A 71805-nucleotide genomic window follows, 5' to 3' on the forward strand; every position below is an offset into this window, starting at 1 on the left:
TATCTCTTGCCAAGGATTGTGTCAAGTCCCGTTTTCTTCCATATCACTGATACGTCTCCAACGTATCTATAATTTTTTATTGCTTCATGCTATATTATATTCTGTTTTGGATGATTAATGGGCTTTGTTATACACTTTTATATTATTTTTTGGGACTAACCTATTAACCGGAGGCCCAGCCCAAATTGCTGTTTTTGCCTGTTCCAGAGTTTCGCAGAAAAAGAATATCAAACGGAGTCCAAACGGAATGAAACCTTCGGGAACGTAATTTTCGGAACAAACATGATCCAGAGGACTTGGACCCTACGTCAAGAAAGCAACCAGGAGAGCACGAGGCAGGGGGCGCGCCTACCCCCTGGGCGCGCCCTCCACCCTCGTGGGGCCCATGTTGCTCCACCGACGTACTTCTTCCTCCTATATATACCTACGTACCCCCAAACAAACAGAAGCATCCACGAAAACCTAATTCCACCGCCGCAACCTTCTGTACCCGTGAGATTCCATCTTGGGGCCTTTTCCGGCGTCCTGCCGGAGGGGGCGTTGATCACGGAGGGCTTCTACATCAACACCATAGCCTCTCTGATGATGTGTGAGTAGTTTACCTCAGACCTTTGGGTCCATAGTTATTAGCTAGATGGCTTCTTCTCTCTTTTGGATCTCAATACAAAGTTCTCCACGATTCTCGTGGAGATCTATTCGATGTAATCTTCTTTTGCGGTGTGTTTCTTGAGACCGATGAATTGTGGGTTTATGATCAAGTTTATCTATGAACAATATTTGAATCTCCTCAGAATTCTTTTATGTATGATTGGTTATCTTTGCAAGTCTCTTCGAATTATCAGTTTGGTTTGGCCTACTAGATTGATCTTTCTTGCAATGGGAGAAGTGCTTAGCTTTGGGTTCAATCTTGCGGTGTCCTTTCCCAGTGACAGCAGGGGCAGCAAGGCACGTATTGTATTGTTGCCATCGAGGATAAAAAGATGGGGTTTATATCATATTGCATGAGTTTATCCCTCTACATCATGTCATCTTACTTAAAGCATTACTCTGTTCTTATGAACTTAATACTCTAGATGCATGCTGGATAGCGGTCGATGTGTGGAGTAATAGTAGTAGATGCAGGCAGGAGTTCGGTCTACTTGTCACGGACGTGATGCCTATATACATGATCATACCTAGATATTCTCATAACTATGCTCAATTCTATCAATTGCTCAACAGTAATTTGTTCACCCACCGTAATACTTATGCTCTTGAGAGAAGCCACTAGTGAAACCTATGGCCCCCGGGTCTATTTTCCATCATATTAATCTTCCAACACTTAGCTATTTTTATTGCCTTTTATTTTACTTTGCATCTTTATTATAAAAATACCAAAAATATTATCTTATCATATCTATCAGATCTCACTTTCGTAAGTGACCGTGAAGGGATTGACAACCCCTTTATTGCGTTGGTTGCGAGGTTTTTATTTGTTTGTGTAGGTGCGAGGGACTTGAGCGTGGCCTCCTACTGGATTGATACCTTGGTTCTCAAAAACTGAGGGAAATACTTACGCTACTTTACTGCATCACCCTTTCCTCTTCAAGGGAAAACCAACGCAGTGCTCAAGAGGTAGCAAGAAGGATTTCTGGCGCCGTTGCCGGGGAGTCTACGCAAAAGTCAACATACCAAGTACCCATCACAAACTCTTATCTCCCGCATTACATTATTTGCCATTTGCCTCTCGTTTTCCTCTCCCCCACTTCACCCTTGCCGTTTTATTCGCCCTCTCTCCGTTCGCCTCTTTTTCGCTCGCTTCTTGTTTGCTCGTGTGTTGGATTGCTTGCTTGTCACGATGGCTCAAGATAATACTAAATTGTGTGACTTTACCAATACCAACAACAATGATTTTCTTAGCACTCCGATTGCTCCTCTTACCGATACTGAATCTTGTGAAATTAATGCTGCTTTGTTGAATCTTGTCATGAAAGATCAATTCGCCGGCCTTCCTAGTGAAGATGCCGCTACCCATCTAAATAGCTTCGTTGATTTGTGTGATATGCAAAAGAAGAAAGATGTGGACAATGATATTGTTAAATTGAAGCTATTTCCTTTTTCGCTTAGAGATCGTGCTAAAGCTTGGTTTTCGTCTTTGCCTAAAAATAGTATTGATTCTTGGAATAAGTGCAAAGATGCTTTTATCTCTAAGTATTTTCCTCCCGCTAAGATCATCTCTCTTAGAAACGATATTATGAATTTTAAGCAACTTGATCATGAACATGTTGCACAAGCTTGGGAGAGGATGAAATTAATGATACGTAATTGCCCTACACATGGTTTGAATCTTTGGATGATTATACAAAAATTTATGCCGGATTGAATTTTGCTTCTAGAAATCTTTTAGATTCGGCCGCGGGAGGCACTTTTATGGAAATCACTTTAGGAGAAGCTACTAAACTCCTAGATAATATTATGGTTAATTATTCTCAATGGCACACTGAAAGATCTACTAGTAAAAAGGTGCATGCGATAGAAGAAATTAATGTTTTGAGTGGAAAGATGGATGAACTTATGAAATTATTTGCTAATAAAAGTGTTTCTTCTGATCCTAATGATATGCCTTTGTCTACTTTGATTGAAAATAATAATGAATCTATGGATGTGAATTTTGTTGGTAGGAATAATTTTGGTAACAACGCGTATAGAGGAAACTTTAATCGTAGGCCGTATCCTAGTAATTCCTCTAATAATTATGGTAATTCCTACAACAACTCTTATGGAAATTTTAATAAGATGCCCTCTGAATTTGAGACTAGTGTTAAGGAGTTTATGAATTCACAAAAGAATTTCAATGCTTTGCTTGAAGAAAAATTGCTTAAGTTGATGAATTGGCTAGGAACGTTGATAGAATTTCTCTTGATGTTGATTCTTTGAAACTTAGATCTATTCCACCTAAGCATGATATCAATGAGTCTCAAAGCCATGAGAATTTCCATTGATGAGTGCAAAGAAAGAACCGCTAGGATACGTGCTAAGAAAGATTGCTTTGTAAAAGCGTGTTCTTCTAGTTTCTATGAAAATAAAGATGAAGATCTAAAAGTTATTGATGTGTCCCCTATTAAATCTTTGTTTTCCAATATGAATCTTAATAATGATGGGACTGAATATGAGCCACCTTTACCTAGAAGGCGTTCCAAAAATTTGGAGTTTTTAGATCTTCATGAAAAAATTGGTAAAAGTGGGATTGAAGAGATCAAAACTCTAGATATTAATAAACCCACTATTTTGGATTTCAAGGAATTTAATTATGATAATTGCTCTTTGATAGATTTTATTTCCTTGTTGCAATCCGTGCTAAATTCTCTGCATGCTTATAGCCAACATAAAGCTTTTACCAAACATATCGTTGATGCTTTGATGCAATCTTATGAAGAAAAACTTGAGTTGGAAGTTTATATCCCTAGAAAACTTTATGATGAGTGGGAACCTACTATTAAAATTAAAATTAAATATCATGAATGCTATGCTTTGTGTGATTTGCGTGCTAGTGTTTCCACGATTCCAAAAACTTTGTGTGATTTGCTAGGTTTCCGTGAATTTGATGATTGCTCTTTAAACTTGCACCTTGCGGATTCCACTATTAAGAAACCTATGGGAAGAATTAATGATGTTCTTATTGTTGCAAATAGGAACTATGTGCCCGTAGATTTTATTGTTCTTGACATAGATTGCAATCCTTCATGTCCTATTATTCTTGGTAGAGCTTTCCTTAGAACGATTGGTGCAATTATTGATATGAAGGAAGGGAATATTAGATTCCAATTTCCATTAAGGAAAGGCATGGAACACTTCCCTAGAAATAAAATTAAACTACCATATGAATCTATTATGAGAGCCACTTATGGATTGCCTACCAAAGATGGCAATACCTAGATCTATCCTCGCTTTTATGCCTAGCTAGGGGTGTTAAACGATAGCGCTTGTTGGGAGGCAACCCAATTTTATTCTAGTTTTTTTTTGTTGCCTTTTGCTTCTGTTTAGGAATAAATCTTTGATCTAGCCTCTGGTTAGATTTGTTTTTATGTTTTAATTAGTGTTTGTGCCAAGTTAAACCTATAGGATCTTCTTGGATGATAGTTATTTGATCTTGCTGAAAATTCCAGAAACTTTCTGTTCACGAAAAAATTTGTTAAAAATCACCAGAACGTGATAAAATATTAATTCCAATTTCTTCTGATCAATAAACAAATTTTATAGGTCTTCCTATTTTGGCTGAATTTTTTGAGGTCCAGAAGTTTGCGTTAGTTACAGATTACTACAGACTGTTCTGTTTTTGACAGATTCTGTTTTTCGTGTGTTGTTTGCTTATTTTAATGAATCTATGGCTAATAAATAGTTTATAAACCATAGAGAAGTTGTAATAAAGTAGGTTTAACACCAATATAAATAAATAATGAGTTCATTACAGTACCTTGAAGTGGTGTTTTCTTTTCTTTCGCTAACGGAGCTCACGGGATTTTCTGTTAAGTTTTGTGTTGTGAAGTTTTCAAGTTTTGGGTAAAAGATTTGATGGATTATGGAACAAGGAGTGGCAAGAGCCTAAGCTTGGGGATGCCCATGGCACCCCAAGATAATCTAAGGACACCAAAAAGCCAAAGCTTGGGGATGCCCCGGAAGGCATCCCCTCTTTCGTCTACTTTCATCGGGAACTTTACTTGGAGCTATATTTTTATTCACCACATGATATGTGTTTTGCTTGGAGCGTCTTGTATGATTTGAGTCTTTGCTTTTTAGTTTACCACAATCATCCTTGCTGTACACACCCTTTGAGAGAGACACACATGATTCGGAATTTATTAGAATACTCTATGCGCTTTGCTTATATCTTTTGAGCTATATAGTTTTTTGCTCTCGTGCTTCACTTATATCTTTTAGAGCACGGTGGTGGTTTTGTTTTATAGAAACTATTATTCTCTCATGCTTCACTTATATTATTTTGAGAGTCTTAAACAGCATGGTAATTTGCTTAAATAGGAAAATTAATCCTAATATGCTAAGTATTCAAGACTAGTAAAAACGTTCTTATGAGTGTGCTGAATACTAAGAGAAGTTTGATGCTTGATGATTGTTTTGAGATATGGAGGTAGTGATATTAAAGTTGTGCTAGTTGAGTAGTTGTGAAATTGAGAAATACTTGTGTTGAAGTTTGCAAGTCCCGTAGCATGCACGTATGGTAAACGTTATGTAACAAATTTGAAACATGAGGTGTTCTTTGATTGTCTTCCTTATGAGTGGCGGTCGGGGACGAGGGATGGTATTTCCCTACCAATCTATCCCCTAGGAGCATGCGCGTAGTGCTTGGTTTTTGATGACTTGTAGATTTTTGCAATAAGTATGTGAGTTCTTTATGACTAATGTTGAGTCCATGGATTATACGCACTCTTACCCTTCCATCATTGCTAGCCTCTTCGGTACCGTGCATTGCCCTTTCTCACATTGAGGGTTGGTGCAAACTTCGCTGGTGCATCCAAACCCCGTGATATGATGCGCTCTGTCACACATAAATCTCCTTATATCTTCTTCAAAACAACCACCATACCTACCTATTATGGCATTTCCATAGCCATTCCGAGATATATTGCCATGCAACTTTCCACCGTTCCGTTTATCATGACACGTTCATCATTGTCATATTGCCTTGCATGATCATGTAGTTGACATCGTATTTGTGGCAAAGCCACCGTTCATAATTTTTCATACATGTCACTCTTGATTCATTGCCTATCCCGGTATACCGCCGGAGGCATTCATATAGAGTCATACCTTGTTCTAGTATCGAGTTGTAATCATTGAGTTGTAAATAAATAGAAGTGTGATGATCATCATTCATAGAGCATTGTCCCAAAAAACAGAAAGGCCAAAAAAAGGAGGCCCCCCAAAAAAGGGACAATGCAACTACCCTTTTTTCCACACTTGTGCTTCAAAGTAGCACCATGATTTTCATGATAGAGAGTCTCTTGTTTTGTCACTTTCATATACTAGTGGGAATTTTTCATTATAGAACTTGGCTTGTATATTCCAACAATGGGCTTCCTCAAATGCCCTAGGTCTTCGTGAGCAAGCAAGTTGGATGCACACCCACTTAGTTTCTTTTGTTGAGCTTTTATGCATTTATAGCTCTAGTGCATCCGTTGCATGGCAATCCCTAATCCTTGCATTAACATCAATCGATGGACTTTCTCCTTTTTTGTGTTCTCCACATAACCCCCATCATTATATTCTATTCCACCCATAGTGCTATATCCATGGCTCACGCTCATGTATTGCGTGAACGTTGAAAAAGTTTGAGATTACTAAAGTATGAAACAGTTGCTTGGCTTGTCATCGGGGTTGTGCATGATGAGAGCATTCTTGTGTGACAAAAATGGAGCATGACTAAACTATATGATTTTGTAGGGATGAACTTTCTTTGGCCATGTTATTCTGAGAAGACATAATTGCTTAGTTAGTATGCTTGAAGTATTATTGCTTTTATGTCAACATTAAACTTTTATCTTGAATCTTTCGGATCTGAATATTCATACCACAATTAAGAGCGTTACATTAAAAAATTATGCCAAGTAGCATTCCGCATCAAAAATTCTGTTTTTATCATTTGCCTACTCGAGGACGAGCAGGAATTAAGCTTGGGGATGCTTGATACGTCTCCAACGTATCTATAATTTTTGATTGCTTCATGCTATATTATATTTTGTTTTGGATGATTAATGGGCTTTGTTATACACTTTTATATTATTTTTGGGACTAACCGATTAACCGGAGGCCCAGCCCAAATTGCTGTTTTTTTGCCTATTTCAGAGTTTCGCAGAAAAAGAATATCAAACGGAGTCCAAACGGAATGAAACCTTTGGGAACGTGGTTTTCAGAACAAATGTGATCCAGAGGACTTGGACCCTACGTCAAGAAAGCAACCAGGAGAGCACGAGGCAGGGGGCGCGCCTACCCCCTGGGCGCGCCCTTCACCCTCGTGGGGCCCATGTTGCTCCACCGACGTACTTCTTCCTCCTATATATACCTACGTACCCCCAAACCAACAGAAGCATCCACGAAAACCTAATTCCACCGCCGCAACCTTCTGTACCCGTGAGATCCCATCTTGGGGCCTTTTCCGGCGTCCTGCGGAGGGGGCGTTGATCACGGAGGGCTTCTACATCAACACCATAGCCTCTCTGATGATGTGTGAGTAGTTTACCTCAGACCTTCGGGTCCATAGTTATTAGCTAGATGGCTTATTCTCTCTTTTTGGATCTCAATACAAAGTTCTCCACGACTCTCGTGGAGATCTATTCGATGTAATCTTCTTTTGCGGTGTGTTTGTTGAGACCGATGAATTGTGGGTTTATGATCAAGTTTATCTATGAACAATATTTGAATCTCCTCTGAATTTTTTTATGTATGATTGGTTATCTTTGCAAGTCTCTTCGAATTATCAGTTTGTTTTGGCCTACTACATTGATCTTTCTTGCAATGGGAGAAGTGCTTAGCTTTGGGTTCAATCTTGCGGTGTCCTTTCCTCGTGACAGCAGGGGCAGCAAGGCACGTATTGTATTGTTGCCATCGAGGATAACAAGATGGGGTTTATATCATATTGCATGAGTTTATCCCTCTACATCATGTGATCTTACTTAAAGCATTACTCTGTTCTTATGAACTTAATACTCTAGATGCATGCTGGATAGCGGTCGATGTGTGGAGTAATAGTAGTAGATGCAGGCAGACGTTCGGTCTACTTGTCACGGACGTGATGCCTATATACATGATCATACCTAGATATTCTCATAATTATGCTCAATTCTATCAATTTCTCAACAGTAATTTGTTCACCCACCGTAATACTTATGCTCTTGAGAGAAGCCACTAGTGAAACCTATGGCCCCCGGGTCTATTTTCCATCATATTAATCTTCCAACACTTAGCTATTTTTATTGCCTTTTATTTTACTTTGCATCTTTATTATAAAAATACCGAAAATATTATCTTATCATATCTATCAGATCTCACTTTCGTAAGTGACCGTGAAGGGATTGGCAACCCCTTTATTGCGTTGGTTGCGAGGTTTTTATTTGTTTGTGTAGGTGCGAGGGACTTGAGCGTGGCCTCCTACTGGATTGATACCTTGGTTCTCAAAAGCTGAGGGAAATACTTACGCTACTTTACTGCATCACCCTTTCCTCTTCAAGGGAAAACCAACGCAGTGCTCAAGAGGTAGCAATCACTTGTGGATCTTGTTAATTTCTTGGTCTTGCCTAGTGTTTTCTAGAGATAGTGAAAGTGGTGATCCCACCTTGTGCATTTTGTATTCAAATGCAAATTCTCTATAATGCACTACTCATGGGGGAGCTATGGTATTTTCTCTAGAACACTCATCTTGTGATCCTTATCAAGTGTGTTGGTGGAAGGCAAGCCGTTTCCTTTTGGTACTTTGTGCCATCATGAAACTTTGTAGAGAGCTTGGTTTGTTTGGAACCAACCTCTCTTTTGGGGGTTTGACATCTCTTTTTTTGCGTGTTTAATGGATATCTCATTCCTTAATGTATCTTTTAATGATATCTTCCAAGTGATGATTTATCCATTTGGTATTCTATTTTCACTTGGTATTTCTTTTTATTTGGTTTCGGTCCTTGAAAGTCTTGAGCATGCATATATCCTTCATGTATTTTCTTTGGCATGCTTTCTTTCTTTGACCCATTATATAGGGGAAACTCCACCAAGTCTCAAATTGGATGAGATGTGCATGAATTTCTATTTCCTATCTATGTGCACATATTTATGTGGAGTTTGTCCTATGTATTGGTGTTTCTAACTCTTTGGTCCCAATGAGCATTTTGTTTGTATTGTTGTTCTAGGAACAATTGGAGATGCATTGGATGCTCGGCTCACTCACAAGGAAGGTGGTGTCACCATGTGCTTATTGGAGTCAAGCTAGGATGATCAATGAACTACTATCTACCTTTGATTGGTATCTACTACATCCTTCCATTGATTTCCCGGTAACAAGTATCATCATCTTCTTCATGCACACATTTCTTGCATCAACCTTGTGTAGGTTGCATCATGGCATGTAATACATTCTTTCTTGTGATACATGTTTCCTTTCTCAAAGCATCCCAACAACGATCTTTTGTTGCTAGTTGTGATGTCTTTGATGTTCGTGTGTGGAATTCTTTGAATACAATAAGACAATATTTAGCCTTGTGCTATGCTTTTCAAGCAAAGATCTTATCAGTATATTTTATGACTTTCGTTTGGTTATCCTATTATCCCTTGAGTAACCATTTCTTGTGTGCATCCTTCTTTGTGGATTGATATCATTTCATCTACCTAGAATCTTATACACTTGAGAGAAGTTACATCTTTAGTGGATAGCCTTATTCTTTCACGTCCACCTTTCTTTCCTTTGTATTTCCTAGGTGGCTCCATGAAAGGATTTGTCTTGAGTGCGGATCTTATATATTTGCATCTTGTTGCACTCTTGTGTGGTGAATATTATTTTCCTCATGCTTGTCTTTACGAGGCTTTTGCCATCTTAATTGGTATCCCTCGTCTTGATGAGGCTTTCATCTTCTATCTTCACCATGGGTTGTCGCAAGCCTTGTTGTTAATTCTCATTTTAGTGAGCTTGTGAATCCATTTGCTTGTTGGGTGTGTGTGGGGAGGACATGGCATGCACCATGTATCTCATTTATCCAAGACTATGTTGATGCTTTATGCTCATCCTTATATTAGTCTTCTCAAGTGCTTTGTCATGACTCACACACATCATTTTGGTTGAGCCTATTCTTAAGTTGCCTCTTTTACATGTTGCTCAACCACTTGTTTGTTGCAAGTGCTAGGCTTTGTTTCCTATATGCTCACTTGCACTTGTTGTGAGTTTCTATTGATTTTGGGGGAGCTATGATCCTATTTTGTGTACTGTGTATCCAAATACAAAAATTCTTATGTGTGCACAAATCATGGGGAACTTCTCTAGTTTCTTTAGAACACTCCTTTGCTCATATCATAATATCCTTTATTCTTGTGGCTCATAGGATCTTTGGTCTAGTTGGTTCAATTGATACCCTTTGATTGCTTGCTTCAATTGGTATATTTTGATTGCATGATTGCTTGTTTCTCTCTTTGCATATCATTATTTTGCAATCTTTGGGCCTCAATATAGTCTGTCTTCCTCCAAGTATTTACCGTTGGATATGTGTATTGCATTCCACTCTCTTGTTGAGAAATACACAATTTATGGAGGAACACTTTTTATATTGGCCTTCTAATATTTTCGCCCATTTTGGCAATCGATGCCAATGGGGGAGAAGTTTCAGAAAGTTTTGTGGATAAGTTTAGAGAGTTATTTCTTCTTGCTTTGGTTTTGTTCCTAAGCATTTGCATCTGATATTCACATGCATTATTGGTTGTTGCATTGCATGGTGATGCATAATTCCATATATAAACTCTCTTGAAAGTGATTGTCATCAATTACCAAAATGGGGGAGATTGAAAGGACATGCGGTGCCCCCATGTGTGGTTTTGGTAATTGATGACAATCTCTATGGACTAACGGTTGCCTTGAGTTATATTTGAAGGATTTGTCCATAGGATTGACTTGAAGTCCATGTGTTGGTTTCAAGGAGTTTATGAGATGGCCAAAGTGCTTTTCAAGGAATTATCCAAAGATTGGTCATGTGAGAGTTGAGCTTATTGCAAGCATGTCTTGAAGAGGAAGATTGTGTGAACATTCAAGTTTACCTTCAAGACATCATCCTAATGAAGAGAGTTGGAAAGATTCAAGGTTGATCAAGACTAAGTACAGAGAGTGATTCAAGTTGATCAACACACAAAGCGCACAAGTTGTACTGAGAGGGACCAAGTGATCCCATGGTATGGTAAGCATTGTCCATTACGCTTTGTGTACTAACCCATAGTCTACATGAGAGTTCTTTGTGGGGTTAGGTATGTTTCCATGGTCTTGCGTCAAGAGGAAGATCTCATACAACCCATGGAGGATGACATTAAGTGGTGATCGTCATCAAGTTTGCAGTGTGCAAGTTCAAGTGGAGCAACACGAAGAGTGGCTCACCCATAATGGAGTATGGGGGAGCAATCAAGCTTGAAGCTTGCCGTCCATTGTGGTGTCAATGGAATTGTGAAGATGTGCCGAAGAGTGGCTCACCATAGTGGAGTAAGGGGGAGCAATTAACTAGTCTTCATCGAGCCAACACAATCAAGAAAGGTGGTCCAACTTGAGGAAGTCAAAAACGTCATCATCTAGCTCAAGTGGACTATGTGCAAGGCAAAGGTTTGCCCTTGATAGGTTTTCTATTTTACCGGTCTCATAGTGGTAGTTGGGAGACTGGGTTGTAGGATCGATTGTCGTACTATCAAGGGGGGCTCTTTAGTGAGTAGCTTGATCGTATCGTTCGTCGAGAGCTCAAACCATTGCATCCTTGCATCATCTCTCTTGGTTCTTGTTTGGTTCTTCTCCTTGTGAGATTTGGATCTCATGGTCATCTTCTTGACAAGCTCGAGTTCATCGAAAACTGATTTCATATGCATCTTCTTTTGTGTTTTCGGTGTTGGAGGTTTTACTGGTCTTAATTGAGAAAGGGTTCTCACCATTTTATTTTGGGTATTTTCTAAATTGCTATTTCTTGATATTTCTATCACGATTGTGTTTGCTCTTGTCCTTAGCTTTCCAACAAACTTGATTTTGTCGAATTCGGAGCTCGTATGCGAAAGTTGTGGCTGTTTTGATATTGCCTATTTTACATACAGAGGTTGTACCGCCCCATAGAGAGGTTGTACCGGTTGACCGGTACAACCGGTGTTTGGAGCGGTTGTACCGCTCCAGAATTGGTCCGGAGGTGGTACCGGCCATGTACCGCTCTACCACTGGACTAGTTTCTGCTGTGGTGCGGTTGTTGGGCGGTTGTGGGCCGGTTGTACCGCTTATTGCCTGTTACCGGTTGTACCGGTGCTCATAGCAGTTGTACCGCTCCTATGTTGCTCTGCACATAACGGGCATATTCGTGGGGACCTATTTAAGGGGGTCTTTTTCCCCAATGGTTCCCTATCTCTTGAGCTCGTTTTTGCCCCCATTGTTGACCTTCTTTGAGCTTGCTAACTCTCAATCCCTCCATGGATTCTTGCTAGTTTTTGAGGGAAAAGAGAGAGGAGATCTAGATCCACACTTCCACCAATCACTTTCTCCTCTATGTGAGGGGAACCCCTTGGATCTAGATCTTGGAGTTCTTGGTGTTCTCCTTGTTGTTCTTCCTCTCACTTTCCTCCCTAGCATTAGTTGCTTTGGTGGGATTTGAGAGAGAAGGACTTGGGCACTCCGTGTGCCCTTGCCATTGCATTTGTGCATCGGTTTGAGTTCTCCACGGTGATACGTGGAAGTTACAAGTTGAGAAGCTTATTACTCTTGGGGTGCTTGGTACCCTTGAGCTTGTTCCTCTTGGGTGCTTGGGCGCCCTAGACGGTTCGTGGTGTTCGGAGCTCAATCATTGTGGTGTAAAGCTCCGGGCAAGCGTCGGGGTCTCCAATTAGGTTGTGGAGATCGCCCCAAGCAATTTGACGGGTACCGGTGACCGCCCCCAAGGGTTGCCAAAGTGTACGGGTTCGGTGACCGCCCCCAAGGGTTGCCATTTGTACTGGTTCGGTGACCGCCCTCAAGGGTCCCTTAGTGGAATCACGACATCTTGCATTGTGCGAGGGCGTGAGGAGATTACGGTGGCCCTAGTGGCTTCTTGGGGAGCATTGTGTCTCCACACCGCTCCAAACGGAGATTAGCATCCGCAAGGGTGTGAACTTCGGGATACATCGTCGTCTCCGCGTGCCTCGGTTATCTCTTTCCCGAGCCCTTTACTTATGCACTTTACTTTGTGATAGCCATATTGTTTCTAGTCATAGATCTTGCTATCACCTAGTAGTTTATCTTGGTTAGAATTAGTTGTTGGTGCACATAGGTGAGCCTAGTTGTTGTAGGTTTTGTGCTTGACAAATTAACCGCTAGGTTTATTCCGCATTTGTTCAAGCCTAAACCGTAATTATTTTAAAGCGCCTATTCACCCCCCTCTAGGCGACATCCACGATCTTTCAGCCTTGCAAGCAATGTGACTAATGAGTTAGTTGCAGGATGATGCATTACGGAACGAGTAAAGAGACTTGCCGGTAACGAGATTGAACTAGGTATGATGATACAGACGACCGAATCTCGGGCAAGTAACATACCGATGACAAAGAGAACAACGTATGTTGTTATGCGGTTTGACCGGTAAAGATCTTCGTAGAATATGTAGGAACGAATATGAGCATCCAGGTTCCGCTATTGGTTATTGACCGGAGATGTGTCTCGGTCATGTCTACATAGTTCTCGAACCCGTAGGATCCGCACGCTTAACGTTCGATGACGATTCGTATTATGAGTTTATGTGTTTTTGATGTACCGAAGGTTGTTCGGAGTCCCAGATGAGATCACGGACATGACGAGGAGTCTCGAAATGGTTGAGACATAAAGATTGATATATTGGAGCATGTTATTCGGACACCGGAAGTGTTCCGGGTAGTTTCGGATAAAACCGGAGTACCGGAGGGGTTACCGGAACCCCCCGGGGAAGTAATGGGCCTTAGGGGAAAGAGAGGGCAGCAGCCAGGAGGGGGCGCCCCCCCAAGGCGGAGTCCGAATAGGACTAGGGGAGGGGGCGCGGCCGCTCTTTCCCTTTCCCTCTGCCTCTCCTTCCTTCTTCTCCTACTTGGACTAGGAAAGGGGGAAACCTACTCCTACCAGGAGTAGGAATCCCCCCTTGGGCGCGCCCCTTGTGGCCGGCCCTCCTCCTCCTCCCCTCATTTATATACGCGGGGGGGGGGGGGGGGGGCACCCCATAGACACACAATTTGATCTTTAGCCGTGTGCGGTGCCCCCCTCCACAGTTTTCCACCTCGGTCATATTGTCATAGTGCTTAGGCGAAGCCCTGCGTCGGTAACTTCATCATCACCATCACCATGCCATCATGCTGACGAAACTCTCCCTCGGCCTCAACTGGATCAAGAAGTTCGAGGGACGTCACCGAGCTGAACGTGTGCAGATCGCGGAGGTGCCGTGTGTTCGGTACTTGATCGGTTGGATCGCGAAGACGTTCGACTACATCAACCGCGTTACTAAACGCTTCCGCTTTTGATCTACGAGGGTACGTGGACACACTCTCCCCGCTCGTTGCTATGCTTCTCCTAGATAGATCTTGCGTGATCGTAGGAAAATTTTGAAATACTACATTCCCCAACACTCTTATACCCCAAAAACATCCAGGGGAGCCACGAAACCACTTTTCCACCGCCACAACCTTCTGTACCCGTGAGATCCCATCTTGGGGCCTTTTCCGGCATCTTGCCGGGGGGGATTCGATCACGGAGGGCTTCTACATCAACACCATTGCCTCTCCAATGAAGCATGAGTAGTTTACCACAGATCTACGGGTCCATAGCTAGTAGGTAGATGACTTCTTCTCTCTCTTTGATTCTCAATACAAAGTTTTCCTCGATGTTCTTGGAGATCTATTCGATGTAATACTCGTTTGCGGTGTGTTTGCCGAGATCCGGTGAATTGTGGATTTATGATCAGGTTATCTATGAATATTATTTCAATCTCCTCTGAATTCTTTTATGCATGATTTGATATCTTTGCAAGTCTCTTCGAACTATCGATTTGGTTTGGCCAACTAGATTGGTTTTTCTTGCAATGGGAGAAGTGCTTAGCTTTGGGTTCAATCTTGCGGTGCTCGATCATAGTGTCAGAAGGGGAACCGACACGTATTGTGTTGTTGCCATCGAGGATAAAAAGATGGGGTTTTCATCATATTGCTTGAGTTAATTCCTCTACATCATGTCATCTTGCTTAAGGCGTTACTCTGTTCTTATGAACTTAATACTCTAGATGCATGCTGGATCGCAGTCGATGTGTGGAGTAATAGTAGTAGATGCAAAATCGTTTCGGTCTACTTGACACAGACGTGCCTATATTCATGATCATTGCCTTAGATATCGTCATAACTTTGCGCTTTTCTACCAATTGCTCGGCAGTAATTTGTTCACCCACCGTAATAATTTCTATCTCGAGAGAAGCCTCTAGTGAAACCTATGGCCCCGGGTCTATTTTCCATCATATAAGTTTCCGATCTACAATTCTAGTTTCCTATTTACTTTCTTTTGCAATCTTTTACTTTCTGTTCCATAAACCAAAAATAACAAAAATATTACTTTACCGTTTATCCATCTTCATCAGATCTCACTTTGTGAATAACCGTGAAGGGATTGACAATCCCTTCGTCGCGTTGGTTGCAAGTTGGTGTTTGTTTGTGCAGGTATTTGGTGGCTTATTGCGTTGTCTCCTACTGGATTGATACATTGGTTCTCAAAACCGAGGGAAATACTTACGCTACTTTGCTGCATCACCCTTTCCTCTTCAATGGAAAAACCAACGCAAGCTCAAGAGGTAGCAGAGCTCCTCGCCTTCCTCCGAACCAACTAGAACATATCCGTATGGAAGCCCGCCGACATGCCAGGAGTGCCAGCAGAGAACGCCGAACACTGCCTAAACATCCGCAAGGACATGAGGCTGGTAAAGCAGGCTGTGCGGCGCTTCGCTACAGAGAAATGAATGACGTAGGAGAAGAAATAGCACACCTACTCACGACCAAGTTCATAAGGGAGGTCGCACACCTGAGTAGCTGGCAAACCCCGTGATGGTGCTGAAGAAGAACAACACATGGCCCAAGTGTGTGGACTACACCGAACTCAACAAGGCGTGCCCGAAGGACCCATTCCCGCTACCAAGGATCGATCAGATAATCGACTCCACGGCAGTGTGCGAGCGCCTATGCTTCCTGGACCCATATTCAGGATACCACCAGATTCGGATGAAAGAATCCGACCAGGAAACAACCTCTTTCTGCAAGTAGGCAAGCGAAACGGCAGCGCCGTGGTATTGTGCACAAGAACAATGACATGAATCTCGTCCTTTAACACATCATTAAGAAGGGAAAAAGGCATCCCCGATTGTTGCTAGGAGCCAATAGTGAGTGCATAGTTTCATTGAACCCAACTGTGTATTCAGAAACTGACTCTGTTTGCTGCAAATGAAACAATTCATGCAACAACACTTAGAATTCGTTACGGCCAAATTGTTCATCTACCAAAGCATAGAATAATTCAAAATTCATTTCCTCCCAATCTCACCCAACATTTTCTAACCACAACATAGCGAGAAATGCAAATGCATTGATGTTGTATCTAACCAGAGTGCGGGATTTGTATGGAACACCCTAAAATACGACTCATAATTTCTTCTCCAACTTCGTGGTATCTCCCCCTAGGGATGCAAATTTGGAACCTTTATGGTACCCTCCGACCCTATTTAGATCAATCAAATGAACTTAAGTTTCAAAAATGAAGTGAATTTTGGAGATTTAGTTCATTTAGTTGAACTAATGAGGGTTGGAGGGTACCTACTCTGGCGGAGGAGGACGAGGGAGGGGTTCAGGAAAGGCGTGCATGCCCACAACACGAACATGGTAGCCACACCAATGACGGACCCCCGTGGTGTTATCTCGACGTGGTGGCCACCTGGCCCGTGATCGAGGTCACTGATGTTGCTCGGCTAGACATCGGGAAGGCATGGGATGAGCGACTATAGATCAAAGGGTTTGAGGATCAATATCGAATTTTGTGCCACCAAATTCAGTTCCTTGCGCATCCCGCCCATCCCAGTCCCCGGACTTGCTACTGATGCCTCCATAGTCGGCTTCCATGGGTCAACTCCTCCATGGGCAGCTTAAGCGCCTCGAACACGTTGTTAGACACCGTCACCACCTTCTAGATGACCGCGTTCTGCTCCTGGATGGCCTTGAGAACCACGGTGATGTCGTCGATCCGTTGCTTCATATGATGGTTTGACGTTGTTGGTGAGTGGAGAAGGTGAGGTTCTTGAGGTAGCGCGGGGCTTCACCAAACATCATGGCCATACAAAGAACAATAGAAGTACCAAAAATTACTCCCATATCCATAGAGCACCTAGTAGTGACGACTACAAGCACTGGAGCGAGCTGAAGGCACACCGTCGTCATCGTCCCTCCCTCAGCGGAGACAGGTAAACCTTGTTCTAGTAGACAGTCGAGACATTGTCGTGCTAAGCCCGAAAGGATCAGCACACCAGAACAACAACTGTCGTCAATGATGAGAAGCGTCGATAAGAAGGATCAAACTTGTAAACACATGAACACAGAGGAACGAATACTATCCACCGAAGACAAAGACCGACCGAATCCCCTGAGATCCGTTGGAGTTGTATATAGGAGGGAAGTAAAATGATTTTTATGAAAGAAAATAGTACATATAATTTTGTAGACGTATTGGTCTATGGAAGAGAACAATATATTGTGGAGGTGTTGAACGCCTATCTTTATTGAACGCAATGAACATTTTTAATTCAAAAAAAAATAGTCTTGATCATGTCGTTCGTCGCTTATATTAGCGCAGCACACACTTTTGCGAAAAGACTGAATTGTCATGGCCTCTTAATTTCAAAGATTTACTCGATTGACTGTTATTTTTTGATTAGCGTGAGATTTTACCTATTTCTTTTCCTTTGCACCTTATGAACCCTGAAAAAATTACACTTCATAAAAAATGAATGGAGGGAGTAATACGTAGGAATTTTGTTCGAAACAAATAAAATGAGAGTTCAGACCAAACATGTGGCACAAGCTTGGCCTCGTTGCAAAGGCTTGCCGCCACCCGGCGACTTCCTTTGGCACGATCACGATCACGTCACATGGACGAAATCACGAGCGACAAATTACAACGTGACGATCAGGAAAGAAAGACCAGAACACTGCCGTGACAGATTGAAGTTTCGAGCACCATTATCATCGAGCCAATCGGACAACACAGCCTCCAGTGTAGTGAGGACTGAGGAACTGAGGATGTGTCCGTACTTCGTGCTGGTCGCCGGCGTCGCAGCGCTCCTCGCCTTCAGCTGCGTCGTCATCAGGAAGGCTCGTGGCAGCAGCAGCAGCAAGCTCCCGCCCTCGCCGCCGTCGCGTCCGCTGGTCGGCCACCTGCACCTGATGGGCAGCCTCCCGCACCGCTCCTTGCGCGAGCTGCACGCTCGGTACGGCACCGACGGTGGGCTCCTGTTCCTGCGGCTCGGGCGCAGGCCGACGCTGGTGGTGTCCACGGCGGCGGCGGCGGCGGACCTCTACAAGAACCACGACCTCGCCTTCGCCTCCCGCGTGCCCAGCGTGCCGGTGGACAAGCTGACGTACGGCTGCATGAACGTATCGTTCGCGCCCTACGGCGACGCCTGGCGCCGCAGCAAGAAGATGGCCGTCATCCACCTCCTCTCCCCGCGCCGCGCCGACTCGTTTGCCCCTGTGCGCGCCGCCGAGGCGGCCGCCCTCGTCGCGGGAGCCCGCCGCGCCGCGGAGGCCGGTGAGGCCGTGGAGCTGAGGGAGCTCCTGTACGCCTATAGCAACTCGGTGGTGACCCGCGCGGCCGCCGGCGCCGCGGGGGCCACGGCGGAGAAGATGAAAGAGCTTATGGGGAACTCTGCGGCGTTCATGTCGGGGCTCCAGGCGGAGGACGTGCTTCCTGGCGCGGCGGCTAAGATGGTTAGGTGGGCGACGGGGCTGGAGAAGAGGATCGACGTCCAGGTCGAAGCGTGGGACAAGTTCCTATCCGAGATAATGGCCGAGCACGTTGAGAAGAAGCGTGACGACGGCGCAGAGGAAGACTTCTTGGACGTCTTGCTCCGGCTGAGGAAAGAAGGCACCGCCGGGCTCGAGCTCACCGACAATCGCATCAAAAGCATCATCAAGGTGATCGCCGAAGAATTCGCTTTAAATTTCTCAGCAAATTTTAACTTAAATCGTTTCCCTTTATCCTCTGCTCCATGTCCGTTTCTTGATATGCAGGACATGATCTTCGCCGGAACTGAGACGTCATCTATCACGCTGGAATGGGTCATGGCGGAGCTCATCGGAAACCCGCGGGTAATGGCCAAGCTGCAGGACGAGGTAACACGGATCGCCAACGGCAAGCCGGCCATCGAGGAAGACGATTTGAGGAGGATGGAGTACCTTAAGGCGGTGCTGAAGGAGGTCCTCCGGCTCCACCCGCCGGCGCCGCTCCTCGTCCCGCACGAGTCGACGGCGGCGGCGGTCGTCCAGGGCTACGAGATCCCCGCCAAGACGGCGCTCTTCATCAACGATTGGGCAATCGCGAGGGATCCCGCGGCGTGGGGCGACGCGGCGGAGGAGTTCCGGCCAGAGCGATTCTTGGACGGCGCCAGCGCGACGGACGTGGACGTGCGGGGGAATGACTACCAGCTCCTCCCGTTCGGCGCCGGCCGGCGAATCTGCCCCGCCATAAACTTCGCACTGCCGGTGCTGGAGATCGCGGTCGCCAGCCTTGTGCGCCACTTCGACTGGGAGCTCCCGGCCGGGACACGTCTGGACATGGCCGAGACGCCGGGTCTGGTCACGCCGCCGCTGGTTCCGCTGCGCCTCGTCCCCAAGTGCAGGACGCCTGCTTAATTAGCCGCCATTTAGCGGTGCCACGGAATCCGTAGGGGATTTCCTAAGAATTCAGTAGGATGCTAAATTTCTAAAGAATGTAATGCAAAAAGTGTCCTTAGAAATGATTTTATAGAATTCAATTATACGAATTAAACAACCAATATAAAAATAATAAGGATTTCAATCCTCGAAATTCCTTGACAAGAACTTCTCAAAATTTTGAGAAGAATTGCCCCTTCCTCCTAATTTGAGTAGCCAAAGCTCATTCTCATTACAAGATTCCCTCCTCGAGAAACGCCCGCGCCTCATGTTGGTTCCGTTCACGGCACTGCGCGCCGCTACGGCCGAGTGCCCCGACCGTTGACGCAAAACCCCATCGCCACGCGATCATCACGGTTCCACCCCACTAATATCTGACGAAATTTTTCTCCAATTTCTCGTTGTCCGGTCATTGTTGCGCTCCTTCCCGTCGTTCCCGGTCACAGCCACGCTCCTCCCCTCCATCCCCGACCATGGGCGGAGAAGAAAAAGACCCACAACAACACGTACACAACAACCTACACAAAGCGACCTAGAGAAAAGCATCTACAAAGGAGCACTTACATGACAACTAGCATCGTCGCCGATTTCAACGAATCGTGTGTTCCGGACCACGCCATCGAGTCAAATGAGAACGAAAAGGGGAAGAACACATTCGAACAAAGAATTACCCAAAACGTCGCCCGTGGATGGCGAATTTCGCCAAATTTCTGAACTCCATCACGCTTACAGAGCGTCTATCAAATTACTTTTGCAGGTCATCCATCCTAGGCCCTAGCTAGCACCTGGACATCATCTACGCCTAGAAGTCGTTGTTCGCCATGTGGTAATAAGAAGAACGAAGAAGGAATAAGAGGGGGAGAGACTTCATGTGGGGTCTAGTTTCTCTAAGGAGTCAAGTTTGAGGGTTTGGTTCCACCTGAAGCGTGGTTTAGGGACACCCGGGCCGAACGAATCGTTCGGTACTGGGGGGGCGATCCATCGAATGATTCCGTTCGCCACTGTCACCAGAACGCAGCAGCCCACGTATCCCAACCCCACGTCAATCCCCACGACCAGGACCAGCTCTGGTAATGGGCCTCCCCATCAGCCCACGTCAGTTCAAGTCACAAAGAAAAACAGAAAAAGTTCATTAAAAAAGCCCAATTTCGTGATGACTACTATCAAGTCTTCAAGCTGGGGACTTTTCCCTCTAGTTAGGGTTTATCTTCCTCTCGTCGCCGCCGGCGATGTTGAGATCGGACTGCCCTTCCTGCCATTAAACTTGGGTCTTGGACTCAGGCAGAAGCAAGAGGGAGAGATCTGTTTTCCTGGCCCCTCCGTTGGTTTTACCTCGCGGGACTAGGGTTTTCTTTGATACACCGCAATATCGCAAGAGTTGCCCTTGCTCCGCGATGGCGAACAAGGGTGATCCGTCGGGCTCAGGATCCAAGGGCAAGGGCAAGTTGGAGGATTTGATGCAGGAGCTGGCGCTGAAAGAGGATGATCTGGATGACGTGATCTTTGAGGATGATGATGAGCCGGCAGAGGAAGAACTCCGGTGGATGATTCTGGCTCGGGTTCACATGGATAAGGGCTATAGCTCGTACTGGTTCTTCCGAAACATGAGGACGGCTTGGGATCTTGCCAGGCCGGTTAAGATCAAAACCCTAGAGGAGAACCTGTTTCAAATGCAGTTCGACTGCCTAGGGGATTGGGAGCGGGTCACGCTAGGGGGGCCGTGGCACTTCAGAGGAAACCCTGTGATCATTGCTCCGTATGATGGCTACTCAAAACCCTCTGAGATCGAACTTTTCAAGTTTGAGATCTGGGCAAGAATTATTGATCTCCCGATCGCTTTCCATGGCAAAGTCAAGGCACTAGCCTCCAAGTTCGGCGAGTTTGTCGAGTCAGAACCATCATCTTTTGATTTCGAGGGGAATTTCTACAGAGTTAGGGTCAGGCTTGATGTGTGCAACCCCTTGAAGAAAGCAACCTCGCTGATCCGAGGGGGTGAGAGACAGATTTTTGCTGTCAAGTACGAACACCTGCCAGACTGGTGTCAAGTTTGCGGCATGATGGGTCACGAGTACAAGGAGCATGGCAGTAGGGTTCACCCGCCCTCGGCCCTAATCTTCAAAAATCTTTGAGCTCTGGCCACAACAACATGGGGTACCAGGCGCCGTAACAGAAACCAGAGGAACAGGACAGCTGACCAACAAGGGTCGGGCCAGCAAGCTTCGGAAGATGATGATGATCTTGAGCGAGAAAAGATGGAGACGGAGGAGTCTGATGCCAATCGCAAACGTCCTTCTGATGAAGTGCAGGGATTGCAAAACCAAAAAGGTAATACGGGGCTGGAAGTGGTGATCTCCGGCAAGAACGGAACCGCTACCCCAATCAGCCCTCCTCCAAAACAAGACCCGAAGAGGCCGAAAACTTTGCAGATAGAGAAACCAAGCTGTGGAGTGGTGAAGAAGATCCCTTCTATGGGAAAGAGCTCGGACGCGAGAACGGCGGCCTCCCCGGCAGAGGACCGCCAGACGCAATGAATCTTCTAAGCTGGAACTGCGGGGGGATTGGCAACGCCCCGACAGTTCAAGAGCTTCGCGAACTCGCGACTAAGTTTGCCCCTAAAGTTCTTTGTATTATGGAAACCCAGATAAGTGGGGTTAGAGCTGAAAATCTTAAGAGTACTTTAGGATATGATAATTCTTTTGCTGTTGATTCCTCCGGACGGAGTGGAGGCTTAGCAATTTTTTGGAATGATGAAATAAAGATCGAGATTTTGGGTTACTCTAAGTACCATATTGATGGGAAAATCTCTGGTCTCGGTGATAACACATGGAGGCTTTCTTGCTTTTATGGAGAGGCCCAGACTCATCTCCGGCATCATACCTGGGATACAATGAAGAACCTCTCATCTCTCCAAGACCTGCCATGGGTGTGTGTGGGAGACTTTAACGAAGTTTTGAAACATGATGAGCATGAAGGCATCGGTTCCAGAAGCCAGTCCCAAATTCAGGGTTTTAGGGACGCAGTAGATGTGTGCGGTCTAGTTGACCTTGGTTTCAAGGGAACTAAATGGACCTTTGAAAAAAGAGTTGCGGGTGGTTCCTACACTCGAGTACGGCTGGACAAGGCGCTGGGCTCAGTTGATTGGTGCGGTATCTTTCCAGCGGCGTCGGTTGAGCACCTGACGGCAGCGACTTCGGATCACTCGCCGATATTGGTCCAGCTCTCACATCCACTGAGAAGCAGGAAAAGGAGGAACCAATTTCGATATGAAGTCATGTGGGACAGGCACCCAGAGCTTAAGGCGACCATCAAAACTGCTTGGGAGCCCAACGGTCACAACTTGCATGTGCATGAGGTGCGGGCTAAACTCGAGGCCCTTGCAAACAATTTGGGGGATTGGTCCCGCACCACTTTTGGGAGTGTAAGAGGTGAGATAAGAAGTTTAAAGAAAGAGTTGGAACGAATGCGTAGTGATGTAATGCGTGTCGGGCCATCGCATGCGGAGATTAAGATCAATGATCATTTGATCGAACTATACTTACGGGAGGAACTTATGTGGAGACAAAGATCCCGTGTTCAGTGGCTCTCAGAAGGGGACCGAAACTCTCACTTTTTCCATATGAGAGCCTCAATGCGCCGGAGGAAGAATCTTATAAAGACGTTGCAACGGCCGGATGGGCAAATGACGGACGACTTAACAGAGATGCAACAGATGGCCCTCGATTTTTACAAAACCCTATATGCCTCGGAGGGGGTTCAGGGGGTGGACGATGTGCTTGATCACGTACCGGTGAAAGTGACTCATGCTATGAATGAAACCCTTCTTGCACCTTACAGTGATAAGGAGGTAAAGGAAGCGTTGTTCCAAATGTTTCCTACAAAATCCCCGGGCCCGGATGGCTTCCCAGCACACTTTTTTCAGCGGCATTGGGATATTTGTGGAGAAGTGGTTACTAGATCGGTGCTAGCAATTGTGAAAGGAGAAGAGAGGCCGGCATGCATAAATGATACAATGTTGGTTCTCATCCCTAAGGTACAAAACCCCACGTTGCTTTCTCAATTCTGACCGATAAGTTTATGTAATGTTTTCTACAAGATTGCCTCGAAAGTTCTGTCAAACCGTCTGAAGCTGGTTCTACCGGATATCATATCTGAGGAGCAGTCGGCGTTTGTACCAGGGCGATTGATAACAGACAATATAATTTCAGCCTATGAATGTTTGCATTTCATGAAAAGGAGTAGATCAAAAAACAATAGCTATGCTGCACTGAAACTCGATATGGTGAAGGCTTATGATCGTGTGGAGTGGACATACTTGAGAGCTATGATGCACAAGTTGGGTTTTGCACCAGCATGGGTTGATATTGTGATGACCATGGTTAGTTCAGTAACCTTTTCAGTCATGTTCAATGGTGTTAAGTCTGAGGTGTTTACACCCTCGCGAGGTATACGACAGGGAGACCCGATCTCTCCATACCTTTTCCTGATAGCAGCAGAGGGCCTTTCGTGCCTCTTAAAATCCCAGAATCAGTCATCCCAGCTTAGCGGCATTAAGGTGGCACCGTCCGCACCGGCGGTGAGTCATCTTTTATTCGCGGATGACAGCCTGCTGTTTTTTAGGGCAAGTGCCAATGGAGCGGAAGCAGTGTCAAACCTGTTGGATACGTATTGTATGGCCTCGGGCCAGAGAATTAACAAGGAGAAATCTTCCATCTTTTTCAGCAAGGGATGTCCAGAGATAGTACGTAACGTGGTTAAAGGATTCCTCCAGGTACCAAATAAATCTTTGAGTGACAGATACCTGGGCATGCCAACTGATGTAGGTCACTCAAAGAAGGGGACTTTCAAATACTTGAGTGATAGGGTTTGGGATAAGGTGAAAGGGTGGATGAGCAAGTGCCTTTTAGCTGGTGGAAAAGATGTGTTAATCAAATCGGTAGCCCAAGCTATCCCAGTCTACTCTATGTCTTGTTTTAAGTTGCCACGAGGTTTATGCGATCACATAAAATCTATTATTCGGAAATTTTGGTGGGGTTGCAAACAAGGTGAACGAAAGCCTGCGTGGGTTTCTTGGGACATCATGACGCGACCAAAGCATTTGGGAGGCCTTGGTTTCAGAGATCTTGAACTTTTTAACTTGGCCCTGTTGGCACGCCAAGCTTGGAGATTACTACAAGAACCGACGAGCCTTAGTGCAAGAATCTTGAAAGCTGCGTACTACCCGGAGGGGACAATTTTAGATGCAGTGCTGGGTACAAAACCGTCACAGATTTGGCGTGCAATCTTGAGGGTCATGATCTGTTACAGCAAGGAATCATTCGCCGGATCGGCAACGGCCAAACGACGGAGATTTGGGTTGACAACTGGATACCAAAAGAGATGACTCCACGACCGATAACTTCGCTAGTGGCTGATCCTCCCAGGTATGTTTCAGAGTTAATACTACCGGCTACAACATCTTGGAACGAAGAAGTAATCAGAGAGGTATTTCTACCGATCGACGCCGAAGCTATTTTGAGGATACCGGTTTGCACACGCAACATAGAGGATTTCTGGGCTTGGTATCCGGAGAAGAAGGAAAAATTTCACGGTCAGCTCCGCCTATAAATTTTTGCAACAAACAAAAATGCAGAGGGAGGAATGGTTGGAAGGACGGGGCGGTTCATCTAGCTCCGACAGAGATGAGAAATCCTGGAGCATGCTGTGGAAAATCAAGGTTCCCTCAAAGATAAGAATCTTCTTATGGAGGTTGGCACACCATTCACTTCCAACTACTGATATTTTGAACCGGAGGAACATGTCTACCCGAGACGCTTGTCCGCTGTGTGGATGCGAGGATTCATGAAGACATGCTCTTGTGGCCTGCACTATGTCGAGGTGTGTGTGGGCTTTGACGGAAGACACCATCGTATCCAGAATGACCGAGAACGAGGAAGCTGATGCGAGGATCTGGCTATTTCAGCTGCACGAGTCGATGGACCATGTCAATTTCACATGGATGGTCATCACTCTATGGTCGATCTGGTACGCTCGTCGGAAGGCTATATATGAATCAATTTTCCAAAGCCCACAGTAAACTGTCAACTTTGTTAACAACTATATCAGCGATCTCGGCCTTATTACCGCACAGGAGTATCATCCAGCTCGCACATCACCCGCCCAAGAAAGGCCATTGCGATGGCTTCGACCGCCGGCTGGCAACGTTAAGATCAACATAGATGGGGCGCTGGCAAGGCGAAGCAGAGGAGGAGCAGTAGCGGTTCTATGCCGGGACCAAGACGGTGTCTACTTGGGATCGTCGGCGGTGGTTTTTCACCACACGCGGGATCCTCTTCTTCTGGAGACATATGCTTGTCGGGAGGCACTAGCACTCGCCGACGACCTTGGAGTAAGAAACATCTATGTGGCTTCGGATTCCCAGGAGGTGGTTAACGACATCAACAGGGGCACCGGAGGCCCAAATGCATCCATTGTACATGAAATACTGAGTCATTGTAATAATTTTAGCTCTTGCTCTTTTGTTCATGAGCGAAGGAACTTCAACTTCGAGGCTCATAATCTCGCTAAATATGCTTGTAAGCTAGGTATAGGGCGTCATGTTTGGTTGGGCACACCTCATGACCCAACATCTGTACCTATGACTATTTCTTTGATTGAATAAAGTCTGCGAGATTCCTAAAAAAAAGCCTTAGAGCTGGGATCTGAACCTGATTATGAATAGGAAAATATCTTTTTTTTCATATAATATGTATAATAAAACTATCCATGCTAGTTATGAAAATTAAGAAAAAGGCCAAAATTTAAGAACACATAGAAGAAACTTTGGCAACGATCTGAACCTGATTATGAGCACATAGAAATTAAGAACACATACAATCTGAATTTTCCATGGTAAAAGATTAAAGAATTTGTCGTGGTCCAAAACCTAAATGTTCCATGGTGAAATAACTATAATTGTTATAATTGTCATGATCCACAATCTAGATTTTCCATGGTCAAAAATTGAAGTTAATTTGTCATGTTCCAAAAAGTAAATTTGCCATGGTCAAATAACTGAATTTGCCGTGATTCACAATCTAAATTTGCCATGGTCAAAATTTAGAATTTTTCGTGGTCCAAAAACTAAAGTTTGCCATGGTCAAATAACTGGAATTGCCCATGTTAGAGAAAAAAGGAAAAAAAATCATTTGACCCATGTGAATGAATGCAAAAAAATCCATGGCAAAACAAAAAGAAAATATTCCTATGGAAATTTTTCAAAGCAAAAAATTGCCATGTTATGGAAAATATATCAATGTTTAAAAAAAAGGAAAAATAAGAATGCCTTGACAGAGAAATTGCCGTGGTCCAAAAACTAAGTTATGGTGAAATAACTGAAATTGCCCATGTTAGAGAAAAAAGAAATAATACACATTTGACCCATGTCAATGAATGCAAAAATTTGACACGGGAACAACAAAAGACAAAATTGCCACAGCAATTTTTTCCATGAAAACAAAAGAGTTTGCCATGCCTTGCAAAACAAATCTCAAAGTATCAAAACTTTTTCCCATGGCAAAACATATTTGAAAGATCAAACTTGCCATGTTCTCAAAACTAATGTGTAATTGATATGGCAAACATTATTTGGATGGACATGGCAAAAAGACACAACGATTCATGGCAACAATCCATGGAAAAAACATGAGTAAAATTTGTCACGTTCCGGAAAAATATAAATTTGCCATCATATTTAAATTAAAATTGCCATGCTCATTACAATAAATTTGCTATGGCAAAAATGAAATAAATTTGCCATGAAAAAAATGGACTAAATTTTGGCATGGCAAAAATGGATTAAATGCCATGGGAATAAATTAAAAATTGCCATGGTTGCACAGGTATATTTTCCATGCTACATATTAAAAACTGTCATGTTTTGGAAATGTAAAAATTGCCATCTTATTTAAATTAAAATTGCCATGCTCTACATAATAAATTTTCCATGTAAAAAAATGAAGAACAAATTGCCGTGTCAGAAAAAGTAAAAGTTGCCATGGCAAAGAAAAATGTAGGGAAATGCCACTTTTGGGGTGAATTAAAGTATTTTTGCCATGCCTCGTGAACTACAAGTGCCATGCCCTGTTAAGTTTGTCGTGGCAAGTTTTCCATGCTTTTGAACATAATAAGTTGCCATGTTTTTGAACATCTACTACTTTGTCATGTTTTTGAACATGTAAAGTTGTCATGGCAAGTTTGCCATGTTGTTAAACATATTAAATTTCCGTGGGACATCTAGTGAATTTGCCATGGCAAAATAAAAAAAATTGACATCATCTTGAAAAAACAAAAACTTGCCATGGGCATTAAAGTGAATTTGTCGCGGGACATTCTAGTGAATTTGCCATGGCAAAATCAATAAAAAAACTTGCCATGGGCATTAAATTGAATTTTTTGTGGGACATCTACTGAATTTGCCATGGCAAAATCACTATAAAAGTTTTGACATCGTCGTGAAAAAAGAAACTTGCCATGGGCATTGAATCGAATTTGTCGTGGTACATCTAGTGAAGCACTGGTCCTGTATTTCAATGGGTTAGTGGTTCGTGGTCCCTTGAGCACGAAGAAAGATTGTTATGATACCATTGTTTGTAGATATATATTGTTATGGTTACAGAGATGATATTGTTCCTTCTTCAGATGAAGATTCTAAAGCCGCGTCAATTAATTTGGATCAGAGATAGTATTTTTCTTGGTTAGTAAAGAGAGAGGGGATGCTTGCATTTTCTTGTGAGAAAGTAATTCTCATTTGTATATTCTCAAATATTGTTCTCACCCGGTGCAGGCTCCCAAAAATGTTTGATTGCATAAGACACATGTGGATATCTCTATTTCTAATGGAACAGTTGGTAGCCTAGTACTTCGGTTTTATTTTCATCCGGTTTTATTTTCTCCCACCTCCCATCACCTCCTCCCACGGGTTTTCTTATCCATTGGTTTATTTTTTACTCCACTATTTTCTTTAAAAAATCAGCACTTTCCAAACATACAAAAGATCACGGATCTAACTTTCCTAACTTATCCAAATCAACCGATCTCTCTCATTAATATAATTTGCTTTAGGAAACAAACAATAGATTTTTGGGAAACAAATCAAGGATTTTTAAAAAATTAACAAGTAAACCATGACAAACAAATCTTATTGTGGAAGTGTTACTTTTTCTACCCTTCCCATCGACCGAGCGAGCGAAGCCCATCGATCCCTCACCGGTGTGAAAAAAACCACGCACATCCCTCCCCAATCCCTCGTCTTCCCTTCTCCACCCGCAGTCGTAGCCGCCGCCGCCTGCCCGTAGCCCTCCTCCCCTTCCGCCGCTCCGGTGCCTTGCTCCCCGGCAATTCTCGACCGTCCTGACGCAGGCTGGTTCTCCAGCTCCTCCTCCGTGTCATCCACGGCTGGATCGTAAACACATGTCCATCTGCAGCCTCCCTCCACTCCGAGCCGCGGCACGCCCCTGGATTCTGTCCACTTCCTGTCTAAGATGACAAGGAGCACGTCGACTCCCTCGACCCGGGAATCCCCGTCCCCATCGACGGCGGTGTCAGGCCCATCCCAAGGCGCCACCCGCTCGTCGTGGACATGCCCGAGCCCGCCAAGAAGTCCGCCGCGCCACGGAGGGGCTCCTGGGGGCCCGAGAACCATAATGGCGCCGGCGGTGCTGGGGTGTTCGCGTCACCCAAGGTGGTCAGGCCTATTGCGCTGAACTTTGAGGAGAGGACGCCCGTCAAGGAGTGGCCCTCGCCGGCCCGCAGCTCGGCGTCGCTTAGGAAGAGCACCACCGTCATGCCCAGGCTGGTGACACGAAGGCGGATCTTAGTCGCCAACAGGGGCGACCCTCTTCCTCCTCGGAACAAGATCCCAACAGCGTGTTCCCACCTGTATGTACTCTGCACACCAGAACTCAACATGTTATGTTTTGCTGCTTCTGAAGATGAACTGAACTGAAGCTTAAACTGTATGTCCAGCCCACCAGGTCAGGTCGAAGATGACAATCTGATAGTGTTCACTACAGTTTGCTGATGGTGCCTTAGGTAGCTTAGCGGGAATATGTCCTTTTGTTTAATATACACGCTGCTCTTAATTGATCCATTGTATAGACAACTGTGAATACTGGAAACTAAAGAGCTAGATGAATATTGACAGTTGTGATTGCTTGGTCTATGTATACGTGTCTTTTATAAAATTCATAGATGAAGAATTGGTAAGTCTGCATTGTATATTCTGCTTTTTATTCTTAATTAATCCCTTGTATAATTTCATAGGTGGGATGTACAGCCTGGTTTAGTTCTTGCTTTCTTTACCATCTGTGCTTTTTATTCTTGCTACGTTTGTTTTATTATGTTCTGTACAATGCTTCTTACAAGTTAATGCAATTATTGTGATTCGGTGGTGCTGCAACATGTAGACAAGATGGAGCTATTTACACGTTTGAATTTCTTGCCATATGATGGTAATTTCTGATTGTATAAATGTCAGGAAAAAACTAATTACTGCATCGTTCTCTGCTAGCAAAATAATAAGAGGTAAGTACTTTGGAGAGCAACATCATGGAGGATCATGGTAAGAGTTGCCCTGATCTATAGTATATTCAGATTCTTTAGTTTCTCTAAATTTCCAAATTTTGTGGTAGGGGATATGGGGCACCTGAATACTGATCCTGGGCGTAGTTTCCATCAAGACAAAATTAATAAGATGGGCTATTTGTGGTAATTCAGGTGACCATTCTTCCCTTACTTCTATTTCTCAGGTACCCTGATCATCCATTTGACTGAATAGGGAATCTGATTGGTCTATGGGAGAAAAGTAAACTGCAAATCCTTATCAACCATAGTTGTTCTCACTGAAAAGTAATTTCAGTTATTGTAGAATACAGTCTGGTATGCATCACTGTCAATTGTTGCCGAGTTCCCTGTGATTTGCTTCAATTGTCTTCTTTACTGTATTTGTGATGTTGCTTCATCCGTCATTATTTACCTATTGGTTAGCTCTGAATCACTACAGTCTACCCATGTACATATCGTATTACCCTACTTCTCACTCATTTTTTCTAATGCCCAATTGATTCTGCCTCTTCATGCTACTAATAGGATACCCTCCTATAGTCGCGTTGTTGTTGTCTGAGGCGGCACTGCACCTCATGAAAATCCTTTTGGCTCCATCATTGGAAGCTGCACATTGATATCTTCCTCTCCTTTCTCCTCTATGCCTTGCTTATGCTGTTTTTTTGTCTTCCCTTTTATGAAATTACAAAGATAAATGCATTCTTCTTCCTATGTGTTGATATCACATATGCAAAATGTTTTTTATATACTTCTACTCTGTAATTTCGTGAGCATTGTTTGTTCTAGATATGGTTGATGATCTATTTGATTTCCAACAAATACATCACTCGTATGGTTCATGCGAAAAAACCATAATGCAGGACTGATTGTTGATTGCAAAGTAGACTTGTTAGAATTTTAGTCAACTGTCTTGATCCTGGATACACCAAGATTTACCAGATATGGACTGCTAATATGTATCATATTGATAGTTGTGGTGTTTGATTTGAAGGGTTTTAATAGGGCCAACTGATAATTTGTAATTACGAGAAAAAGTGAGATATTTTAAAAATATATTTCAGTTTTAGGTCGATGCTAGGGGGTTGCAGCAGGAACTGTGAGGAAGCGAGGCGGAGAGGAAAAACCCTCTCTGGCATAAAGTGGAGAGAGGTACCGCTGACGATGGAGATGCACATCTAGCTTCCCCCTTATCTTCGTAGATATGGAACAGCTCCCTGGTAGGGGTTGCTTGCAAGGGCGTGCCACTGTAGGGTTTTGTTGGGGAACGCAATATTTCAAAAAAATTCCTACGATCACGCAAGATCTATCTAGCAGATGCATAGCAACGAGAGGGAGAGTGTGTCTATGTACCCTCGTAGACCGAAAGCGGAAGCGTTTATCAACGTGATTGATGTAGTCGTACACCTTCATGATCCATTCCGATCAAGTACCAAACGTATGGCACCTACGCGTTCAGCACACGTTCAGCTCGATGACGTCCTCGCCTTCTTGATCCAGCAAGAGGGGCGAAGTAGTAGATGAGTTCCGACAGCATGACGGCGTGGTGACGGTGTTGGTGAAGAACAATCTCTGCAGGGCTTCGCCAAGCACTACAGAAACTATGACGGAGGATAAACTAGAGGGGACGGGGTTGCCGGCACACGGCTTGGTGATTCTTGATGTGTCTTTGGTGCAAGCCCTGCCCCTCTATTTATATGTTGAGCCCTGGGGTCGAAACTTGGAGCAAAAGCCTCCTCAACGTCGGTTTTGCCTGAAAGGCAAGAGTCCCACTCGGACTCCAGGACCAAACACAATCCTTGGCGTCTGGCCTAGACGCCAAGGGCCTTGGCATCTGGCCCAGGGCCAGACGCCAGGGTCTCCGGCGTTTGGCCTCTGACCTCCGTAAAACTTTCTTTTGCACCGACTTATAGCCCCGTGGGCCTGACCCCTTGGCCTAACCATATCATCCAATATATGAATCTTTACCTCTGGACCATTCCAGAGCTCCTTGACACGTCCGTGATCTCATCCGGGACTCCGAACAACATTTGGTCACCAACATTCATAACTCATATAGTGCTATATCGTCAACGAACGTTAAGCGTGCGGACCCTACGGGTTCGAGAACTATGTAGACATGACCGAGACACCTCTCCGGTCAATAACCAATAGCGGAACCTGGATGCCCATATTGTCTCCTACATATTCTACAAAGATCTTTATCGGTCGAACCTTATGACAACGTACGTAATTCCCTTTGTCATCGGTATGTTACTTGCCCGAGATTCGATCGTCGGTATCTTCATACCTAGTTCAATCTCGTTACCGGCAAGTCTCTTTACTCGTTCCGTAATACATCATCCCGTAACTAACTCATTAGTTACATTGCTTACAAGGCTTATTATGATGTGTATTATTGAGAGGGCCCAGAGATACCTCTCCGATACACGGAGTGACAAATCCTAATCTTGATCTATGCCAACCAAACAAATACCTTCGGAGACTCCTGAAAAGCATCTTTATAATAACCCAGTTACGTTGTGACGTTTGATAGCACACAAGTTGTTCCTCCGGTATTCGGGAGTTGCATAATCTCATAGTCAGAGGAATATGTATAAGTCATGAAGAAAGCAATAGCAAGAAAACTAACGATCATTATGCTAAGCTAACGAATGGGTCTTGTCCATCACATCATTCTCCTAATGATGTGACCCCGTTCATCAAATGACAACACATGTCTATGGTCAGGAAACTTAACCATCTTTGATTAACGAGTTAGTCTAGTAGAGGCATACTAGGACACTTTGTTTTGTCTATGTATTCACACATGTATCAAGTTTCCGGTTAATACAATTCTAGCATGAATAATAAACATTTATCATGATATAAGGAAATAAAATAATAACTTTATTATTGCCTCTAGGGCATGTTCCTTCAGTCTCCCACTTGCACTAGAGTCAATAACCTAGTTCACATCGCCATGTGATTTAACACCAATAGTTCACATCACCATGTGATTAACACCCATAATTCACATCGCCATGTGACCAACATTCAAAAGGGTTACTACAATCAATAATCTAGTTCACATCGCTATGTGATTTACATCCAAGAGCACGAAGGTGTGATCATGTTTTGCTTGTGAGATAAATTTAGTCAACGGATCTGCCACATTCGGAGCCGTATGTATTTTGCAAATTTCTATGTTTACAATGCTCTGCACGACGCTACTCTAGCTAATTGCTCTCACTTTCAATATGTATCCAGATTGAGACTCAGAGTCATCCAGATCGGTGTCAAAGCTTGCATCGACGTAACTCTTTATGACGAACTCTTTATCACCTCCATAACCGAGAAATATTTCCTTAGTCCTCTAAGGATGATTTTGACCGCTGTCCAGTGATCTACTCCTAGATCACTATTGTACTCCCTTGCCAAACTCAGGGCAGGGTATACAATAGGTCTGGTGCACAGCATGGCATACATTATAGAACCTATGGCTGAGGCATAGGAAATGACTTTCATTTTCTCTCTATCTTCTGTCGTGGTCGAGCTTTGAGTCTTACTCAACTTCACACCTTGCAACACAGCCAAGAACTCCTTTGACTGTTCCATTTTGAACTACTTCAAAAACTTGCAAGGTATGTACTCATTGAAAAAACTTATCAAGCGTCTTGATCTATCTCTATAGATCTTATATGCTCAATATGTAAGCAGCTTCACCAAGGTTTTTCTTTGAAAAACTCCTTTCAAATATTCCTTTATACTTCCCAAAAAATTCTACATCATTTCCGATCAACAATATGTCATTCACATATACTTCTCAGAAAAGTTGTAGTGCTCTCACTCACTTTCTTGTAAATACAGACTTCACCGCAAGTCTGTATAAAACTATATGCTTTGATCAACTCATCAAAGCATAAATTCCAACTCCGAGATGCTTGCACCAGTCCATAGATGGATCGTTGGAGCTTTGTACACTTTGTTAGCACCTTTAGGATCGACAAAACCTTCTGGTTGCATCATATACTACTCTTCTTTAATAAATCCATTAAGGAATGCAGTTTTGATATCCATTTGCCAGATTTCATAAAATACGGATATTACTAACATGATTCGGACAGACTTAAGCATCGATACGAGTGAGAAAATCTCATCGTAGGCAACATCTTGAATTTGTCGAAAACCTTTTTCGACAATTCGAGCTTTATAGATAGTAACACTACCATCAGCGTCTGTCTTCCCCTTGAAGATCCATTTATTCTCAATGGCTTGCCGATCATCGGGCAAGACCACCAAAGTCCATACTTTGTTCTCATACATGGATCCCATCTCAGATTTCATGGCCTTAAGCCATTATGCTGAATCTGGGCTCATCATCGCCTCCTCATAGTTCGTAGGTTTGTCATGGTCTAGTAACATGACTTCCAGAACCGGATTACCGTACCACACTGGTGCGGACCGTACTCTGGTTGACCTACGAGGTTTGGTAGTAACTTGATCTGAAGTTTCATGATCATCATCATTAACTTCCTCACTAATTGGTGTAGGCATCACTGGAACTGATTTCTGTGATGAACTACTTTCCAATAAGGGAGCAGGTACAGTTACCTTATCAAGTTCTACTTTCCTCCCACTCACTTCTTTCGAGAGAAACTCCTCTAGAAAGGATCCATTTTTAGCAACGAATATCTTGCCTTCGAATCTGTGATAGAAGGTGTAACCAACAGTCTCCTTTGGGTATCCTATGAAGACACATTTCTCCGATTTGGGTTTGAACTTATCAGGTTGAAGCTTTTTCACATAAGCATCGCAGCCCCAAACTTTAAGAAACGACAGCTTAGGTTTCTTGCTAAACCACAGTTCATACAGTGCCGTCTCAATGGATTTAGATGGTGCCCTATTTAACGTGAATGCAGCTGTCTCTAATGCATAACTCCAAAACAATAGTGGTAAATCGGTAAGAGACATCATAGATCGCACCATATCTAATAAAATACGATTACTACGTTCGGACACACCATTACGCCGTGGTGTTCTGAGTGGCGTGAGTTGCGAAACTATTCCGCATTGTTTCAAATGAAGACCAAACTCGTAACTCAAATATTCACCTCCACGTTCAGATTGTAGAAACTTTATTTTCTTGTTACGATGATCACTTCACTCAGAAATTCTTTGAACTTTTCAAATGTTTCAGACTTATGTTTCATCAAGTAGATATACCCATATCTGCTCAAATCATCTGTGAAGCTTAGAAAATAACAATACCCGCCGCGAGCCTCAACACTCATCGGACCGTATACATCAGTATGTATTATTTCCAACAAGTCTGCTGCTCGCTCCATAGTTTCGAAGAATGGAGTTTTAGTCATCTTGCCCATGAGGCATGGTTCGCATGATGGGGAACGTAGTAATTTCAAAAAAATTCCTACGCACACGCAAGATCATGGTGATGCATAGCAACGAGAGGGGAGAGTGTTGTCCACGTACCCTCGTAGACCGACAGCGGAAGCGTTATCACAACGTGGTTGATGTAGTCGTACGTCTTCACGATCCGACCGATCAAGTACCGAATGTACGGCACCTCCGAGTTCTACACACGTTCAGCTCGATGACGTCCCTCGAACTCCGATCCAGCCGAGTGTTGAGGGAGAGTTTCGTCAGCACGACGGCGTGGTGACGATGATGATGTTCCACCGACGCAGGGCTTCGCCTAAGCTCCGCAACGGTATTATCGAGGTGTAATATGGTGGAGGGGGCACCGCACACGGCTAAGAGATCTCAAGGATCAATTGTTGTGTCTCTGGGGTGCCCCCCTTCCCCCGTATATAAAGGAGCAAGGGAGGAGGAGGCCGGCCCTAGGAGGGGGCGCACCAAGTGTGGAGTCCTACTAGGACTCCCTAGTCCTAGTAGGATTCCACCTCCCATATGGAATAGGAAAAGAGGAAGGGAAAAAGAGAAGGAAGGAAGGGGGCGCCCCCCTTCCCTAGTCCAATTCGGACCAGACCAAGGGGAGGGGTGCGGCCACCCTTGAGGCCCTTTTTCTTCTTTCCCGTATGGCCCAATAAGGCCCAATACGTATTCCCGTAACTCTCCGGTACTCCAAAAAATACCCGAATCACTCGGAACCTTTCCGAAGTCCGAATATAGTCGTCCAATATATCGATCTTTACGTCTCGACCATTTCGAGACTCCTCGTCATATCCCCGATCTCATCCGGGACTCCGAACTCCTTCGATACATCAAAACTCAATAAAACTGTCATCGTAACATTAAGCGTGCGGACCCTACGGGTTCGAGAACTATGTAGACATGACCGAGACACGTCTCCGGTCAATAACCAATAGCGGGACCTGGATGCCCATATTGGCTCCCACATATTCTACGAAGATCTTTATCGGTCAGACCGCATAACAACATACGTTGTTCCCTTTGTCACCGGTATGTTACTTGCCCGAGATTTGATCGTCGGTATCTCGATACCTAGTTCAATCTCGTTACCGGCAAGTCTCTTTACTCGTTCCGTAACACATCATCCCGCAACTAACTCATTAGTCACAATGCTTTCAAGGCTTATAGTGATGTGCATTACCGAGTGGGCCCAGAGATACCTCTCCGACAATTGGAGTGACAAATCCTAATCTCGAAATACGCCAACCCAACAAGTACATTTGGAGACACCTGTAGAGCACCTTTATAATCACCCATTTACGTTGTGACGTTTGGTAGCACACAAAGTGTTCCTCCGATAAACGGGAGTTGCATAATCTCATAGTCATAGGAACTTGTATCATGAAGAAAGCAATAGCAACATACTAAACGATCGAGTGCTAAGCTAACGGAATGGGTCAAGTCAATCACGTCATTCTCCTAATGAGGTGATCTCGTTAATCAAATGACAACTTATGTCTATGGCTAGGAAACATAACCATCTTTGATTAACGAGCTAGTCAAGTAGAGGCATACTAGTGACACTCTGTTTGTCTATATATTCACACATGTATTATGTTTTCTGGTTAATACAATTCTAGCATGAATAATAAACATTTATCATGATACAAGGAAATAAATAATACTTTATTATTGCCTCTAGGGCATATTTCCTTCATCGCAAGCATCAAATGATTCATAATCAAGTGATTCCAAAAGCCCATCAGCATGGAGTTTCTTCATGTGCTTTACACCAATATGACCTAAACGGTAGTGCCACAAATATGTTGCACTATCATTATCAACTTTGCATCTTTTGGCATCACTATTATGAATATGTTTTTTTATTACGATCGAGATTCAGTAAACCATTTATATTGGATGTATGACCATAGAAGGTTTTATTCATGTAAACAGAACAACAATTATTCTCTGACTTAAATGAATAACCGTATCGCAATAAACATGATCAAATCATATTCATGCTCAACGCTAACACCAAATAACATTTATTTTGGTCCAACACCAATCCCGAAGGTATAGGGAGTGTGCGATGGTGATCTTATCAACCTTGGAATCACTTCCAACACATCTCGTCACTTCGCCCTCAACTAGTCTCTGTTCATTTTGCAACTCTCGTTTCTAGTTAGTACTCTTTAGTAACTGAACCAGTATTGTCGTGGAATTGTCACGGCAGATGTCCTAATGAAAGGACTTAGTCGTGAGGCCAACGCATCTATGTGGTAGCTTGAGAGGGGTTGAGCGGAATCGAGAGACGCGACACAAGACGGGGATTCAGACAGCTTCGGGCCCCGGGAAACATCATCCGGTAACAACCCTACATGCTGTTTGAGGCTAGGTCTCATTATCATCACGAGGGAGTCGCCGGTAAACCGGCTCTTTGTGTCTAGCCCTAGAGATTATTGATTGTTGCCTGTCTTCTTTGGGGAGCCCTGCCCCTCCTTATATATCTTGAAGGGGCGGGTTACATGTGGAGTCCTATTAGGATTAGGACTAGTCTATCTCTAATACAAACCGGATACAAGTCCAAGTCTTAACTCCTTGTAAGACAAATATTCCTCACGCCTTTCCTCTTAAACCGGCCCACCATAGTATGAACCGGCCTTCATGAACCGCCCGTTGGGCCACCGGGTCTTGTCGCTCCTCTGACCCACCTGCCGGATTACCAATGAATCGTAAACCGCCAGGTCCAAACGGGTCGCCAGTGAATCGTTAAGTCTCAGCCGGGTCTCAAGTAAACCGCCAAGTCCGGCCGGGTTAAACTTTCGGCCGGTTTACGCCGCGGGGTATATCCCCGACAAGTATCAAATACCGAGGGGTTGCTATAAACACTAGTAAAGTACACATCAATAACATGTATATCAAATATACCTTTGTTCACTTTGTCATCCTTCTTATCTGCCAAATGTTTGGGGTAGTTCCGATTCCAGTGACCATTCTCCTTTGCAGTAGAAGCACTCAGTTTCAGGTTTAGGTCTAGCTTTGGGCTTCTTCATGGGAGTGACAACTTGCTTGCCATTCTTCTTGAAGTTCCCTTTCCTTTCCTTTGCCCTTTTGTTGAAACTAGTGGTCTTGTTAACCATCAACAATTGATGCTCTTTCTTGATTTCTACCTTCGCCGATTTCAGTATCGTGAAGAGCTCGAGAATCATTTTCGTTATCCCTTGCATATTATAGTTCATCACGAAGTTCTAGTAACTCGGTGATAGTGTCTAGAGAACTTTGTCAATCACCATCTTATCTGGAAGATTAACTCCCATTTGATTCAAGTGATTGTAGTACTCAGACATTCTGAGCACATGCTCACTAGCTGAGCTATTCTCCTCCATCTTGTAGGCAAAGTACTTTGTCAGAGGTTTCATACCTCTTAACACGGGGATGGGTCTGAAATACCAATTTCAACTCTTGGAACATCTCATATGCTCCATGTCGTTCAAAACAATTTTTGAAGTCCCGGTTCTAAGCCGTAAAGCATGGTGCACTAAACTATCAAGTAGTCATCATACCGAGCTTGTCAAACATTCATAACGTCTGCATCTGCTCCTGCAATAGTTCTATCACCCAGCGGTGCATCAAGGACATAATACTTTTGTGCAGCAATGAGGATAATCCTCAGATCATGGAGCTAGTCCGCATCATTGCTACTAACATCTTTCAACTTATTTTTCCCTAGGAACATATCAAAAAATAAACGGGGAACTACATCGCGAGCTATTGATCTACAACATAGATATGCAAATACTATCAGGACTAAGTTCATGATAAATTAAAGTTCAATTAATCATATTACTTAAGAACTCCCACTTAGATAGACATCCCTCTAGTCATCTAAATGATCATGTGATCCAAATCAACTAAACCATGCCCGATCATCACGTGAGATGGAGTAGTTTTCAATGGTGAACATCACTATGTTGATCATATCTACTATATGATTCACGCTCGACCTTTCGGTCTCCAGTGTTCCGAGGCCATATCTGCATATGCTAGGCTCGTCAAGTTTAACCCGAGTATTATGCGTGTGCAAAACTGGCTTGCACCCGTTGTATGTGAACGTAGAGCTTATCACACCCGATCATCACATGGTGTCTCGGCACGACGAACTGTAGCAATGGTGCATACTCAGGGAGAACACTTGTACCTTGAAATTTAGTGAGAGATCATCTTATAATGCTACCGCCGAACTAAGCAAAATAAGATGCATACAGGATAAACATCACATGCAATCAAAATAAGTGATATGGCCATCATACTCTTGTGCCTTTGATCTCCATCTCCAAAGCACCGTCATGATCACCATCGTCACCGGCTTGAGACCTTGATCTCCATCGAAGCATCGTTGTCGTCTGGCCAACTATTGGTTCTACGACTATCGCTACCGCTTAGTGATAAAGTAAAGCAATTACATGGCGATTGCATTTCATACAATAAAGCGACAACCGTAAGGCTCCTTCCAGTTGCCGATAACTTTACAAAACATGATCATCTCATACAACAATTTATATATCATCACGTATTGACCATATCACATCACAGCAAGCCCTGCAAAAACAAGTTAGACGTCCTCTACTTTGTTGTTGCAAGTTTTACGTGGCTGCTACGGGCTTAGCAAGAACCGTTCTTACCTACGCATCAAAACCACAATGATTTTTCGTCAAGTGTGCTGTTTTAACCTTCAACAAGGACCGGGCGTAGTCACACTCGATTCAACTAAAGTTGGAGAAACAGACACCCACTAGCCACCTGTGTGCGAAGCACGGTGGTAGAACCAGTCTCATGAACGCGGTCATGTAATGTCCGTCTGGGCCGCTTCATCCAACAATACCGCCGAATCAAAGTAAGACATGCTGGTAAGCAGTATGACTATTATCGCCCACAACTCTTTGTGTTCTACTCGTGCATATAACATCTACGCATAGACCTGGCTCGGATGCCACTATTGGGGAACGCGGTATTTCAAAAAAAATCTACGAACACGCAAGATCTATCTAGCAGATGCATAGCAACGAGAGGGGAGAGTGTGTCTACGTACCCTCGTAGACCGAAAGCGGAAGCGTTTATCAACGCGATTGATGTAGTTATACACCTTCACGATCCGTCCCGATCAAGTACCGAACGTACGGCACCTCCGCGTTCAGCACACGTTCAGCTCGATGACGTCCTCGCCTTCTTGATCCAGCAAGAGGGGCGAAGTAGTAGATGAGTTCCGGCAGCACGACGGCGTGGTGACGGTGTTGGTGAAGAACAATCTCCGCAGGGCTTCGCCAAGCACTACAGAAACTATGACGGAGGATAAACTAGAGGGGACGGGGTTGCCGGCACACGGCTTGGTGATTCTTGATGTGTCTTTGGTGCAAGCCCTTCCCCTCTATTTATATGTTGAGCCCTAGGGTCAAAACTTGGAGCAAAAGCCTCCTCAAAGTCGGGTTTACCCGAAAGGCAAGAGTCCCACTCGGACTCCAGGACCAAACGCCACAATCCTTGGTGTCTGGCCCAGATGCCATGGGCCTCGGTGTCTGGCCCAGGGCCAAATGCCAGGGTCTCCGGCGTTTGGCCTCTGACCTCCGCAAAACTTTCTTTTGCACCGACTTATAGCCCCGTGGGCCTGACCCCTTGGCCTAACCTTATCATCCAATATATGAATCTTTACCTCCGGACCATTCCGAAGCTCCTCGTCATGTCCGTGATCTCAACTGGGACTCCGAACAACATTCGGTCACCAACATTCATAACTCATATAGTACTATATCGTCAACGAACGTTAAGCGTGGGGACCCTACGGGTTCGAGAACTATGTAGACATGACCGAGACACCTCTCCGGTCAATAACCAATAGCGGAACCTGGATGCCCATATTGGCTCCTACATATTCTACGAATATCTTTATCGGTCGAACCTTATGACAACATACGTAATTCCCTTTGTCATCGGTATGTTACTTGCCCGAGATTCGATCGTCGGTATCTTCATACCTAGTTCAATCTCGTTACCGGCAAGTCTCTTTTCTCGTTCCGTAACTAACTCATTAGTCACATTGCTTGCAAGGCTTATTATGATGTGCATTACCGAGAGGGTCCAGAGATACCTCTCCGATACACGGAGTGACAAATCCTAATCTTGATCTATGCCAACCAAACAAACACCTTCGGAGACACCTGTAGAGCATCTTTATAATCACCTAGTTACGTTGTGACGTTTGATAGCACACAAGCTGTTCCTCCGGTATTCGGGAGTTGCATAATCTCATAGTCAGAGGAATATGTATAAGTCATGAAGAAAGCAATAGCAATAAAACTTAACGATCATTATGCTAAGCTAACGGATGGGTCTTGTCCATCACATCATTCTCCTAATGATGTGACCCCGTTCATCAAATGACAACACATGTCTATGGTTAGGAAACTTAACCATCTTTGGTTAACGAGCTAGTCTAGTAGAGGCATACTAGGGACACTTTGTTTTGTCTATGTATTCACACATGTATCAAGTTTCCGGTTAATACAATTCTAGCATGAATAATAAACATTTATCATGATATAAGGAAATAAAATAATAACTTTATTATTGCCTTTAGGGCATATTTCCTTTGGGTTTTCACCCAGATCGGCTAGAACTAAACGGGCATTGAGTGGTTGTGGCATGTTGGGAGAAGTAGCATGTGGTGTAGTGGAGTAGACTGGATCCAGGTTGCCTATGGCGTAGCTCGGGTCGTGACACCGGATTTCTTTCTTGACTGTAGCACTTGGGAGAATAAGTGAATGGCTGTCGTGTGAGGTGTTCAATGAGGTTTGGTCCAGGCAAGTAACAATGGACATGGATTCGCACTGTGAAGTAATAGCACAATAAAATGAGAAAATCAAGGAAGATGGCAGTTAATCGGGTCATTGTGATTAGTTTGATTTTCCTAGCTACACCTTTTTCCATTTATGATCTTCAGAAACTAGCATTGCAGAGCATGCATATTTCATTGTTTGTAAATAAAACATTTAATACACCACCATCTCTCGATGTAGGTAAGAATCATTTCATATCTCACCGTACATTAGGAACATTTCATATATGTGCTCCCAATGGTTCCCGCTTGATTATAATGTGGGACGACATACTTCTGAAGTAATGACAACATTGGTGTTCATCCAGGAGAGAAGTTGCAGTAGTAGACAAAGGCAAATGAATATCAGCCTGAATGGATGAAATGACTGCTAATGAAATCATGTTGGGTTGTTTAGGTTGTTACATGCACAACAAACCAAAGAGATATAGGATGGATAGAAGTTCCAACATCTTTTCGCTTTATGCTCTCTGCTGAATGTACACTACCTTGTTATGTTCAGCAGGGTGACGAGGAAAGACAATGTAAGTATTCGTGATTCATTTGTCGCAAGGTTAGTACACTACCTTGCTGTGTTCAAGTGATTTTTACTAACAAAAGAACTGATCGTGGCATGTCGCCTTTTTCTGGTAGCATATTTGTAACAGAAAACTGTATGCACATGCATCTTGTTCATAATTCACGAAACATATGTTTTAGTGCGATGGAGGTAGTATTGAGAGACAAGGAAACCCATTAGGTAAGGAAAAGAATAGTATGTCTTGATAAGGAAAAGTAATAGTATATCTTGTATGAATGAATGAGAGAACTTGATGAAACAGTACGATTGTTAAATCCTCGCTGCTTTTTTTGAGTCTACTATCTTTTATACAGACAATCCACTGAGTCATTGTTTATTCTATGTCATAGAAGCATAGAGGGTAAGGAATTCAGACATCGGACATACAATTCGTTCATCCAAAAGGGCCAAGATAGTTCAAATTCAAACTAAAACAAAAATAAAACAAATAAATATAAACATAGCAAGGCAGGCGGCCAGAGTTGACCGCTTGGCCGGGCCCTTGCCCTTGCGGTCAGCATGACCTCTTGGAGGAGCGCCTTTTCCGGTTCGATGGGGTCGCAACACGCCCGCTGGCGGGAAGAGTCTGGCTCTGCTGCGGCCGCCACATGCTGCTTGTGCCGGGCCGCCTCCGCCTCCGACTCCTGCATGCGCATCTGCACGGGAGACGCGGGCACGAGCACCCACCGCTGCCCGAGCGGTGTTGGCGCTGGAGGGGAAGGGGAGACCCTACTCTAGATCTAGAGCGACGCAGAGCTGGACGAGCGCTGGAGGGGAAGGGGAGAAATGAACTTTGACTTTCAAAACGACCTTAATCATTTGTTGATTCATTTAAATGTATTATAGCCCGTAGCAACACACGGGAGTTCTACCAGTTATGTTTAAAAGCTCGAGTCAAAAATGCATTATCCTATGTAATAGAACAACAATGGGCCATTAGGAAAGTAAAACTCCTCTAGACTTTTTTTCACCTCTCTTACTCCATTCCTCACAACTAAAACTGCCACGAAATCGTTCGCATATGCCACCCTCCTTGGCGAACGTTTGCCGTTAACCGAGTCCTATGATAATCGTTTAAAATAAGGGGACCCTAAATTAAGCTATCAGTCATCGGATTTACCCAAATTTCTTGCCTCATTTCGCTGGATATAATGGGTCCAGCGAAAACCATCATGATCCGGCGAAAATAGCAGAGATCTGATTGGAGCTTTTTTTTAGAACTTTGAAAACTTTTCATCGGAGCTCATAGTCAGACCAAACTGTAGCACGAGCTTAGCCGGCACCCGGCGGCTTTTTTGGTACGATCACGATCACATGGACGATATCAAAGTTGACACATGATCCGAAGACAATGACACTGCCGTCGCTGCCCCTCGACCTCACAAGTCACGTCGCCTTTTCTCGCGGGGAAATAAAGTCACAACGCCACACCGGCACCCAATAATCGAATCCAAAATGTCACAACACGCCACACGATATATACCCAGGCAAGGATTTTCAGGTAGTATAACCAGCACGGTTGTCGAGCGGAAGGAGGATGTCTCCGTTCGCCGTGCTCGTCGCGGCCGTCGCCGTGCTCGTCGCCTTCTGCTACGTGACCAAGAAAGCTCGAAGCAAGAACAGCAAGCTCCCGCCGTCGCCGCCGTGTATGCCGCTGCTCGGCCACCTCCACCTCCTGGGCCGCCTCGCGCACCGCTCCCTGCGCGACCTGCACGCTCGGTACGGCAGCGACGGCGGCCTCCTGCTCCTGCAGCTCGGGCGCAGGCGGACGCTGGTGGTATCCACGGCGGCCGCGGCGGCGGACCTGTACAAGAACCACGACCTCGCCTTCGCCTCCCGCGTGCTCAGCGCGCCCGTGCACAAGCTCTCCTACGGCTCGATCAACGTCTCCTTCGCGCCATACGGCGACGCCTGGCGCCGCAGCAAGAAGATGGCCGTCGTCCACCTGCTCTCCCAGCGCCGCGCCGACTCGTTCGCCCCCGTGCGCGCCGCCGAGGCGGCCGCCCTCGTCGCGGGAGTCCGCCGCGCGGCGGAGGCCAGGGAGGCCGTGGAGCTGAGGGGGCTCCTGTACGGCTACGGCAACGCGGTGGTCACCCGCGCGGCCACCGGCGCCGCGGGGGCCACGGCTGAGAGGATGAAGCAGCTGATGGGCAACTCTGCGGCGCTCATGTCGGGGCTCCAGGCGGAGGACGTGCTTCCCGACGCGGCGGCGAAGGTGGTGAGGTGGGCGACGGGGTTCGAGAAGAGGCTGGACGACCAGATGGAAGCGTGGCACAAGTTCTTGTCCGAGATAATCGCTGAGCACCTTGAGAAGAAGAAGTGTGACGACAGCGCAGGGGAGGAGGACTTCTTGGACGTCTTGCTGCGGCTGAGGCAAGAAGACACCGCCGGACTCGACCTCACCGACGATCGCATCATAAGCATTGTCCAGGTGATCGACCGAAAGCCCAAGAATTTCATCTTTAATTTCGGGTCCATGGTCTGTCTATGATTTTCAGAATTGCTATACTTTTCGTATAAATGATCTTCTTTTCAATTTCAGTTAATTCTTAATTCTCCTATACTCTTTATATTTTGAATGATTTGAATAATGCAAATCACGCTTTCCGCTCGGTCCAATTATTCTCTTTATTTGCATGTCAGCTTTCATCCATTCATTTATAATTTTCTTTTAGGATATACTCCCTATGTGTCTATATGGAATACATGCAGACTGAAATGGGTGAACAAATACACTAAAACGTGTCTATATACATTTTAAAAATAAGTTAGAACATCTTATATTTGTGAATTGAGGGAGTATTTGTTACTTTGGCTTAAGCGGTTTTGGTATCTAATTTATTATTTATTTATATTGGGTAACAGACAGCCGTGGGTCATGGGTTTTGCTTGTAGTTGAATCGAACTTGTTTTGTTTATTTTCTCTTATTTTCTTCCTTTTTGCCTTTTTTGTCTCTTCTGTTTGTTGCTAGTTACTTCAATGTATATTTTCATATTTTAAAAGTAGCAAATCAAAAAAAAAATCTTACATGTAATTGTGTGTTAAGAGAATGTAGGTTTAATAATGTGGTAAATAGAAACTCACTTTTGATTTGAATAGTTGCTGGTTGAAGGTGTTAACAAGGCAAATTGGATTTTCTTTGTGTGAAATGTTTATTTGTAGCAAGTAACAGTCCGTTACACCTGTCTCCACAAGCTCCGAAACAAGAAAATCATAGCAAACAAGGGTGTAACTGAGGTTTTGAAATCGTGTAAAATATATTTTTATTTTATAATGACATATGTCATTGTTTGTATGGTGTAAACTTTTGATTAACAAAGAACTGAAAATCAGTCAACTTGATAGTGTCATGTGTCATTGTTTGTACAGTGGAGAACTCTAACCAATACCAAATTATAAACCAGTCAATTACCAAATAGACAATCCATAATTTTTCTTATAACACCTACAACAGAAATACTCCCACTCAATTGAGATATAGGAAAACCATTTAGTTCCTTACTAATTTATTTTCTATCCTTTGCTTTGTGTTTTTTGGGGGCATATGTAGGACCTGATCTTCGCCGGAACCGAGACATCATCTATTACGCTGGAATGGGCCATGGCGGAGCTCACGAGAAAACCCCAGACAATGGCCAAGTTGCAGGACGAGGTAACACGAGTCACCAACGACAAGTTGGTCATCGAAGAAGATGACCTCAGCAGGATGGAGTACCTCAAGGCGGTGTTGAAGGAGGTGTTGCGTCTCCACCCACCAGCACCACTCCTCATCCCACACGAGTCGACGACGACGTCAATCGTCCAGGGCTACGAGATCCCAGCAAAGACGACACTCTTTATCAATGCGTGGGCAATCGGGAGGGACCCCGTTGCGTGGGGTGAAGGGGCGGAGGAGTTTTGGCCTGAGCGGTTCTTGGCCAACGGTAACGTGACAGGCGTGGACGTGAGGGCAAACGACTACCAACTCCTCCCATTCGGTGCCGGTCGACGACTCTGTCCCGCCATCAACTTCGCGATGCCGACGCTAGAGATTGCGCTAGCTTGCCTCGTACGCCACTTCGACTGGGGTCTCGCCGCTGGCACATGTCTGGAGATGGGCGAGGCCCCGGGGCTGACCACACCTCCATCGACTCCGGTGCGCCTTGTCCCCAGATGCATAACAACTTAATTAGACGCCATTAGCAATGCCATAAAGTAGTTGGAATAAGATATATTATAAAGGCGAAGCATCTCATCGGTGACCGGGTCGAGGTCAACAACATCAACAATATGAGCACGATCCTCGTTGTTATTGTGCAACTAGCTTGACCGATGATGTGATGCAAACACCATTTGACACTGTGACTACCCAATTGTGCGGGGCGTCTATACATAACATAAAACCACAAAATGAAAACATTATAGATAGATTGTCTGGTTACTGTAAAAAATATATCATGATGCATACACACACAAAATTTACCGTATAAATATTACTTTCTATGATTTTTTCATGTAACAAGATCCATACGATGAAGACAATTTGTCTAAGTAGTGAATTTTTCATCCTGAAAAGCACCGGCCATGCACTTCCATGATCCTTGGGGTAGTGGCCGCCATGGCCTCTCGCGCACAATGAAGTCTGCTACGATACCATGTATTTAGATGTTCGACTTTGCGAAAAAAAGACATTTGACTTTCGTGATATTAATTTTTGTTTTCAAGATTATTATGGTAGTGAATTGTAGTATGGATTTTTTAAATGATGTTATGATAATGATGCTGGAGAGAGGGGGGAGGGTAATTGTATTTTCTTGAGAAATCAATCCCCATTCATGTATTTAGACAACTATTACCAAGAGAATAAAATCGATTGACAAATTTGACCTTCTTTGAAAAATCTTCTGACATAACTTAGTGCGTCAAAATTTCTCTGCCAAGCGGAGAGGAGGAGATTTATTGCACTCCATCATCGAGACCCTTTCAATAGTTTGTCATGGATGTTGGGGTTGAGGATCTCAGAAAAAATCCGCCATTTTCGACAACACAATGACAAGGCATCTCCAACGCCTTGGGGGCATCAATCAGTAGAATTCATGGAAATGTCTTAAATGAAAATAAAAAAGAAATTTGCCCTAGCTCCTATCTTTGGCTCAAGAGGAAAAGGGTGGTCCATATTATATTGAATTGGTTCTGCTTCTCCTCTTTTTAAAGAACTACTAGATGATACCCCACACGTTGTTGTGAATTCTTTTGCAATATATTTCAACGATACTTACTTTTATAAACATGGATATGTGGATTAATAGCATGAGACCTAACAATATATACGATTCTTGTATAACTATATATCTATTACACATAAGTAGTATAAAGTAACTGAGTGCAGCGATTCGGTGCCCAGACTCATCTGCACCCGACCAAAAAAATTTCACAAAAATACTAGAAAAATTAAAAAAACTCCAAAAATTTTCCATGGTAGAAAATTTATTGCGTGAGGTTCGCTCCAAATTCTAGCTCATTCGGACATCTGAGCAACTCTCAGCAAAAAAGACAAATCGGGTCAAAAAGTACATGAATAGTAAACTATTTTACAGACCCTGACTTTGTCTTTTTTCGGAGAGTTGCTCATTTGTCCAAATCATTTGAAAATTGGAGTGGGCCTCACGCATCAAATTGTCTACAATGGGAAATTTTTTGGTTTTCTTTTGAATTTTTATAGTATTTGTTTTGATTTCTTTATTCAACACGGGTGCAGATGAGCCCGGGCTCAGAAAACGATTTTCGTAAGTAACTAAAATATTTAATATTTTTTTCATGCACGGTTGCATGTTGAGGTAAATATGTTAGTGGCGATGAACTACTTAGTTATATAGGATAGAGGATACCGAGTTGGGTTCTTCTCCTACAAATATTGAGTAGAACATGTTGAACAACATCTTCCTCATTGGGTGTGGGAAGAGGGAACAAAAAAAAGGGTCTTATTTGGTAAGTTTATAAATTAAAGAGTAAGAAATGTAAGAGTATATGTTTGCCTGCGGAACTCTTATTGAATTATAATACTTTACCACATTCCGATAAGAGTAAAAATAAGACCCTTATTTTCTCAAAACACAAATTTGGCCCAAGATTGGCCTTTTTTTATTCTAGGGTTTCTCTGAATCTAACCTCTTAGAAGGTTTCAATATCAAGGCTCAGTACAATCAAGTCCACGACGTCCACCGAATACCCTTCATGTATTGAAGTAAAAGACCTTAATACAACACCAACCCTATAGATGTAAATAGTTGATCCCCATTATTTATATTTCTAACAACACACGGGTTATCTTCTAGCTTTTAGAAAGTAACATGCCTCGTACGGAACTAGCATATTTTTGCTTCGGGTGTTGCCCATCGTCGAGAATAGTTGAAGTGTCAAGCTCGAAGGACTTAAACAACATATTGCCTGGTCTAGAGAATTAGAAACATCAAAGCAAAACAACACAAGACAACACCGAATAGATGAGGATGAAGTTAGAAAACGTGTTCCTACACCACTGTCTCTGCCGCCATGGACCCCCCGTCATACACAAAATCTTACAACACTAGACTAGATCTGCACACTCAAAACGTTGAGTAGTGAAAAGAGAAGAACATTGAGCAACGGTCTCCTTCGTCTTTCGGCGGTAGAATGGAGGCAAGAGAGAATATATTGTTTTTTTCGATAAGGTTGTACTTTTCTTTACGTGGGTTATATGTAAGTCACAAGATTTTTTCCGGTGTAAGTCAAATCTTCACCCATTGTTTTTTGTTCCAAGATTCATGTTGCCTTTTTTTTATCTTAGTTACATCAAATTAATTTCCATTCGGTTTCGGTTTTGACCAATTTCCGTTGCACATGGACTATATGTAAACCGACTGATTATTCTTTGTGTAATTCACTTTTTCTTTACTCGTATTAAGTCTATTTTTCTTCCCTTTTTTCTGTTTGTGTGCCTTTGCGCATGGTGGTGTTTATTTTTGCGCCGAATTGTGTATTCGCGCGCGTGCGTGCGTGTGTGTGTGTGTGTGTGTGTGTGTGCTGGAGTGTGTTGGTGTGTGTGCGCGCTGGTGTGTGGGGGAATGACTAGTGTAAAAGCAGCACCTAGTGTGAAAAAAATAGAAAAACTCAATGACATCCGTTGGATCCTGAATGGATGTCTCAGATTCAAAGCAGGGGATTGGTGGAGCTTCTCGTTTATAATTTTTTTTCTCGAATACGCATAAGCATGCGTATCATTCATTAAAGGAGAAGGGGGAAAGACTCCCCAAAGTCATATTTACATGAAATATTTACATGCCGGATTTCCGACACCACCCACACACTCAAGGCTCCCTTCCTACTGAAACCCTCTTGACTAACAGTTATGTATAAACTGATCCATCCACCATGTCTCTCAAGTTGGATCCAGGCACTCATTCAACACTCGATGGATGTCGTTGCCTACATGCTAAGTGTTGCTTTTATGTTACAAGTGAAAAATAATTTTAATAAGCATTTTATAGTTGGAACAATGCAATTTCTACATAATCTGTGAGCAAAATTTTGTCTTTATTTTATTTTATTTCTTCTTTTTAGGGTAACACCAATGACCCTAATTCATTTTACCTTAGAATAACTTTTGTTTTTTGTTTTTGATTTGATGGTGCTTTTAGTTTATGATTATGCGTAATGGAACTAATAAGTGATTGTGGGTATCGTACGTTCGCTTTCCATAGTTTTGACCAAGTGCATTACTACATACGTGAATTAACAATAGACATTAAATACATACTTTTTTTGTAAAAAAGATTGTGAAAGTCTACATGTGTAGTAAAAGAAAAACCAGTAACACATATAGCAACGAAAAAGTGACTTACACAGAAAAAATGACCTAGCACAAAATATGAATTACACAAAAAATATGACTTGTACATACAAAGTAATTCATTCAACTTACACTGGGCCAGTTATTTTTTCCCCAAAAGAAGCCGATAGTCGCTCCTTTTTTTTTGGGGGTACCCGTGTTCATGTCCAACCCGGTGGACACACAGCCCTCTCGTCCCTCAGGCCCAACCGACACCAAAACTCCACGCCCGGCCCGGCCCGGCCCAGCACCGTACAGGAAGAGTCCGTGGCACTTCCTCTCCCACGCCACGGCTCCCCTCACGCCGAGCGTACCCTACCCTACCCCCCCAACTCCAATCCAAAACCGATGCGGCTCCAAAATCCTCCTTCCTATAGTCGTCTCGCCGCAACCGCCGCTGTGCCCTAGAGCTGCCGCCGTTTGCCGCTCCCCGCTCGCCGCCGACGCCCCAGCCCCCCCGAACCCCCGCCGCGGCCTCTCGCGCGCGTCGCCGCCGCCCCCGCCCCACCTCGTCGCCCCCCGCGCCGCCCCCGCCCGCCCCGCGTCCTCGGGCATTGATTTTCGAGGTACGAGCTCCCTCGGTCTGGTTATCCGGCGGTTGGCTGCTTCAATCCCGGGCTAACCCCGACGAACTCTGCGTGCGTCCAGGCCCGCCCCTGTCCCCGGCGCGGCGTAGGCCATGCCGACCACCCCGGATATCGTGCTGGAGGGCGACGGCGGCGGAGGGGGCGAGAAGCCTGAGGAGGACTCCCAGGCCGCTGGAGACGACGTGGCGGCGGGGGAGACTGTGGGTGTCGCGAACGACTCTGATCCGGCTGATGAGAAGCCCGAGGAGGGTGCTGGCGCTGGGTCGCAGTTGAATGGGGACACTGCTGCTGTGGATGACCCCGCAGACCTGGGTGCTTCCCCGGCTGATGTCGGTTCCGACCAGACTGGTCAGGGGATTCATGATGGTGCTGACGAGGCTGATCAATTTGGACTCGGTGCGCAAGATGATGCTCGTCTTATTGTGGATAGTGATATCGCGGTTAGTGATTATGGGGTGGATGCTCATGATGAGGAGGGTGCACCAATGGATGCAGTTGCTGCAACTGAGTTAATTGATAGGGAAGCAGAGCTTGTCAAAGAAGACGATGATGTTGCAGAGGTGGATACACATCCCTCAACTGGAATTGACTATGGAGAGGAAGCGGTTGCAGCAGCTGATGATGCTTCCACGGATGAGGGGAGGCAGATGGATGCAGTTTCCATCAGTAGAGATGTCGATGAGGAGAAAGCTGCCGGTGCAGTTGGTGTTAATGCCACAGGTGAGGACAGACAGGTGGATGCAGTTGACCCAACTGTAGTTGATAGTCAGGAAAAGGAGATCTCTTCAGCTGGTGATGATGGTGCAGCTGGAGTTGAGGGTGAAAGAGATGTCATGGCTGCCCAAAATGTTGCTGAAGAAGCTGATAGGGTTCCGGAAGAAGCTGAACTCGACATGATTGATAATGTTGTTGCAGAGGAGGTCACAGAGATGGATATTCTTGCCTCAACGGGAAATGGCAATGAGGATGAAGGGATCGTAACAGCTGGTGATGCTTCTGCAGATGAGGGGACGTCAATGGATGCAGTTTCCATCAGTAGAGATGTCAATGAGGAGAAATGTACTGATGCAGCTGGTGTTGGTTCCACAGATGAGGACATGCAGGTGGATGAAGGTGGAGATCAGGAAAAAGAGGCTGGTGATGATGGTGCAGATGAGGAGGGTGTTGAAAAACATGTGGTTACTATGACTGGAGAAGATGAAGAAGATGATATGGCTGAGCAAAACATCGCTGAAGAGGCTGACAGTGTTCCGGAAGAAGTTGACTTGGCTGGTGATGTACCTGAAGAGGAGGATGTGCAGATATATGAGGATGACGATGATGACGAACCTCCACCGTTGGCACGAAGAGGTGTAGGGCGCCCAAAACGAGGTCGTGCATCTTCGAAGGCTCAGGCTGTGGTGAAGCCATCTGTTAAAAGAAAGGATGAGGAGGAGGTGTGCTTCATTTGCTTTGATGGTGGTGAACTTGTGATTTGTGATCGTAGGTTTGTGCGACAGCTATGTTATTTTTCATTTGCCATTAAAAAATACACAACTATGTTACAGCTGTTGACTGCTCATTTTGTGTCCTCAGGTTTTGTCCTAAGGCTTATCATCCTTCTTGTATTAATCGGGATGACGATTTCTTCAAGTCAAAGGGCCAATGGACTTGTGGTATGTGGGATGATCTTCAGTTTGAATCCTTCCGAGTGCTCTTAAACAGTTGCATTTCAACTTTGTGGATATTGCATATTACAATCATGAATCATCCCAAATCCATGTTTTCAGGAGGAATTTTTTGCAACGGACCTTACTTACAATTCCTTTGTTGGGATTGTCACATAATTTTCCTGTTCGATATATCTGATTTAGAAAATTTGTTATTTGTCCGTGACTGAAATTAGCTGCATCCCTTTGTTGCATGGTCTTTTTCTATCTGTTTCCATGCATGTATTATGAAATACTCACAATGATACATGAGTTTACCTCTAATAATCATAATGATTTTTCTTTTGTAAAGGTAGACAATGACTAGTATTGATGCTCAGCCTACATATAAAATCTCCAGAATTCTTATATTTGATTCCATTTACTTTGCGTAATTTGTCAGGGTGGCACATTTGTAGCAATTGTCAGAAACCTGCTCGCCAAATGTGTTACACATGTACCTTCTCGTTATGTAAAACATGCATTAAAGAGACAAACTTCATCTCTGTCAGAGGAACTAAAGGCTTCTGTGAGACATGCCTGAATACTGTGATGCTGATAGAGAACAAAGAGGAGGCAACTGAGCAAATGGTAACCCTTTCACCTTACTCTTAGCTTCCCCAGTCTAATATTTTCTTTGAGTTTAGTAACTTGGTTTCATCTAATGTCTTGTTTTTATAGTTTTTTTGTTTTCTGTTATGGCATTGAGGAGCTCATTAGTGTTGTGTGATTCTTGTTCGTATGATAGGTCTGAACCTAGAAAGATTGCAAGCTTAATGCTCATTCTTTAGATGTCTGCATAATTGAAGCATACATATTGACATGTGCTCTATCTTTGATTTTGTAAAATCAAGTGGGTGAACCTAACTTGTATGCAACTGAACATGTACGGTGTACCTATAACTATTGTTCTGAATTATTGTGCTAGAACTTGGTATACTGCATTCATGAAATGTTTGAACGTTTTTTTGCATGCAATTTCTGCATTAGCATTCAGAACCGTCATGGCTTCAAATTGTTTAATTTTGTTGTTTTTGCATTGGACGGTAATTATTTTCCTGTGCTGCCAATTGGGTGGTGTGCTTTAAAAACTATTGAGGTGCATCCGCGGATAAGCTGTAGGATAACAAATGAAACCCTACTTATGGGTGCACCTCTGATCATTATTGAGGTGCACAAGGCACACGCAAAACACGAACTTGCCCCATGGAAGCAAGATTATGGAAGAAGTGATATAAATTACGAATTGCTTAGTTGTCTGATGATGAACGGGGCTGTTGACATTTACATGGCATGTACATTGTACCAGTAAACAACCGTTGCTTTGGAGTAGGGTCATTGCAGGTTTTGAAGTACTTGCCGGCCCAGCTAGCTTTGATGACATTGTTAGCCACTTATGGTACTTGGTCTCCGCACTCTAGTGGGAAACCATGCTTTATCGTTTGGAGGATCACGTCCAAGGTTATCACCTAGACAGTAACCAGAAGTTGAGCACCTGGTATGTTCGCAGTCTGCTTCGGTGTAGGCAATGAGAGCGTTGGTCAACAAGGCTCTGAGCTGGAGGGCATTATAAATTTGCCCTTGAGGTATGAAATCACCTAGACAGTAACCAGACGTTGCACACCTGGTATGTGTCCAGTCTATTTCGGTGTAGGCAATGAGAGCTTTGGTCAAAAAGGCTGTGAGCTGGAGGACATGATAAAGTGCGCTCTTGAGGTATGAAATCAACTGCTCGGCGAGGGGGAGGTGCTGCTCGCATGGGTCGTGCATATGCAAGCATACTTGTTTCATGGCATATGCTATATCGGTCCTCATGAACCTGTAGATGCTGTAGTGTGCCACTGGATCCTCAACACGAGGGCCTGCTGGGAGAAGATTCTGGCGGGTAGACAACAGTATTTAGAAGATTACAACTATCCATATTCCTAATCCACGGTTATGATGTTGGCTAGGGGACTAAACACATACGGGAACACCCGTGTTGAGAAAACAATGGCATGTTGCACAAATGACCTATTCTGTTTTAAATGCTGGTTAATCATCTGTCCATTCTTATATTCCAGTTAGACTTAGGATGCCGGGAAGTTTTTGGTTGGTTAGTCTATGTTTAGCTTCTGCTTGTTCTTTCCTTTTGCTTTGTTGTCATGACATGTCCATTTAACTTAGTATTGCTGCAAATTGCTTGTGAGATGTCTTCTTTTCCTGCTGACCAGTTGTCATGTCAGCAACTTTACATGCATGAAATGATCTATTAATGGTTCTCTGGTGCTCATACTTTCTACTTATACTATTGCATCCAACAGGATGTAGATTTTGATGACAAAGAGAGCTGGTGGTCTTTGTTCAAGGATTATTGGCTGAATTTGAAAGAGAAGTTACCATTGCCGTATGCAGAAGTATCAGCTGCTAGGCGTCTAAATAATAGATCTTATCTTAGTGAACTACCTGAAGCTAATGATGAAGAGGAGGCTAATTCAGACAGTTCACCAAAAACGAGGGGAAAGAAGCGATTAAAGCGTGCTGCTGAGGAGGACAGCTCCAAAGGGAAAGGCACCACTCGTAAATATACTAAACAAGGCTCAGTTAGCCGTGATGCTAAGCCTAAGAAGCCTAGAGGTGCAAAGGCTAGACAACTGTCAAAGCGTGCTTCGAGCAGTGATCATGGACCAAAAGAATCTGAAAGTGTGGGGACATCGACATCCTCAGCTGAGGAGGCTAATTGGGCCTCAAAGGAGCTCTTGGATTTTGTTGCACATATGAGGAATGGTGACAAATCAGTGCTATCTCAGTATGAAGTTCAACGCCTTGTACTTGAGTATATTGCACGTGAAAATCTGCGGGATCCTCGCGGGAAAAGCATGATAGTTTGTGATTCTTGGCTCCAAAGTCTTTCTGGGAAAGAACGTGTTGGGCATTTTGAAATGCTGAAGCTTCTTGAATCTCATTTTCCTTTGGCTGAGGTCTCACCAGCTGATATTGATGGCAACCATGGTGGTGTTGTAGACCCAGATCCTAGCCAGGACGCTGATGGGAACAGTGAAGCATCAGTTGTGATGAGTTCAGAAAAAAGAAGGAAATCACGGAAGTATGATCACAGAGCTCTGCAAACGAACCTTGATGACTTCGCCGCGATAGATAACCATAATATCGGCTTGATATACCTGCGTCGCAACCTAATGGAAGAGTTGATAGGTGATGCTGACACATTTAATGAGAAAGTTCTTGGAGCATTTGTGAGAATACGTATATCTGGTACAGGTCAAAGGCAAGACATCTATCGACTTGTGCAGATTGTCGGTAAGATGGTACACTTTCAGAACTGTTGTTGCCAGATTCAGCTCTTCATGGGTCTGATTGCTGAATTTTTCTTTATTTGTGCGCAGGGACTGGAACAGCTGCTGAGAAGTATAAATGTGGGAAAAAGACAACTGACATAACATTAGAGATACTAAACTTGGACAAGAAAGAGGTTATTAGTATTGACATAACCTCAAATCAAGAATTCACTGAGGTATTTTCTTTACTCAATAGGAATATGATAGTCGTACTCAATAGGAAATCCATATTTGGTTTTATAGTTCTCATCTGTACTGAATTACTCCCTCCATTACAATGAATAAGGCGTGCACACATTCCAAAATTGAACTTTGACCATAAATTAGACCAACTAAATGTTGGTTATGCGTGACAAAAATTATACCCCTGAATTCGTATTCGCAAGAAGTTTTCAGTGGTAAATTGCTGAGTCACAAAAATATATATTATTGGTCTACTTTATGGTCAAAGTTTGATTTTGGGATGTGTGCGCGCCTTATTCATTGGAATGGAGTAAGTATTGGTTTTAGTTACTGTCACTTTGTATACTATTAGTAAGTGATTGGTGCTGACGTATCTGATCTTTTACTATAATGATATAAGCGATGCACTTATTCAGTAGATGTATTTGCATTTGCTGATTGCTATCATTGTTCTTGTTGTAGGAGGAATGCAAACGTTTACGGCAGAGCATAAAGTGTGGATTCATTTCAAGACTGACGGTGGTAATGTTATTGTTATTACATACTATTATGTTGTGTTTGTGTTACGGTGCACTGTTTTCTATTGTAACCATCCTATCTTCCAGGGAGAGATTCAGGAGAAGGCAAGGGTTCTCCAGTCTGTGAAAGTCAATGATGTAAGCAACTAGTATTGAAGAACTTTTGAAGTTTTCAGTCAAGCATTTCTATTTCATTTGTTTATTCATGAATGACATTTGGATCGTTGCAGTGGATTGAAAGTGAAAAGATGCGTCTTGCGCATCTTCGTGACCGCGCCAGCGATATGGGCCATAGAAAAGAATATCCTTTTTGACATTATTTGATCAATCAATATTTAGTTGTTTCTGTAGATCATGATTCAAGATTATGGTCAAATTTCTCTTTTTTTTTCTTCTGGTTGTTTGCTTATATTTTGAGTTTAATTTTTCTGCAATGAGGATGCATCTCTTTCTGTTGCATCGTAATTTAGCTTGCCTGCCTTGACCAGTATCTACGCTTAGAGAATGTGTAGAGAAGCTGAAGCTTCTAAGTACTCCAGAGGAGCGTGCTCGTAGGCTAAAGGAAGAACCTGAAATACATGCTGACCCCGCCATGGATCCGAATTATGAATCTCCAGAAGAACCAGAGGAGGATGCTGAGAGAAGTACTTAACTTGATTTTGCTTTGTTCTGCTGTAATTTTTTTTCCTGATTCAAATTTCTTATGAGTCTGACATCGACTTCCATTTTTCTTTTATACAGGTAGCTTCAGTAGGCCGAGAGGTTCTTTCTCTAGGAAAGATATCAATCCAGTGTCTCCTGGTAAAGGGGAGGGTAGGAATGCTGCACGAGATTCAAGAACTAACTGGGAGTCAAACCGAAACACATGGTCAAGTACACAATTGGAATCTCCTCATGGGCGGAGATCTACATTTTCTTCTCATGGTGAAAGTGCTGGTTACACGGGTAAATCAGAGAGTCCAAACGTCAGTGCACAAAAAGTTAATGTGGAAGCCACGGCAGCTAATACTCCACATGGACCATCTGTTATCTCATCTAAAACTCTAACGGCCAATTTAATGTCGCCAACGCCAGCATCACAGTCAACAGTCAATGAGTCTGAAAAGATATGGCAGTACATGGACCCCTCTAATAAAATCCAAGGCCCTTTTTCAATAGTTCAGCTGCGTAAATGGAACAGCAGTGGGTACTTCCCTCATAATTTGAAAATATGGAAATCTAATGAGAAGCAGGAGGACTCAATATTGTTGCCTGATGCTTTGGCTGGGAAGTTTGAGAAAGACCTGCCTCCATGGGAACCACCACTTGGTAGCTCTTCTCAAACGGACAAAGGGTACTTGAGAAGCAGCTCAGATGTAGGTGCTAGACCCTCTGGTGACTCCCTTGTGGAAAGGACAAAAGCTGGTGAACATATTTCAAAATCAGCAGTTTTAAATAAGTCACAGTCTTTCCCGGATACAACAAATCCTGGATCAACTGTGATCCAGTCTGGCGCACAAAGTTATTATGGTACGCAGAATCCTCAGGCAGCTTTTGCAAGCCAACAATCTCTCATTGAAAGTTGGAATGCATCCTCAAGTCAGTTTGGTGCTGCAGTAAATCCTATGACACTTACTCAGCCTATCATAGGAGGAGGCTTTTCAGGACAGAATAATACAGTTGCAGGAAATGTAGGTCAGCTAACTCCTGTACCAGCTCCTGCAACAGTGGGCACAGAAATTGTTAATTCGCAGTCTTCAGGTGAAGGTAAGTCCCTTTGCATGGTTTATATGCTTCAGAAATTTGGTTGAAATTTGGAATTTGTAGTACATATGTATTTTAGTTTGATGTATATTATTTCTTTCTCCTTGCAGATCGTGGACTAGTTCAGCCCGGAGCTGCGCCATCAAACACTCAGCAATTTGGAGGTAGCTCATTGCTTGTCCTCTTTTATGCCGTGTTTTCTCTGCAATCTTGATTCAACAGTTCGAATGCGAAGTCTCAGGGTTTTTCAATGTTAAACATCTCTTGTTGCTCCATGGGAATTATGGTTTTCAAGTGTAAACCTACCTAATGTCGTTATTATGGATCACCTGCAGATGCAAGGAACCAATCAACCGACGCCTCCAACTCGACACAGCTGATGACACATGCACAAGTGGCAAACACATCTGGCCAAGCTCAGGGGGCTGGAAATACGAACTGGGGATCCACACTTCAGAGTAATGCAAACATGGCCTGGGGAATGATGGGACAGACTAATATGAACATGCCCTGGGCGGCACCAGCACAAGGTGCCGCCAGCTACAACATGGGTATGACTATGCCAACACAGCAAAATGCAGTCCAAAACATGGGCTGGGTCACACCAAATCCAGGAAACACCAACATGAATATGGTGTGGGCTACAAATCAAGGCCAAGGGACTCCAAATGCAGCTGCTATGATGGGGGCTCAGATGCAAGGAGTTGCGATGGCACCTTGGGGCGGTGCCATTGCGCAAGGAAATGCAAATTCTTATCCTGGTTGGGTGCCCCAAGTTGGAAACGCAAGTCAAAATGCCGGCGGCTGGAGTGCTCCTCCACAGGGAAATTCAGGTCCTAACCCTGTAAATGGTACAGGCCAGGGGAATAATAACGTGAACTGGAATTCACCAAGTGGGAACCCGACATGGAACAACCAGCAGGATTTTAATGGTGGTGGCTCGCGTGGGAGGTCATGGAGGCCGCAGTCTGGGGGTCGGGGGTCACGGCCGCCCTGCCATCTCTTCCAGAAGACTGGTCGCTGCAACAAAGACAATTGCTTCTATTCCCATACGCCAGGAGACGAGGGATATTCACAGAGAAACGATCGCCACTTTGATAGGCGGCCTTCGAGCAACGAGAGACCTCAGCATGACAGGCGGCCTTCGAGCAACGAGAGACCTCAGCATGACAGGCGGCCTTCGAGCAACGAGAGACCTCAGCATGACAGGCAAAACGATAAACATTTTGATCGTCAAGCGTCAGGCAGCGAGAGGCAGCAGGATAGGCCCAACAGCAGGCAGAGCGGCTGGGATGGCTGGGATAACGGTGGGAAGGCTGATAGGTCAGAATCAAAAGAGGGGCAGTAGAACCATGGGGGCTTCTTCTTCTGGTCCGTTCTCCTGTTTTGTTGTATATGCAGTAGCTAGCCTGCGTGTTTCCGAACCTACCTACCTGATGCGCTGTAGCGATTAGCATCCTGCCCGAACTGTCATGTGGTAGAAGAATTGTAGCTTAAAGCATCATGTGCATCCTACTCTTGTGTTTTCTTTCTTGCCTTGGAACCAAACCAATACATTTTCTGAATAAATCCTGATGTCGGAGATGCAAGGGCTTGAGGTAGGTCCTGTTGTAATGTTGCTTGAGCTGCTGCTGCTGTGTCTGTATGCATTCTCGTTGGGCGTCAGGTGTTGTTGTTTATGCGTGAAGGTTTGCTTCTGTGGAGCTTTGCTTGACCTAGTTTGCCTTGCACAAAGATCTGCGGGCTTGGATTATACTGCAAATATAGTGGATTGTGCCATCCCCTCTAATTTTTGTTTGCCTTTGCTTGACCTGTTTAAATTCTGCAAGGTGTCTGTGGGGTTGGATAATTCTGGTGGCCAGATGCCAGTCCCTTTTCCTGGCACTCTTTGGGGGTATTTCGAGGTGCGTTCCTTGATCTTGGGTCGTGCATGTTGTTTTTGAAGGATGTTTGGTGAGAAGGCCAAGTGAAGATTCCCCAGTTTATACTCTTTTGCCCATGATCCAGGCATGTCCATGCAACGTGTGCTTCAAGAGGGCCCCTTTCTGAATTGGCCTTTGAAGAGTTGCATCAGGTGCTCTGTGTTACTTGATGCTTCCGTGTAAGCATCAAGTTTGCTCAGCTGACATGTAGACATATGCCCACTGAAACAAAAAAGATTTTGCTTGGTTACCACCGATGGACAGATTGAAAGAGCAGACATGAGCGATTATGTGGCCAATATGGCGTTGGGCACATAGTGGTTGCCCAAAGAGACTTGATTCTTCGCTGACATTGGCCCTAACCGTGCTTCGTGCTCTTCTAGTGTGTTGGATCATCTATTTTTTGAGTGCCTTTTGCTTCTAGTTCTAGGTCTATTGCTAAAGTGACCTGGCTTACGGCAGCCACGTTGGCTTTGCTAGATCCAAAACTGTGCCCTGTCTTTCGGAGATGATTATATGAACATTTGAAAAATAAGAAATGCCTTAAGTTTTCAGCAAAAAAAGTAGCATTGTAGCTGCCCTGGGAGGCTCTCTTCATTGCTGACCCTTAAGCTTGAGACCCATCGTATCAAGGCCTCAAAGAAGCAAGCTTTCTGTCTTTGGTGCTCTTCTTTGCAATTTCCCTGTTAGCTGCTTGTCTTTTTAGTGTAGTATGCTCGGACCACCTTCTCTTCAACATTGTGACATTCTCTCTTCATTTTTGGGACCATGTAATCTTGAAAGCATTGTGTTCGGACTGAGGTCCCTTTTTTCTGCATTTTCATTTAATACAAAATACCGTGGGAGTTTCAAAAACAAAAGTTGATTCAGAGGTGCGGTCTCACTTTCAAGTCCAATGCCGGAGTAAAAGATGTTTGCCAATGCCCCACTGTCGAGAACGTGATGTATTTGAGCCTGAGCTCAATGAGCTTGGGTGAACAGTAACCCTGAAAACAATTTAAAAATAATTCAAAAAATTCTAATTTTTTTTGGGTGCAAACATTAACAAAAGTTCTCAGTGCTCACAAAATTTCATCACAAAATAACATTCGTGGAAGTCACAGCAAAAAAACAAAAAACAAAATTGATGCTCCAAAAATGTTATTTTCAAAAACATTTTGGAGTACTGATTTTGTTTTTTCTGCCACGACTTGTACTAATGTCATTTTTGGATGAAATTTGGCAAGTACTAAGAATTTTTGTCAATGTTTCCACCCAAAAAAATTCAGATTTTTTTTAAATGTTTTTCATTTTGTTTTGATTTTACTGTTCATCCCGAGCTCAATGAGCTCGGGAGCAGAACATGACTTTCGATACGTTCATTCCTTTCTTGCTTAGCTTAGCAAATCGAGTAGTATTGTATATTATGTACAATGGTGCAAGTGTTTCTACTACCTACCTTGGGAGGTCGCGGCGATCTATTATAGGAGCCGCACAACCTTGATCTTGGCTAGCTAGCTGTGCAAGGATCAAAACAAACATATATTTTTTTTAGAAAAGGAGGAGGACCTCCGGCCACTGCATCTGGACGTTGCATGCAGTCATTTTATTAATTATTCATACAAGACCTTACAAAGTTAAACAACAGTAAGACTAAAACCACCGTCTAGGCAACATCTGTCGCTACTCCTATCCAATTGATGAAGAGATGCTGATAGTCTGGGCCTAATACCAAACAGACCTCGAAGCCAAACCTATCATCTAAGACCTGAGGTCCCAACCAGGACACCTGCCGGGTATGCGGCACCCACTAGTCCGGCGCACTCCTCAACCAGGACGCCTGCCGGGTATGAGGCCGTCGCAGCCACCAGCCACCAATCCATCCCCAGTGCTGTACTGTTGCATCTACCTTGCCCGGTCTAGCTGCCGTCGATGCCAGACAACACCACCATCCTGCGCTCGTCCATCATCACACGCCCACCAGCGAGACCCCGCTGCTCCATGCCGCTGAGACCCGCCGTTGTCGACGTGCCAGATGCCACTCCACTCCTCCTTCGCGAACACCACCTGCTGCCACTGGCCCCATCCCTCCGCCCGAGTCCTCTCCCAAACACCCAAGCCTCCCCAGACGACGCCTTCATGAAGGGTACAACGCACAAGTCATCGTCGCCGTCCAATCACGTGGATTTTGGACTTTCTGTTGGGGAACGCAGTTTTTCAAATTTTTTACCTACGATCACGCAAGATCTATCTAGGAGATGCATAGCAACGAGCGGGGAGAGTGTGTCCATGTACCCTCATAGACCGAAAGCGGAAGAGTTTAGTAACGTGGTTGATGTAGTCGAACGTCTTCGCGATCCAACCGATCCAAGCACCGAACATACGACACCTCCGCGTTCAGCACACGTTCAGCTCGATGACGTCCCTCGATCTCTTGATCCAGTTGAGGACGAGGGAGAGTTCCGTCAGCACGACGGCGTGGTGACGACGATGATGAAGTTACCGGTGCAGGGCTTCGCCTAAGCACTACGACGATATGACCGAGGTGTGTAACTGTGGAGAGGGGCACCGCACACGGTTAAGAGAAACTTGTGTGTTCTAGGGTGCCCCCTGCCCCCGTATATAAAGGAGGGGAGGGGGAGGCCGGCCGGCCCTGTAGGGTGCGCCAGGAGGAGGGAGTCCTACTAGGACTTCAAGTCCTAGTAGGATTCCACCTGGAGGAAAGGGGGAAGAAGGAAGGGAGAGGGGGAAGGGAAGGAAAGGGGGGCGCCGCCCCTTCCCCTAGTCCAATTCGGACCCAAGGGGGGGGGGGGCGGCCAGCCCCTTGTGGCCCTTCCTATCTCCCCACTAAGGCTCATCAAGGCCCATTAGTTCCCCCGGGGGTTCCGATAACCCTCCAGCACTCCGATAATTATCCGGTACCTCTCGGAACTCATCCGATGTCCGAATAACATCGTCCAATATATCAATCTTTATGTCTCGACCATTTCGAGACTCCTCGTTTTGTCCGTGATCTCATCCGGGACTCCGAACAAACTTTGGTCATCAAATGACATAACTCATAATACGACCCTATGGGTTCGAGAACTATGTAGACATGACCGAGACACATCTCCGGTCAATAACCAATAGCGGAACCTGGATGCTCATATTGGCTCCTACATATTCTACGAAGATCTTTATCGGTCAAACCGCATAACAACATACGTTGTTTCCTTTGTCATCGGTATGTTACTTGCCCGAGATTCGATCGTCGGTACCCTCATACCTAGTTCAATCTCGTTACCGGCAAGTCTCTTTACTCGTTCCGTAATGCATCATCCCGCAGCTAACTCATTAGTCACATTGCTTGCAAGGCTTATAGTGATGTGCATTACCGAGAGGGCCCAGAGATACCTCTCCGATACACGGAGTGACAAATCCTAATCTTGAGCTATGCCAACTCAACAAACACCATCGGAGACACCTGTAGAGCATCTTTATAATCACCCAGTTACGTTGTGACGTTTGATAGCACACAAGGTGTTCCTCCGGTATTCGGGAGTTGCATAATCTCATAGTCAGAGGAACATGTATAAGTCATGAAGAAAGCAATAACAATAAAACTATACGATCATTATGCTAAGCTAATGGATGGGTCTTGTCCATCACATCATTCTCTAATGATGTGATCCCGTTAATCAAATGACAACACATGTCTATGGTCAGGAAACTTAACCATCTTTGATTAACGAGCTAGTCAAGTAGAGGCATACTAGGGACACTCTGTTTGTCTATGTATTCACACATGTACTAAGTTTTCGGTTAATACAATTCTAGCATGAATAATAAACATTTATCATGATATAAGGAAATATAAATAACAACTTTATTATTGCCTCTAGGGCATATTTCCTTCAGTCTCCCACTTGCACTAGAGTCAGTAATCTAGTTCACATCGCCATGTGATTTAACACTAATAGTTCACATCACCACGTGATTAACACCCATAGTTCACATCGCCATGTGACCAACACTCAAAGGGTTTACTAGAGTCAATAATCTAGTTCACATCACTATGTGATTAACACCCAAGAGTAATAAGGTATGATTATGTTTTGCCTGTGAGAGAAATTTTAGTCTACGGGTCTGCAACATTCAGATCCGTATGTATTTTGCAAATTTCTATGTGTACAATACTCTGCACGGAGCCACTCTAGCTAATTGCTCCCACTTTCAATATGTATCTAGATCGATAGTTAGAGTCATCCAGATCGGTGTCAAAGCTTGCATCGATGTAACTCTTTACGACGAACTCTTTGTCACCTCCATAACCGAGAAACATTTCCTTATTCCACTAAGGATAATTTTGACCGCTGTCCAGTGATCCACTCCTGGATCACTATTGTACCCTCTTGCCAAACTCATGGTGAGGTACACAATAGGTCTAGTACACAGCATAGCATACTTTATAGAACCTATGACTGAGGCATAGGGAATGACTTTTCATTCTCTTTCCATTTTCTTCCGTGGTCGGGTTTTGAGTCTTTACTCAACTTCACACCTTGCAACACAGACAAGAACTCCTTCTTTGACTGTTCCATTTTGAACTACTTCAAAAACTTTTCAAGGTATGTACTCATTGAAAAATTTTATCAAGCGTCTTGATCTATCTCTATAGATCTTGATGCTCAATATGTAAGCAACTTCACCGAGGTCTTTCTTTGAAAAACTCCTTCCAAACACTCCTTTATGCTTTCCAGAAAATTCTACATTATTTCCGATCAACAATATGTCATTCACATATACTTATCAGAAAGGCTGTAGTGCTCCCACTCACTTTCTTGTAAATACAGGCTTCACCACAAGTCTGTATAAAACCATATGCTTTGATCACCTTATCAAAGCGTATATTCCAACTCCGAGATGCTTGCACCAGTCCATAGATGGATCGCTGGAGTTTGCACACTTTGTTAGCACCTTTAGGATCGACAAAACCTTCTGGTTGCATCATATACAACTATTCTTTAAGAAGTCCATTAAGGAATGCAGTTTTGACATCCATTTGCCAGATTTCATAAAATGTGGCAATTGCTAACATTATTCAGACAGACTTAAGCATCGCTACGGGTGAGAAGGTCTCATCGTAGTCAACACCTTGAACTTGTCAAAAACCTTTTGCAACAAGTCGAGCTTTGTAGACAGTAACATTACCGTCAGCGTCAGTCTTCTTCTTGAAGATCCATTTATTCTCTATGGCTTGCCGATCATCGGGCAAGTCAACCAAAGTCCACACTTTGTTCTCATACATGGATCCCATCTCAGATTTCATGGCCTCAAGCCATTTCGCGGAATCTGGGCTCATCATCGCTTCCTCATAGTTCGTAGGTTCGTCATGGTCAAGTACCATGACCTCCAGAATAGGATTACCGTACCACTCTGGTGCGGACCTTACTCTGGTTGACCTACGAGGTTTGGTAGTAACTTGATCTGAAGTTTCATGATCATCATCATTAGCTTCCTCACTAATTGGTGTAGGAATCACTGGAACTGATTTCTGTGATGAACTACTTTCCAATTCGGGAGTAGGTACAATTACGTCATCACGTTCTACTTTCCTCCCACTCATTTCTTTCGAGAAAATCTCCTTCTCTAGAAAGGATTCATTCTTAGCAACGAATATCTTGCCTTCGGATCTATGATAGAAGGTGTACCCAACAGTCTCCTTTGGGTATCCTATGAAGACACATTTCTCCGATTTGGGTTCGAGCTTATCAGGTTGAAGCTTTTTCACAGAAGTATCGCAGCCCCAAACTTTAAGAAACGACAGCTTAGGTTTCTTGCTAAACCACAGTTCATACATCGTCGTCTCAACGGATTTAGATGGTGCCCTATTTAACGTGAATGCAGCTGTCTCTAATGCATAACCCCAAAACGATAGTGGTAAATCGGTAAGAGACATCATAGATCGCACCATATCTAATAAAGTACGGTCACGATGTTCGGACACACCATTACGCTGTGGTGTTCTAGGTGGCGTGAGCTGCGAAACTATTCCGCATTGTTTCAAATGAAGACCAAACTCATAACTCAAATATTCACTTCCACGATCAGATCGTAGAAACTTTATTTTCTTGTTACGACGATTTTCTACTTCACTCTGAAATTCTTTGAACTTTTAAAATGTTTCAGACTTATGTTTCATTAAGTAGATATACCTATATCTGCTCAAATCATCTATGAAGGTCAGAAAATAAAGATACCCGCCGCGAGCCTCAACACTCATCGGACCGCATACATCAGTATGTATTATTTCCAGTAAGTCAGTTGCTCGCCACATTGTTCCGGAGAATGGAGTTTTAGTCATCTTGCCCATGAGGCATGGTTCGCAAGCATCAAGTGATTCCAAAAGCCCATCAACATGGAGTTTCTTCATGCGCTTTACACCAATATGACCTAAACGACAGTGCGACCAATATGTTGCACTATCATATCAACTTTGCATCCTTTGGCTTCAATATTATGAATATGTGTATCACTACGATCGAGATTTAATAAACCATTTATATTGAGTGTATGACCATAGAAGGTTTTATTCATGTAAATAGAACAACAATTATTCTTTGACTTAAACGAATAACCGTATTGCAATAAACATGATCCAATCATATTCATGCTCAACGCAAACACCAAATAACATTTATTTTAGGTTCAACACTAATCCCGAAGGTAAAAGGAGTGTGCGATGGTGATCTTATCAACCTTGGAATCATTTCCAATACACATCGTCACCTTGCCCTTAACTAGTCTCTGTTTATTTTGCAACTCCTGTTTCGAGTTACTAATCTTAGCAACTGAACCAGTATCAAATACCCCGGGGTTACTATGAACACTAGTAAAGTACACATCAATAACATGTATATCAAATATACTTTTGTTCATTTTGCCATCCTTCTTATCCGCCAAGTATTTGGGGTAGTTCCGCTTCCAGTGACCATTACCTTTGCAGTAGAAGCACTCAGTTTCAGGCTTAGGTCTAGCTTTGGGCTTCTTCACGGGAGTGGAAACTTGCTTGCCATTCTTCTTGAAGTTCCCTTTTCTTTCCCTTGCCCTTTTACTTGAAACTAGTGGTCTTGTCAACCATCAACACTTGATGTTTTTTCTTGATTTCTACCTTCGCCGATTTCAGCATCGCGAAGAGATTGGGAATCGTTTTCGTCATCCCTTGCATATTATAGTTCATCACGAAGTTCTAGTAACTTGGTGATAGTGACTAGAGAACTCTATCAATCACTATCTTATCTGGAAGATTAACTCCCACTTGATTCAATCGATTGTAGTACCCAGACATTCTGAGCACATGCTCATTAGCTGAGCTATTCTCCTCCATCTTGTAGGCAAAGTACTTGTCAGAGGTCTCATACCTCTCGACACGGGCATGAGTCTGAAATACAAATTTCAGTTCTTGGAACATCTCATATGCTCCATGGCGTTCAAATTTTTTTTGAAGTCCCGGTTCTAAGCCGTAAAGCATGGTGCACTAAACTATCATGTAGTTATCATACCGAGATTGCAAAATGTTCACAACATTTGCATCTGATCCTGCAACAGGTTTGTCACCTAGTGGTGCATCAAGGACATAATTCTTCTATGCAGCGATGAGGATAATCCTCAGATCGCAGACCTAGTCCGCATCATTGCTACTATCATCTTTCAACTTATTTTTCTCTAGGAACATATCAAAAATAAACGGGGAGCTACATCGCAAGCTATTGATCTACAACATAGATATGCAAATACTACCAGGACTAAGTTCATGATAAGTTAAAGTTCAATTAATCATATTACTTAAGAACTCCCACTTAGATAGGCATCCCTCTAGTCATCTAAATGATCACGTGATCCATATCAACTAAACCATGTCCGATCATCACGTGAGATGGAGTAGCTTTCAATGGTGAACATCACTATGTTGATCATATCTCCTATATGATTCACGTTCGACCTTTCGGTCTCAGTGTTCCGAGGCCATATCTACATATGCTAGGCTCGTCAAGTTTAACCCGAGTATTCTGCATGTGCAAAACTGGCTTGCACCCGTTGTATGTGAACGTAGAGCTTATCACACCGGATCATCACATGGTGTCTCGGCACGACGAACTGTAGCAACGGTGCATACTTAGGGAGAACACTTATACCTTGAAATTTAGTGAGAGTTCATCTTATAATCCTACCGCCGTACTAAGCAAAATAAGATGCATAAAGGATAAACATCACATGCAATCAAAATAAGTGATATGATATGGCCATCATTATCTTGTGCCTTTGATCTCCATCTCCAAAGCACCGTCATGATCACCATCGTCACCGGCTTGACACCTTGATCTCCATCGAAGCATCATTGTCGTCTCGCCAACTATTGCTTCTACGACTATCGCTACCACTTAGTGATAAAGTAAAGCAATTACATGGCGATTGCATTTCATACAATAAAGCGACAACCATATGGCTCCTGCCATTTGCCGATAACTGTTACAAAACATGATCATCTCATACAACAATTTATATCTCATCACGTCTTGACCATATCACATCATAGCAAGCCCTGCAAAAACAAGTCAGACGTCCTCTACTTTGTTGTTGCAAGTTTTACATGGCTGCTACGGGCTTCTAGCAAGACCCGTTCTTACCTACGCATCAAAACCACAACGATTTTTTGTCAAGTGTGTTGTTTTAACCTTCAACAAGGACCGGGCGTAGTCAAACTAGATTCAACTAAAATTGGAGAAACAGACACCCGCTAGCCACCTGTGTGCGAAGCACGTCGGTTGAACCAGTCTCATGAACGCATTCATGTAATGTTGGTCCGGGCCGCTTCATCCAACAATACCGCCGAATCAAAGTAAGACATTGCTGGTAAGCAGTATGACTATTATCGCCCACAATTCATTGTGTTCTACTCGTGCATATAACATCTACGCATAGACCTGGCTCGGATGCCACTGTTGGGGAACACAGTATTTCAAAAAAATTACCTAGATGGAGATGCATAGCAACGAGCGGGGAGAGTGTCCACGTACCCTCGTAGACCGAAAGCGGAAGTGTTTAGTAATGCGGTTGATGTAGTCGAATGTCTCCGCGATCCAACCAATCCAAGCACCGAACGTACGGCACCTCCGCGTTCAGCACACGTTCAACTCGATGACATCCCTCGATCTCTTGATCCAGTTGAGGACGAGGGAGAGTTCCGTCAGCACGACGGCGTGGTGACGACGATGATGAAGTTACCGGTGCAGGGCTTCGCCTAAGCACTACGACGATATGACCGAGGTGTGTAACTGTGGAGAGGGGCACCGCACACGGTTAAGAGAAACTTGTGTGTTCTAGGGTGCCCCCTGCCCCCGTATATAAAGGAGGGGAGGGGGAGGCCGGCCGGCCCTGTAGGGCGCGCCAGGAGCAGGGAGTCCTACTAGGACTCCAAGTCCTAGTAGGATTCCACCCGGAGGAAAGGGGGAAGAAGGAAGGGAGAGGGGGAAGGGAAGGAAAGGGGGGCGCCGCCCCCTTCCCTTAGTCCAATAAAGACCCAAGGGGGGAGGCAGCCCCTTGTGGCCCTTCCTCTCTCCCCACTAAGGCCCATCAAGGCCCATTAGTTCCCCCGGGGGTTCCGATAACCCTCCGGCACTCCGATAATTATCCGGTACCTCTCGGAACTCATCCGGTGTCCGAATAACATCGTCTAATATATCAATCTTTATGTCTCGACCATTTCGAGACTCCTCGTCATGTCCGTGATCTCATCCGGGACTCCGAACAAACTTCGGTCATCAAATCACATAACTCATAATACAAATCGTCATCGAACGTTAAGCGTGCGAACCCTATGGGTTCGAGAACTATGTAGACATGACCGAGACACATCTCCGGTCAATAACCAATAGCGGAACCTGGATGCTCATATTGGCTCCTACATATTCCACGAAGATCTTTATCGGTCAAACGCATAACAACATACGTTGTTCCCTTTGTCATCGGTATGTTACTTGCCCGAGACTCGATCGTCGGTATCCTCATACCTAGTTCAATCTCGTTACTGGCAAGTCTCTTTACTCGTTCCGTAATGCATCATCCCGCAGCTAACTCATTAGTCACATTGCTTGCAAGGCTTATAGTGATGTGCATTACCGAGAGGGCTTAGAGATACCTCTCCGATACACGGAGTGACAAATCCTAATCTCGATCTATGCCAACTCAACAAACACCATCGGAGACACCTGTAGAGCATCTTTATAATCACCCAGTTACGTTGTGACGTTTGATAGCACACAAGGTGTTCCTACGGTATTCGGGAGTTGCATAATCTCATAGTCAGAGGAACATGTATAAGTCATGAAGAAAGCAATAGTAATAAAACTATACGATCATTATGCTAAGCTAAAGGATGGGTCTTGTCCATCACATCATTCTCTAATGATGTGATCCCGTTCATCAAATGACAACACATGTCTATGGTCAGGAAACTTAACCATCTTTGATTAACGAGCTAGTCAAGTAGAGGCATACTAGGGACACTCTGTTTGTCTATGTATTCACACATGTACTAAGTTTCCGGTTAATACAATTCTAGCATGAATAATAAACATTTATCATGATATAAGGAAATATAAATAACAACTTTATTATTGCCTCTAGGGCATATTTCCTCCAGTCTCCCACTTGCACTAGAGTCAATAATCTAGTTCACATCGCCATGTGATTTAACACTAATAGTTCACATCACCATGTGATTAACACCCATCGTTCACGTCGCCATGTGACCAACACTCAAAGGGTTTACTAGAGTCAATAATCTAGTTCACATCACTATGTGATTAACACCCAAGAGTAATAAGGTATGATTATGTTTTGCCTATGAGAGAAATTTTAGTCTATGGGTCTGCAACATTCAGATCCGTATGTATTTTGC

General features: G+C 44.0%; 3 protein-coding genes across 3 annotated transcripts; all 3 read left to right on the plus strand.

The window, feature by feature from the left end:
• The first annotated feature begins 17899 nt into the window (after nucleotides 1-17899).
• Nucleotides 17900-19755, plus strand: LOC123125230 (cytochrome P450 71A1-like). The gene is made up of 2 exons (XM_044545756.1): nucleotides 17900-18903; nucleotides 19000-19755. Exons 1-2 carry the CDS (start codon nucleotides 18010-18012, stop codon nucleotides 19618-19620), a joined length of 1515 nt encoding a protein of 504 aa, XP_044401691.1. The 5' UTR covers nucleotides 17900-18009; the 3' UTR covers nucleotides 19621-19755.
• A 24776-nt stretch (nucleotides 19756-44531) lies between these two features.
• LOC123122288 (cytochrome P450 71A1) lies at nucleotides 44532-47560 on the plus strand. The gene is made up of 2 exons (XM_044542468.1): nucleotides 44532-45492; nucleotides 46613-47560. The coding sequence occupies exons 1-2, from the start codon at nucleotides 44599-44601 to the stop codon at nucleotides 47228-47230; spliced, it is 1512 nt and encodes a 503-aa protein (XP_044398403.1). The 5' UTR covers nucleotides 44532-44598; the 3' UTR covers nucleotides 47231-47560.
• A 3705-nt stretch (nucleotides 47561-51265) lies between these two features.
• Nucleotides 51266-60576, plus strand: LOC123122289 (zinc finger CCCH domain-containing protein 19). The gene is made up of 13 exons (XM_044542469.1): nucleotides 51266-51474; nucleotides 51557-52981; nucleotides 53071-53150; nucleotides 53587-53774; nucleotides 55487-56480; nucleotides 56567-56694; nucleotides 57164-57223; nucleotides 57307-57357; nucleotides 57450-57520; nucleotides 57715-57863; nucleotides 57961-58965; nucleotides 59073-59126; nucleotides 59298-60576. The coding sequence occupies exons 2-13, from the start codon at nucleotides 51588-51590 to the stop codon at nucleotides 60308-60310; spliced, it is 5187 nt and encodes a 1728-aa protein (XP_044398404.1). The 5' UTR covers nucleotides 51266-51474; nucleotides 51557-51587; the 3' UTR covers nucleotides 60311-60576.
• Nucleotides 60577-71805: the final 11229 nt, after the last annotated feature.

The sequence above is a fragment of the Triticum aestivum genome, chromosome 5D (genome assembly GCF_018294505.1).
Source record: "Triticum aestivum cultivar Chinese Spring chromosome 5D, IWGSC CS RefSeq v2.1, whole genome shotgun sequence".
In the NCBI taxonomy this organism is placed as follows: domain Eukaryota; kingdom Viridiplantae; phylum Streptophyta; class Magnoliopsida; order Poales; family Poaceae; genus Triticum; species Triticum aestivum.

What these genes read in the sequence shown, in the direction of transcription:
- LOC123125230 (XM_044545756.1), top strand. Translation starts at nt 18,010, where the DNA reads ATGTGTCCGTACTTCGTGCTGGTCGCCGGCGTCGCAGCGCTCCTCGCC. An exon ending in GCATCAAAAGCATCATCAAG is followed by an intron (nt 18,904 to 18,999) that starts GTGATCGCCGAA and finishes CTTGATATGCAG; the next exon opens with GACATGATCTTCGCCGGAAC.
- LOC123122288 (XM_044542468.1), top strand. Translation starts at nt 44,599, where the DNA reads ATGTCTCCGTTCGCCGTGCTCGTCGCGGCCGTCGCCGTGCTCGTCGCC. An exon ending in GCATCATAAGCATTGTCCAG is followed by an intron (nt 45,493 to 46,612) that starts GTGATCGACCGA and finishes GGGCATATGTAG; the next exon opens with GACCTGATCTTCGCCGGAAC.
- LOC123122289 (XM_044542469.1), top strand. Translation starts at nt 51,588, where the DNA reads ATGCCGACCACCCCGGATATCGTGCTGGAGGGCGACGGCGGCGGAGGG. An exon ending in AGTCTGTGAAAGTCAATGAT is followed by an intron (nt 57,358 to 57,449) that starts GTAAGCAACTAG and finishes GGATCGTTGCAG; the next exon opens with TGGATTGAAAGTGAAAAGAT. An exon ending in TTCGCAGTCTTCAGGTGAAG is followed by an intron (nt 58,966 to 59,072) that starts GTAAGTCCCTTT and finishes TTCTCCTTGCAG; the next exon opens with ATCGTGGACTAGTTCAGCCC.